We start from the raw sequence: 57,809 nt of genomic DNA on the forward strand, positions 1-57,809 counted from the left end.
AGTGGTTGTCGTTTGTTTATGTGTTACATATTTGTTTTTCGTTCATTTTTTTTACCTAAATAAGGCCGTTAGTTTTCTCGTTTGTATTGTTTTACATTGTCTTATCGGGGCCTTTTTTTAGCTTACTATATGCGGTATGGGCTTTGCTCATTGTTGAAGGCCGTACGGTGACATATAGTTGTTAATGTTTGTGTCATTTTGGTCTTTTTTGGATAGATGTCTCATTGGCAATCATACCACATCTTCTTTTTTATATGTCTCGTCTACTTATTTTTCTAATTGATATATATCTTGTCCCTCCGTAATTATATCCAAGGTTGCATACACAGAGATTAAAAAGAAGATAGGCTTTTTATGAAACAAAATTTCATCTCAAATGTATAACGGCAACAGTTAAGATATCGCACGGCGTAAAGACGGGCCAATTGTCTTCTGACGGTCGGTATCTTCAGCCATTCAATTGTTACTTAAACACATTATTGGCAACAAATTCTCGAGTTGAACTTTCTAACTTTCTAGTCCCCTTTATTCAAAATGACCCACTTTGCAGTAAAATGAACTTACTCTATAAATTAATTATAAATTTAAACTCGTCCCCGATTTGCATGAAATATTTGCCGCTGAATGAAAAAAAAAATATCAGTAGACGAATCATTTTGTTTGTCTCCACACAGTAACATTGTGCTACTGGGTCGGAAAAACATAACGCGATCAATCATAATAACTTCAAATAAATTAATTATGTTTATGACGTCTTTACACTAAATCCATTGGATGTTGGATGTGTACGGATTGATAGTTTAGTCGAAATTGCATGATTTATTTATTAGTTGTAAGTGGCTTTGAACTAGCTGTCAGATAACTGCGAGTACTCTCAGATCTGTTCATAGTGTCTTATCGGGGCCTTTTATATTTGACTATATGCGGTATGGGCTTTACTCATTGTTGAAGGCCGTACGGTGACATATAGTTGTTAATGTTTGTGTCATTTTGGTCTTTTTTGGATAGTTGTCTCATTGGCAATCATACCACATCTTCTTTTGTATATGTCCCATCTTCTTATTTTTCTAATTGATATATATCTTGTCCCTCCGTAATTATATCCAAGAGATTAAAAAGAAGATAGGCTTTTTATGAAACAAAATTTCATCTCAAACAGTTAAGATATCGCACGGCGTAAAGATGGGCCAATTGTCCTCAGACGGTCGGTATCTTCAGCCATGCAATTGTTACTTAAACACATTATTGGCAACAAATTCTCGAGTTGAACTTTCTAACTTTCTAGTCCCCTTTATCCAAAATGACCCACTTTGCAGTAAATTGAACTTACTGTATATATTAATTGTAAATTTGAACTCGTCCCCGATTTGCATGAAATATTTGCCGCTGAATGAAAAAAAAAATATCAGTAGACGAATCAATTTGTTTGCCTCCACACAGTAACATTGTGCTACTGGGTCGGAAAAACATAACGCGATCAATCATAATAACTTCAAATAAATTAATTATGTTTATGACGTCTTTACACTAAATCCATTGGATGTTGGATGTGTACGGATTGATAGTTTATTCTTAAATGCATGATTTATTTATTAGTTGTAAGTGGCTTTGAACTAGCTGTCAGATAACTGCGAGCACTCTCAGATCTGTTCATTGTGTCTTATCGGGGCCTTTTATATTTGACTATATGCGGTATGGGCTTTGCTCATTGTTGAAGGCCGTACGGTGACATATAGTTGTTAATGTTTGTGTCATTTTGGTCTTTTTTGGATAGTTGTCTCATTGGCAATCATACCACATCTTCTTTTTTATATGTCCCATCTTCTTATTTTTCTAATTGATATATATCTTGTCCCTCCGTAATTATATCCAAGGTTGCATACACAGAGATTAAAAAGAAGATAGGCTTTTTATGAAACAAAATTTCATCTCAAATGTATAACAGTTAAGATATCGCACGGCGTAAAAATGGGCCAATTGTCTTCTGACGGTCGGTATCTTCAGCCATGCAATTGTTACTTAAACACATTATTGGCAACAAATTCTCGAGTTGAACTTTCTAACTTTCTAGTCCCTTTTATCCAAAATTACCCACTTTGCAGTAAATTGAACTTACTGTATATATTAATTGTAAATTTGAACTCGTCCCCGATTTGCATGAAATATTTGCCGCTGAATGATAAAAAAAATATCAGTAGACGAATCATTTTGTTTGTCTCCACACAGTAACATTGTGCTACTGGGTCGGAAAAACATAACGCGATCAATCATAATAACTTTAAATAAATTAATTATGTTTATGACGTCTTTACACTAAATCCATTGGATGTTGGATGTGTACGGATTGATAGTTTATTCTTAAATGCATGATTTATTAATTAGTTGTAAGTGGCTTTGAACTAGCTGTCAGATAACTGCGAGCACTCTCAGATCTGTTCATTGTGTCTTATCGGGGCCTTTTATATCTGACTATATGCGTTATGGGCTTTGCTCATTGTTGAAGGCCGTACGGTGACATATAGTTGTTAATGTTTGTGTCATTTTGGTCTTTTTTGGATAGTTGTCTCATTGGCAATCATACCACATCTTCTTTTTTATATGTCCCATCTTCTTATTTTTCTAATTGATATATATCTTGTCCCTCCGTAATTATATCCAAGGTTGCATACACAGAGATTAAAAAGAAGATAGGCTTTTTATGAAACAAAATTTCATCTCAAATGTATAACGGCAACAGTTAAGATATCGCACGGCGTAAAGATGGGCCAATTGTCTTCTGACGTTCGGTATCTTCAGCCATGCAATTGTTACTTAAACACATTATTGGCAACAAATTCTCGAGTTGAACTTTCTAACTTTCTAGTCCCCTTTATCCAAAATGACCCACTTTGCAGTAAATTGAACTTATTGTATATATTAATTGTAAATTTGAACTCGTCCCCGATTTGCATGAAATATTTGCCGCTGAATGAAAAAAAAAAATATCAGTAGACGAATCATTTTGTTTGCCTCCACACAGTAACATTGTGCTACTGGGTCGGAAAAACATAACGCGATCAATCATAATAAAATTATGTTTATGACGTCTTTACACTAAATCCATTGGATGTTGGATGTGTACGGATTGATAGTTTAGTCTTAAATGCATGCTTGATTTATTAGTTGTAAGTGGCTTTGAACTAGCTGTCAGATAACTGCGAGTACTCTCAGATCTGTTCATTGTGTCTTTTTGTGGCGGGATGTATAAGTACGCAGCCACGTCCACTTGTATGTTTGTCCATCTGATGAATAAAGCCTTTTTCAACTGATTTTTATAGTTCGTTCTTATGTTGTACTGTTATACCACTGTCCCAGGTTAGGGGGAGGGTTGGAATCCCGCTAACATGTTTAACCCCGCCACATTATTTATGTATGTGCCTCTCCCAAGTCAGGAGCCTGTAATTTCAGTGGTTGTCGTTTGTTTATGTGTTACATATTTGTTTTTTGTTCATTTTTTTTTACATAAATAAGGCCGTTAGTTTTCTTGTTTGAATTGTTTTACATTGTCTTATCGGGGCCCTTTATAGCTGACTATGCGGTATGGGCTTTGTTCATTGTTGAAGGCCGTACGGTGACCTATAGTCGTTAATGTCTGTGCCGTCATTTTGGTCTTTTGTGGATAGTTTACTCATTGGCAATCATACCACATCTTCTTTTTTATATTAACATCGTCTCGATAGTATCGTGGTTGAGTGTTCGCTAGTGCACGGGTGCTGTCTGAGGTTGGTTCGATCCCTGTCAAGTCATTAAAAAATGGAGACTGATATTTGAATTATTTAAGGCATACTCGGCAGAAATATTGCCTTGCGAAAAGTAAAGTCATAAAAATACAAAACTCTGAAGAAAATTCAAAACGGGAATATAAAAAAGAAGATGTGGTATGATTGCCAATGAGACATCTATCCACAAAAGACCAAAATGACACAGACATTAAAAACTATGGGTCACTGTACGTCTTCAACAATGAGCAAAGCCCATACCGAATAGTCAGCTATAAAAGTCCATAATCAAATAACAAAATCAACACTCACACACATAAAACGAAAAGATATAACAACTGTTATAGTCCTGACTTGATACAGATTTTTTACTAAACCTGTCAATGGTATGGCAGTCGCATCAAATTCCATTTTATTGACAACGATGTGTGAACAAAACAAACAGTCATAATAGCTAAAATGTCAAATATAAGGGTACACAGAAAACATTGAGTTATAATCTTTATCACCATGAAAACAATCAAATATGTAACAAAGAAGCACAAACAGGCATGTAGACACAGCACATTAGCAAATATGAAAGACAAGAATACGGCATAAACTATCATAGAACAATACCATAATGACGGGATGTATAAGTACAGAGCCACGTCAAATGAAATCGCAAAAAAAAACCCCAGATGTAACAGTAAAATACAACATTTGCAACAAACCACTTACAAACACAAACACGTGACATCGGTTGTAAAATCATCACAATTCTGAAAGGGGACGTAAAGGCGAATTTAAACATCCCACACATCGAATAAAACGCCTCACTTTGACATAGATTTTACTTAAGGTAGCAAGATGATTAAGGTGGCATAATGCTACATCCCTTTCATCCCTGGAGTTTCATTTTTTAAGAGTCTATATCATACACTCAATCATATCAATTGTAAGTCGTGCGGCACAATTGCACTACGACAAATTTACATAGATAGTTCATAAAAAATATACATTTTTGTGAATATAAGAAACTTATGAGATAGAGTATGCTCTGAGAAAATCAGAAAAAGAAAAAATGGTGTCACTGAACTTGCTTGCTTGGTACAAAATGAATTTTCACCGGATTTCAAATGATAAAATTATTTTAATATACGAGTTATTTCCCCTTAAATTTCTAAGTTTGAGAAATCATTCTAAAACACGAGTATTTCTTTTAACATTTTACATAATGCAATAAATCACTATTTTATCTTTACATCAAATTTCATTTTATTGACAACGATGTGTGAACAAAACAAACAGTCATAATAGCTAAAATGTCAAATATAAGGGTACACAGAAAACATTTTTTTTGTGTTATAATCTTTATCACCATAAAAACAATCAAATATGTAACAAAGAAGCACAAACAGGCATGTAGACACAGCACATTAGCAAATATGAAAGACAAGAATACGGCATAAACTATCATAGAACAATACCATAATGACGGGATGTATAAGTACAGAGCCACGTCAAATGAAATTGCAAAAAAAAAAACCCAGATGTAACAGTAAAATACAACATTTGCAACAAACCACTTACAAACACAAACACGTGACATCGGTTGTAAAATCATCACAATTCTGAAAGGGGACGTAAAGGCGAATTTAAACATCCCACACATCGAATAAAACGCCCCACGTTGACTTACATTTTACTTAAGGTTCCACTAAAGTCAAAATATAGGACACTTCATAAACATCTAAACTTTGCCTGTATTTTTCAACCTATAATGAATAAAGTCATAAACTATGAAAACATATGTTCATTTAAACATACTTTACATATACACACTGTGTAAATTGTAAATAAACTTGAAATTGTTATGTTGTGGCCAAACCGGTTCTTGGGGTGAATACTAAATTTTCAAAAAAATCTGCAGGCCTGCAAGACGACTTAATTTGCTTAAAATTGGTATGGACGAATACTATTACATGTAATGCAAAAGAAACAGCGAGGTGATGGCAAACAAAAAATGCACTGGAAAAAGGGTTATTTGGACTGGTTAAACATACTGCATGCAACAGACAAACTAGAGATTAAACACAACGATTTAAAAAAAAAAAAAAAATAACGTACAGAGAACATGCGCTTGTTGGTCGGAGTCAGTCAGTGCATTTCTGTTGTTTTTCAGAAATATTTTTGCTGTATTTGTTGTTGCTATTTGTTTTTATTTATATTTGTTGCCGTAATACATTTGTAAGTGTACTATAGTACAATTTGAAGGAATCAATGTATTCGGAGATTTTGTTTTTACTTGCTTCCATATCTAGACAATGTATGCAATTTATTACATGTAAATGTCCTAGAAAGAAGACATAGGAAATGTTGAACCCGAGTTCTTGCTTCATGCACACAAATAATATATGATAATTCTCGGTCACTATTTATTCTTTCGAGTGCTTAACCGAATATAGTACAAATGTAACCGAATTTATATATGTTTACAAATTTCGTAAGTCTTTATCGACAACACCTAAAGGTGTATTCCATTTGTCTGGTTAAGTGGAATAATGTAGAATTACTAACTAAGTACTAACTAATTATTGGAAAATTGACAGTTGTCCATTGACCAATAACATTCGCGAATTAATTCTGGCCATGGATATATCACACTCGTTCAACATAGAAAATACAAAGATATAGTCATTAATTTTGGATTGAAAAACTAAGTTTTCCATTTTTTTAAACTTTTTCATGATGAACATGAAAATAGTATAAGTGTAAGTAGTAAAAAATTAGCATATCAGTGCACTTTTAAAAGAAATTAACAGATAATGCTGAAAATCCTCTCAAGAATGTTTTGTATATAGTAGGCGGAGCTTTATTTATAATTACAAAAATGCCATTCAGTTTCATTTTAATCGTATTTAAATTTGTTAAGCGTGCAAACTATTTAGTACGAACACAATACCTGCCATTTTAATCTCATTTGGAAAGCAGGGTATGTTAGTCGTCTGCTTGTGTCACTAGACGTGCGAAGAATTGACACACATGAATAATTCTGTCTATTTGAAATTATATAGTAATTAAATATTCATAATGGTTTAAGAACAATGACCCGATGACGAATGAGGAACAATTTACGGACAGTAAACGATGACCATCTATTTATTAGAATACATCAACAGTTCCAGATTGATGGCTAATTAAATAGTTGATACCATGCCATTGAAAGCATCCGGGACATGCGAATATATTAAAAATCAGGAATGTGTGGTTTAAAACAATTTGAAGTATGTTCTATGTTTATCTTTGAGTGTCCTCAAATTGATTATCTCGAATATATTAATATTGTAGTATGCAAATGAAGTTTATTTCGTCTGACACTGTTGTCTGTTTTGGTTTTGTTTTTTTGTATTTAGTATTGTCAAAAAAGACTTGAAAAGATGATTTAAAATGCCCTTCACAATTCGATTTTGTTTGGCGTTCAAACATTTTTATCCGAGTTCCCGGATGCTCCATCGAGCCTCATAATGATGAAAAACTAATAGGGGTGTTAAATAACCTCAACTTATGGTCTCGTCCAACAACAAGACGTAACACAAAAAAATGCGACGCCAAATAATGTTTTCTTAAATTTGACGTCGATTAATTTTTGTAAGTTTCATTCGATTTTTAATATGTTGTTGTTTGATTCTGTTTTCTCCTGGATCGTGTCAAAACAGAGATTTTTCTGCCCAATTTACATATTATTTAGTCACGTGCTCCATGCAATAACATAGGGAGTCTCCGTATTTCAATTCAAGCGTTTTAGATACCACATCTCTTTGCGAAAATTTACATAATATAAATTATTAGGCAGAGATGACCCGAGATAAATTTGACTATTTTTTTTTTGAAAATATATCGTATGGTTGACAAAATTCCACTAGAGACTAAATATTGTCCAAGTTAACATATATAAATATAATAATAACATTTAATACAGACAGTGAAGAATTACAAATATAAAAAAAACATAGTTATAAATGGTAATTAATGTAGCCTTTGATGGACATGGACCTCATTTTCGCAATTCTAATGATTGCTTTATAAAGTCACCAATTTCTGTCAAAAGCTCAGATTTAGGATTTAAAAGTTGTTTAAGCTTTAAAAGTGGTTGATAATTTGTAAAATCAGAATTTAAATTATTAATCTTTAGAAATAAGCAATCTCTTAAAGTTGAATTTAGTTTGCAGTATAGTAAAAAATGGTATTCATCATCAATTTTATTACAAAGTTTACATAACCTTTGATCTCTGGGTACATTTTTATATCTTCCCATTTCAACTTCTAGGTTATGGTCACTAACCCTTAATTTAGAAATTAATTGTCTGGTTTTAAAATTTGATTCTTTTTATAAATAATTTTCAATTTTTATCTCAGTTCTTATTTGACCATATAGAAATAATTTCGAACTGTCTGTTATAGAAGAAAGTTTATTCAAGACTTTTTTTGTATAAGATTCATGTGATACCTGTTTAAACTTCATCTTTAAGGAATATTTAATTTTATTGTATGGTTTATCACAAGTTTCAAAATCTTTAGCATTTAATCCAGTCTCTTTAAAAATATTTAGAGCAAATGTATACCAACTATGAAAACCATCAATAATATAGTTCACCGTAAGGCCCTTTAGGTGGTATGGGAGTCTAAAATAAAAATGATAGAATTTGTTCATACTTTGCCGAAACGTAGTATATATTGATATATGTTGAAAATTAAATAAAAATGAGAGGACACCGCGCATTTTCTCGAGCTACAGAACGTGACAAAATGACACATTTTGTATGGATTATACAGGAAAAAACACCATTTTTGGATTAGAAACTAAACAAAATGATAGAATTGTTTTAAAATATTTAAGGAAAAGATAGCTTTCAGACAATGCTTTGAGAATATCAAAAGAAAAGATAGGGTCACTGTACGTTTTCCCCGGCTAAAATACAAGATAGGAAAATTCCATGTAGATTCTTTCCGAAAATGCACTGTTTTAGAGTTACCTCCCCTTAAAATGCCAATTTAAAACAAAAATAAAAACAACCAAAATTAATCAACATTTGCAAAAATATTAATATTTATAAGTTATTTTCTTATAAATTTGGTCCTTTAAATGAAAATTCACATTAAATATCTGCGTTATTGCATCAAATATTTGCTGACTTGATAGAAAAAATCTAGACCTTTGGTTCTCTGTTTTTTTACAATCCAAGATGGAGGAAGACACCCATACCACCCTAACAGTAACAATGTCGTTTTTGGTGGTATAGCTTCGCATATTGAGGTTTTCATAAATCTTTAGCACTCACATATTTGAGTTAAGATATCTCTGATGGAGATATATCGAGAAAAGTGTTTTGGACGCATAGATTGTACTCAGGATTTTTTTTTATTTCTAAAGCGACGGGAAAATTCATTTTTATTTGAAAATAGGTTCTGTGTGGACAATTATTTTTAATTTTATTTAATTTGCTCATTAAACTTTATATCTGTTTACTGTAGTTATTAAGATGTGCTAAAAAAAAACAACCTCAAACATAATATGATCATAATATGGTTCAGCATCGTCATTAAGGGGCAATAACTCCAATTAGGAATCGACTCCGGTTAATACTTTTCTATGTAGATCTTGTTTCCCAGATACATTTTGCTTATTGAACATTTTCATATATCTAAAATTATTGTTTTGACGATAGCAAGCAAAACCATTGTTGCGTAATCGGGGAAAAAATGGGTAAAAATAGTCATTAAAGGGCAATAACTTCAGTTAACGATTTCGACTCATGTGCAGATCTAAGTTTCTCTTTATAAATTATAGAAAACAAAAATAGGGAAATTGAAAAAATGTAAAATTCGTCATTTCAGGACATTAACTCTTCTAAGGAGTCGTCTAACAGCTTGAATGCAAAAGGACAAAATGAAGATTTGTCAGATTTTTGCAGCAGTTTTCAAGATAATAAACTAATCTTGCATTTTGCGCATATGCTCTATTTTATCCATATCGGTCATGTTGGTTGATATAGCCTGATCACATTTTTAAAACTAGAAAATCAATGAAGATTGTCGACCAAGTTTAGCTAAATGTTTGCCGATTGTTTCATTAGAGAATAATTTCATAGAAGGCCGACGACAGACGACAACGAACGCCAAGTAATGAGAAAATGTCATGGCCCTTCAAGCCATAGTGGATTAAATGACGAAAAAAAGAAATGGAATATTCGAAACTCATAGCTAGAAGAAGAAAGACAACATCATGCCAGAAAACGATAAACGACAATTCTACAAAACAGCTGAATATGGTGTATGGGCTTGGCTCATGTTGAAGGCCGTACGGTGACCTATAGTTGTTAATTTCTGTGTCATTTAGTTTCTTGTGGAGAGTTGCCTCATTGGCAATCATGCCACATCTTCTTTTCCATATGAACTGATTGCATCAATCGATTATGAAATTGAGTCCTTAAGTTAGATATTTCGGCATTAGAATTTTGTTGATATGAATGACTTTCCGAAAGGTACAACCATGCCCCTTAGGTCGACAAAAAGGTAAAATCATGCCCCTTAGGTCGACCCCCCCCCCCCCAAAAAAAAGTATGGAAACACTAAGCCAGAAAGCGATGAACGATAATACTACAAACATTACACAGATAACTCAAGACAGAGCAACACGAAACCATATATAGCAATCTTATGAAATATTTAATTACTAGTAGATAATTCAGAACTAAAATTTTTGTGATATAAAATAAAATAACGTTCCCAATTTTTCCACCTTCGGTCGACAAAGTGGGAAAAATCAATTATTATCCACCTGTTCCAGTTCATTTAGAATCATGTGTGTTTGATGTGGCCATTTCTTCAAACTAAGTATAGAAAATTAATTAAATCTTCAACAAAAGAGGAAAACATATGTACAATAATCACTATTACTTAAAAAAATATCATATTGAGGAGAAACAATACACCTATTGTATTCGATACAACTAATGTCAACCTGAATCCCAGGTGTTAATTGCTTTTTAAAATGATATAAGGGGCAGTGACCTTATCAGGAGAATGATCTTGCAGAGCAATGATTCATTTTTCAGCCACCGTTGCGTAATTGATATTTGATGTATAATAAATTGGCTTCGTTTATAGTAGTTACAAATCTCATGATAATGAATAGTTAATTATGTATATGAAAATGTTACACTGACCGACTATTAATTACCCATAACCTGGTGATCTAGTAGTGCATGTAATTCAAGATCGAGCTGGCAAACTATATATTTGACCAATATATATTTATGTATATAATAGTACCAGTTTTCAACGTTGGCACTCACAACACATTAATTTGAAAAATGAAAAACGTATCTGGAATGAAAAGCTGTTCTTTTAAATCCCCATTTGCATATTTTCAAACTAAAATGATTATACAGTATTAAAAAATTTAGAAATGAAACGGGGAATGTGTCAGCTGGCCCCTTAATTTATACTAGTTCAGCAAAAATGAACGTCACAAATAAAAATGAATTAAACAAAATGCAGTATGAAGACTGACAGAGACCAGAAGTTCCGACTTAGGAGGGGCCAATAATGCGACGAGGTTCAACATGTTTTGTGATATCTCAACCCTCCTCTTACACATCTAACCAATGTGAAATTAGTGACACACAGAGTCCGAGTCGGAATTTAGATAACTTGGTAACAGAAGAAACTTTAAAATTACAATGAGGAACATAAATTAAAAAAAGACTACTAGCAGTTACAATCATACCAGTTCAACAGAACCCAATTAAACTGATTGAAAGAGTAAGTCTTCATTACACATTTTTATGCAATCTTAATAAAAGGGAAAACATAGATGTGATCAGATTCTCTTGCTTCTGTCACTATCCCAATATTTTCTTTTTCACAGGGATATTTGAGATGTTAGCATTTACAGACACTACACAATGTGTCAATATTTCTCATAAAAAGTCACGGCCATACTTTCAACACTTTCAGGTTTAAATATATTAGCTGGTTATTATTTGACACATTTATAATTCAAACAATGACATTGGTAGTCAATCATAACAATTTTGCGATCTGATTATCGAATTTATTTCTTTGACTAATAACAGAAAATTTGTCAAACTGTCATTTTTGTGCTACAAAAGCTATCAGATCAATAATGTGACAAGTGTAAATATGATTTATAGTCCTATTCAGTTACTAAAGGGTAAATGAAGGAAATAGAAGTTTTCTTAAAATCTCATAGTTCGACCAAGAGTACAAACCAAGATAACAAATACAAACTGAGGGGATAGGGCGAACTCCCAAAAATGTCGACAAGGGATGTTTCTACTGCTATGCATGTATAATTCCAAAACTCCGCAACAGCAGCGACTTTGCTTCGCTAACTTTCATAAGTCAACGTAGATTGGTTCTAGTCTAAAGTCAACGTAGGTAGGTTCCAGTCTCAAGAAAACGTATCTAAAGTCAACGTAGCGTAGCAAATATGTCGTTACCGCTGTTTCGGAGTTTGATACAATACTCAACGCAAAGCCATACTCGGTTAAAATGTTACAGTCTTGGTAAGAACACAATTGGTAAAATTACCGATTAAGGATGTTCGCTGCTCAGTTTCAAAATAAATAACTTTCCATAACACTAGAATAAAGTGCTAGGGGATTAATTGAGGAATCAAAAAAGCAAAAACAATATAGGGGTCTATGTGCTTGTTTGCGAGATATTCACCATTGGAATTATGGCGTGAAAATGTTCTCTCTTGATTCTTCATAGCCAGAGGATTTCGAAAGTCTGACCAAAAATCCAAAACATGACAAGCAAACATCCTTAAAGGACTTTTCAGTTATCTTATTATTTCTTTTTATCCTTCATTGATTTTTTGCTGTCGTCCCTTAACCAGTAAACATTGGATTTCTTCAGAACAAATAAACATGATACTAGTAATGTAAAAGAGACTGTCATATTTTTTTTTTTTTAGAAAACATTGTAAAGGAAGAAGAAATACATTCGTCTTTCCTCCGTATTTAGTGAACTAAGGGGGGACATTCATCTGTTTGTTTCACACATTCAAGGGTAAAATGGAAACAAAGGCTAAAAAAGATACCAACAATTAGATATAAAAGATTATATAGGATAACATACTTATAAGATTTCAACAATTGCACATCTAATCCCCCCCCCCCCCCCCAAAAAAAACCCACAATGCTTTACAAGGCATTTAATAACGAAATGCACATTTATACCCCTTAGGCCTAGGGGTTGAAGGCATATACAAACAATACAAAACAAATATATACACAATGGACAAATTTACATATTTAACAGCATATATTAAGTGATAAAACAGTTCTATTTATGCACGCGTTGTGTCCACTTCCCTTACAAATGACTTTTATAATAAGCGCAGATTGATTGTCGGTTGCCTACCTTCAAGTGGCAAGTATTTCATGCATATTCAGGACGAGAACAAATAAACAATGAATACGAAAGGTAGGTCCTGTGATAGAGAACTAGGTCGGAGCAATATAGATTGTCATTGGAAATGAGGTTGTTTTAGAAAGGGACATAAATTAAAACTTGAAAAGGTTATTTACGGACCCCCAACGAGTTGCTGCAAGGCTCTTACGTACAGAAAGCGTGGCACTCTCTCCACACGAGACATCGAATTTAACGTCCCTATTCTGACACTACGTATTATGCGAAGAACATTTTTTTATGAATGCATTGTTTTGACTTAACATTTGGTATCTCATAATTTGCAATTTCACTTGGTTTTGCCAAGCAACCATTGGAACTATACCGAATTAAAATTTAAACAAAGATCTATTATCGATATAATTTGTTTGATGCCCTTATTTATTGTTTTAATTCAAAACTTTGTATATCTCATCTTGGACTTATTTTTATTTGAATAAAGAACCCACCAGTAAAGGTGCATCTATAAAAAAAACTTGTTCAACAGCATACTACAATTTCCCATAAGAAGGTAAAATTATACTGGATGCGCACAAAGAAAGTATCGACCCTCAGCATATTTGTCTTTTTTAATGATTTTTTTTCTCTCCTAGTCAATGGGAGATAATTCAAAATTAAATGCCGAAATCGGAATAAAAAGCCACTATGATAAGACCTTTTGAAAGACACGAATCAATCTTCCGAGACCACTGATTCGAGCTCTGTATCAGTAAATCTTTAGTCTATAAAAGATGATTTAGGAGATTCCAGCTATGGGGCGTTTTTATTTTTTTGATATTCAGCTGTATAAGTATAATGAATACTTGTATTATTTGCTGTATAAAATTCCATATGCCTTTTTTATTTTCAATTAGTGGAGGAACGTACTAATTAAGGTGGCTCTCAAACTGACTTGAAGAGAAGAACATCTTTCCTGTATTTTTTCATGGAACTCTCATGTGCTAAACTTAAACAAATGTTGTCATTCTTATAGTAGTAAACAAATGTTACCGTGCTGGTATTTATTGCTATTTAAAGAAGACCTATTGATTATAGTTTTAAGGACAATATTTTAAAGTTGTAAAAATAGTTAGAAATGTAATTTAAGATCAATAACTTCAGTAAGCTGGTTCCGTATGCAAAAAGCTTCTTAGTTAAGATTTGCTTCGAATGGACGGGGTTTTCTGCATGTCCTACGATAAATTAGTATTACGAACGGATGGGGTTTTCTGCATGTCCTACGATGAATTAGTATTACGAACGGACGGGGTTTTCTACATGTCCTACGATAAATTAGTATTACGAATGGACGGGGTTTTCTGTATGTCCTACGATAAATTAGTATTACGAATGGACGGGGATTTCTGCATGTCCTACGATAAATTAGTATTACGAATGGACGGGGTTTTCTGCATGTCCTACGATAAATTAGTATTACGAATGGACGGGGTTTTCTGCATGTCCTACGATAAATTAGTATTACGAATGGACGGGGTTTTCTGCATGTCCTACGATAAATTAGTATTACGAATGGACGGGGTTTTCTGCATGTCCTACGATAAATTAGTATAACGAATGGACGGGGTTTTCTGCATGTCCTACGATAAATTAGTATTACGAATGGATATCTTAACTTAAGCATTTTTATGCATACGGGGCCCTCGTATATAAATTAACCTGTCGCATGAAAATGTTAACGAAAAAAACAACTATTAAAAAATTGTAATTTATGCTTATTTTAGATATTATAGTTCACAGGACAGCAAGGGTCAAATCTATCAACTGATGGTCACTACACGAAGAGGCAGATTTACCAAAAAATGGGCAAATTTCGGAAGTCATGTTAATGTTTGACAAATGTATATGCTTTTCTGTCAGATATATTTGCAGACCTACATTTACTTATTTAAATGTAAATGTATTATTCTTTTGGCATTATTAAGGAGGTCGTCAAAGATATTCTAAAGATAATTATTTTATTTCCATATCTTTAAATTAGTCATTCTCCAAAAATATATAAAGATAGGCCATTTACTAAGTATTTGCATGCACCTTTCAAAATATATGCAAAGTTTACAAACCCGTAGCCAAAGGGGGGACCCCCCTTTTGAAAACAAATAAGCACGGTTAAAGTCAATGTTCTGTTCGAATTGTGACTGTTAAAGTCGAGTTTGTTAGTCCAGCAAATCCCCACCCCTGGTTTAAAATTTGCATAACTGTTTTACAGAGGTGCGGGTAGTTTTGAGAGACCACGGTTTATAAAACATTTACAATGTAAAATGAAAATGCTGAAAATGTTTGTGTTATATTTGCAAACATTTGTCGATATCGTTCATGTCTGTAAAGACATGTATTATTTTTCTTATACTTTCCAGCATAATAGTTATTTTGTATGCAACAGATTTTTACAAAATATATCTTTTAAATGTTTGAATATCTTAAACACTGGACAAGTTTTTCAAGTAAACCAAAACTCTCAAACCCATAATTTAACAGAAAATAAAAGGATACGGGATATCCGTTATCCAGGACACAAAAGCAGTTCATGAACAACAAAAAGAAATAAAAAAATAAATACACAAAAAGCATGCAAAGGATCATTTCATTTATGAACAGTCAATATTCTTTGTAATTTATCATAACAACATCATTAGTTCAATAAATTACCAGCTATACATATCTATACAAAGGTTAAGTCTATCTTGGCAAAATATTGTGGACATAATTGTAAAATTTGAATCCCATTCCATATAATTGTATAAATCTCAAGATTGAATATATGTTACAAAAATACGCCACTGTTTGTGATGTGCTGTGCTATGTGAATGAAAGATTGTTGTTGTTATTCTGCGGTTTACATTATGAAAAGGTAAAATCACAAAAATACTGAACTCCGAGGAAAATTCAAAACGGATAGTCCCTATTAAAAGGCCAAATCAAAAGCTCTAGCACATCCACCGAATGGACAACATCTGACGTATTTCTTACTTTGTTTAGGCCTCTTCTAATGTAGAAAGTGGTGGATTAAACCTAGTTTCATAGCTAGCTAAACCTCTCACTTGTATGACAGTCGCACAATTGTACTGAATAATTTTGTATTTGTATATTTCTCTGTGCTAAGTGTTAAATTTGTATTGTATTTCTGTCATATAGTGTTATCAACATTTGATTACATTGCCATATAAGCGGGAGGTTTGGCTAGCCATAAAACCATGTGTTTCCCTCAGTTTTAGTTTGTAACCCGGATTTGTTTTCTCTCAATTGATTTATAACTTTCGAAAAGGGATTTATACTATTGTTGCCTTTATTTCCACTTATTATACTAAATTGATGTGTTTTCCATGGGTTAAGTTTGTAGCCGGGATTTGTTTTCTTTTAATCAATTAACGACTTTTGAACAGGGTATACTACTGTTTTGTTTGTGGTACATCTTTGTTTTTCGTTCATTTTTTTTATATGAATAAGGCCGTTAGTTTTCTCGTTTGAATTGTTTAACATTGCCATTCGGAGCCTTTTATAGCTGACTATGCGGTATGTGCTTTGCTCATTGTTAAAGGCCGTACGGTGACCTTTAATTATTAATTTCTGTGTCATTTAAGTCTCTTGTTAAGAATTGCCAATTAAACCACATCTCCTTTTTTATAAGAAGAGTGAATCATGGGTATACATGTTATGGAATATTTCCTGTAGTCAGAACGATGGTTTACAACTTGGAGTTTAGTATGGCGTTCATTATTACTGAACTAGTATATAAAATTGAGAATGGAATTTGGGAATGTGTCAAAGAGACAACAACCCGATCATAGAAAAAAACACAACAGCAGAAGGTCACCAACAGGTCTTCAATGTAGCGAGAAATGTCCGCACCGGAGGAGTCCTTCAGCTGGCCCCTAAAAATATATACTAGTTCAGTGATAATGAACGCCATACTAATTTCCAAATTGTACACAAGAAACTAAAATTAAAATGATACAAGACTAACAAAGGCCAGAGGCTCCTGACTTAGGACAGGCGCAAAAATGCGGCGGGGTTAAACATGTTTGTGAGATCTCAACCCTCCCCCTATACCTCTAGCCAATGTAGAAAAGTAAACGCATAAAAATACGTACATTAAAATTCAGTTCAAGAGAAGTCCGAGTCTGTTGTCAGAAGATGTAACCAAAGAGAATAAACAAAACGACAATAATACATAAATAACAACAGACTACTAGCAGTTATCTGACATGCTAGATCCAGACTTCAATTAAACTGACTGAAAGATTATGATTTCATCATATGAACATCAGGCACAATCCACCCCATTAGGGGTTTAGTATCATATCATCATAACATATATGAGAAGAACATAACCCGTGTCATGCCAACAACTGGTTTTTGAATAAATGTGTTTAGTTCCGATGTTTAGGGGCCAGTTGAAGGACGCCTCCGGGTGCAAGAATTTCTCGCTACATTGAAGACCTGTTGATGACCTTCTGCTGTTGTCTTATCGATGGTCGGGTTGTTGTCTCTTTGACACATTTTGGCCATCTTGGTGCACGGGCGGTGTATCGGACACATTTTTTAAGACTAAATACCCTTAATAATAATTGTGCAACAGATTCCCGACTTAGGACAGGTGCAAACATTTGCAGCGGGATTAAACGTTTAAATGGATCCAAACCTCCAAAATCCCTTTTTCTAAAACAATAGCATAACATCAAAACATAGAAACACACACGATAAAATATCAATTTGCAGGCTTAACTCAATCAAAAAACGTAAATTAAGGAGGACGACAACAAATGAGAGTTTTTAACGACCTTGACTGGCTATACAGCCCTTGCACGGTCGGGTAAAAAAAAATACAATATGAACGAATAAATTTGATCTGCGATATCTGAATGCAAATGCACAGTTAATAAAATATTAGAAACCAAAAAGCAAACAAACAAAGCCATGGCAAGGCATCACTTTACACATTTGAAACGTAAGTTATCTTTATAAATTATATATAATATGCCATTACCATGATTACTAAGCTCACTATAATACTCGAAGGCTCTGTGTTTTAAATACAAACAGGGAAACTATGAATCTATTTTTGTTTTAAACCTTTAACCTATTTAAACCTTTAAACATTGTTAAACCTTTATAATAAATAGACAATAACTGTTTAGTGTTTTTAAATATCAGCTGTATTTGTACAAGGCTAGGAAACAAGGTGTATGCGAGCTTTTAGCGAGCTACTACACCTGTTTCGAGCCGAGTACAAATACAGCTGATATTTAAAGACACTAAACGGTTATTGTCTTTATCCTGCAATTAATTCCGTATATTGTTTGTGTTTGAAAGACACACAAACTAACATATTTAGCATTTATTTTCGATTTGTAATCCCTTGAGGCCCGCGTAGTAATATCAAAATCACACATTACGCTGAAGACGGGTTCGCAAAAAAAGAATCTCGAATGGTCAACAAAAATACATCGCTCAAGGTGAATAATTATCTATTTTAACATAACAACTAATTTCAACAGTTAAAACTAATAACAAAACATTGTCAAATTTGAAACAGAAGAGTACGAGTTGTCCTACGCTTCAGACTTGACATTCACTAAGCATGCAGTGGCGGATCCAGAGGGGGGGTTCCTGGGGTGCGCACCCCCCCCCCCCCCTTATTTTTTTTTTGTGAAAAGGACAGTATTAAATTACCTTTCTATAAATTGGGCCTTTAAGGACATAGTCACATACATTTTTACATGTACCTATAGTACCTAAATGTGAAGCAATTCAAACAAGAAATTAACATAATATTAGAAGTTGTATGATCTTGTATGCTTGTCAGTGAGACAACTGTCCAGAGGTGGATTTAGAGGCCTTCCAAGAGGATTGTTGATTATATAGAAAATCATTGAAGCATGGCCATAGCAGCCCCCTCTTAGACAGTCAGTGGGCCTTCACTTATGAAAAATTCTGGATTCACAGCTGCTGTCTACTAGCAACTTCAAATGAAGTGGATGTAGGCAATTAGAGGCAACTTTTTGCCTTTAACAATGAGAAAAACTCATACCATTATATAGCTGACTATAAAAAGCCTTGACATGAAAATAAGAAACAGTAATTTGTTTTACCTTTTAGATCTGCCTTATTGAGCATGTTGAGCAACTTGTGCTAATATGGATAACACTAACAGTATTCTGTTTTACTCTCAAACGAATTTTGAAGGAGCACATCATTATTCCTATGCATCCTTTTTGTAATTTGGCATCTTTTTTCCATGGTCAAATTCTTTCAGACCCAGACTCAAATTCATTTCATTTTATCATTACTAGTTAATTTCTGTTATTTTTGCATGATATTTGCTTTGTTTGCTTTGTGTTTTTTGTTTGTTTTTACAGAAAACCTAGATGCACATTAATTTTGAAAGGGACCATTCAATGGTCAGATTGATCTGACCAACAAACAGTCTCTAATGTCTGGAATCAGGAATTCAGTACTGTTGAAATGTATCATTTTATGGAATAAGCTTTGATTTTCAATGCTGTTGTAATTAAAAAATTCTATAACCAGGTTATAAGGCAGAATAAAAAACAAATTCATCTCAGATTCATTATGCAACATGTGCATTTGACATGTACAAATGTATTTATATTAATAACTATATATTTACCTCATACAGGTACATTAAAAATAACCACATTAATAAATAATGACCAAATAAATATTTTGTGTACAAAGGGCAATAACTCATTCATTAGACAGATGGTACAATCTAAAATAATGAGTTCAAGTTGAATAATTATATTGTATCAGAAAAAAATGTATTAAGGTGGTACCCAACACTTTCACTAAATTTAATTTGGCTTGTTAAATTTTCATAAAATTTGAACACAGTATTAACTTTGACCCTTGAACAAAAATATAAAAAAATTGAAAATTTTGAACCATCCCTTTTGTCAGAAAAATTACAGTGGTTATATAGCAATTTGACAAACACTAATTTTTATGATTGAAAAGCATAATATTCCCTTTACAACACAATGTAATTATAACGTTAATTTGACTTTACAGAGTTATCTCCCTGTAGTGTTAGGTACCACCTTAATATAGTGAAATCAAATTATAATTATATTACATTTTGTTAAGAAACTTTATTGCAATCACTCATTAATATTTGAATGAAATGCTGCATCTTTGTTTACTAACTTTTCGTCAAAAATAATTTGTTGATGCAGTTTAGGTGGTCAAGCATTTGATAGTTTGATACCAATTAAATTGAAAACTTCAAAATTGGTATTTGCTGCTACACAGCTAAGCATACAACTTTTACGGATAAAATTGAAAACTCTTGAATCATAGCAATTTGTCTGGGAGTGGGAGAGTTGACATGACTTTTTGAAATAGTTTATTAAAAAATATCTGCCAAGCAAAAAGCTTGATTTAAACACATTATTAGTATCAAATTAACAGGTTTATCTCCTGACATAAGTATGTAATATTTGCCACTAAACATAAACTATTCATTTAATTTTTAAATTTGTTATAAAAAAAGATATGACTTGAAAATTCACAAGGACAATTAAAAAACATCTTTGGTTTCAGTATTCTTTTTCTTAACCTATTTTATAGGAATACCTTATGTTTCAAGGGCTAGGGGGAGTTGCTATATTTTGTCAAATTTCTAGAAAATGATTCAAACACATTATTACTACATGTATCACAATAACAGGTTCAAGGCCAGATATAAGCTATAATGTTCACCACTAAATATAAACACTATAAAAAAAGAAGATGTGGTATAATTGCCAATGAGACAACTATCCACAGAAGACCAAAATGACACAAACATTAACAACTATAGGTCACCGTACAGCCTTCAACAATGAGCAAAGCCCATACCGCATAGTCAGCTATAAAAGTCTATCTGTAGTTTTAAAATTTGTTATATAGAAAGAGAGTTGATGTAAATATATTGCCATTTAATGTAATGGCCTGTTTAATGTTTTTTCTTTCATTTTGATTGTAGTAACAAAAAATTTTTAGGGTCACGTAAGCGGCTTCTTCCAGATGCTGTCCCTTCATTGTTCTTGTTTAGGGAAAGCTCTACACCCAGATCATCCAAATACAATAGACGAGATGATGTGGACTTAAGCGTGGTCAATAATGTACAGATGGTAACGAGGCGGAGGTCAAAGAAGAATCTGATGACTTAGATGGTATTGAGCCTATGCAACAGGAAATGGGAGTACACTGTACCTTACTTGGAAGATTTGGTACTGATAATTTGGAGAATGATCCAAAACGTGTCCAATATTATACTTCATTCAGGGACTACGAGCATTTTATGTTGTTTTTCAATTGTTTAGGCCCAGCTGTAAATGAGTTAAATTACCAATGTCTGTCTTTGACACCAAAAGATCAACTGTTTATGTGTTTACTGAAGTTACGTCAAAACAAAGAAGATATAGAATTAAGTTTTTTATTTGAAGTGTCTGAGTCAACTGTGTCAAAGATTGTCATAACTTGGATTAATTTCTTGTACTTTCAATTAAAAGAGATAAACATTTGGCCATCTAGAGATATTGTCACTGATTATATGCCGGATGATGATAAGAACAAATTTGCAACTACCCGGGTGATTTTAGATGCTACTGAAACCCCTATACAGAAGCCATCACATGTTGATGCACAAAGTGTGACATGGTCTAGCTACAAACATAAAAACACAATTAAAACCATGATAGGTTGCACACCAAGAGGCACAGTATCATATGTAAGTGATGATTATGGGGGTTCAGCAAGTGACCGTCAGATCATTGAAAAGTCTGAATTGCTTCAGCTTAATTTGAATTTATTTGAACCGAAAGATAGCATAATGGCAGACAGAGGAATAATGGTTCAGGATTTATTTGCAGCACAAGATGTGAAAGTGAACACTCCTACTATGCTTAAAGGAAAAAGTCAGTTGGAACCTGAGAAAGTTGTAAGGGACAGGAAAGTAGCATCCAAAAGAATTCACATAGAGAGAGTTATTGGATTAGCCAAAACATTTAAGATCTTGAAAAATGAACTGCCATCAGGCAAACTTATACTTACGTCTAGAATTGTTTTTGTGTGTTTTTCTATTGCAAATTTCAGAAAGTGTATTGTGAATGAAAATGCATAAGAATATATATATTTGACAAAATTACTCAAAACCAGATGAACTGTAAATGCTTGTTTATGTAAATGTTGTTGGCTTATTTATAAATTACACTTTATCAGTTTCATGTGTTTAAAGTGATTCTTTGGCTTTTAATGGCAGAATTGATCTAAAATTGAAAAAAAGTAAGGCAATTACTTTTAATATCAGATTTACTGAAGCATTTTCAATCATAACATGCTTTTTAAAATTTGCCAAAATAATAACATTATTTGATTGTCTTTCAAAATTTTGAAGATAGTTTGAAACACACATAATTTTTTGGTTACTTTTAAGCATGTTAATTATTTAAAAAATGAGATTTATAAGTTTATTTTACATGTACCTACATAAATTATTTATTGACTTGCAAAATTTGAAAGAAATAAAATTGATTTTCAAATTGATATTCTTCTCTTGTTATTAATTATGTTACTTGACAAACATTGAATTAATCATGGTTCCCAAATTTTGGCACATTCCGATTTTGCACCCAATAAATGGATCAGACATTGTATGCATGGTATTGTATACTAATGTAGATTTTATTCCATGTAATTTCATTTTAGATATACATGTATGTAAATGTACAAAATTTTTAAAGAAAAAAAAAGTTTTTGGTTCATTCATTCTTGTCATGGAATTGGTTCAAATTTTTATGTTTAAAATTGTTTAATTTCATTTAGAATGTTAAATTTATGATACATGTTTGAAAGCCATATGGCATGCATGGAATGTATAAAAATATTAATTTTTTTGGAACTATCGACATTTGAAAAATTCTTAATGAATCCCTTTTTTTCATTAAATACCAAAGATACAGCAGTTATCTAATCTAAAAGTACAATTAATGTTTTTAGAATATCAAAAAACATGGGAATGTTTGAACTTTGAGAGTTATAACAAAGATGCCAAATATGGTCTGAAGTATTTCTCATAAAACATGGATAATTTTGGAACTAATGAGTTAAGGCAGAAATTTTCGTCATAATCGACTACTTGCACAAACAGATCTACAAAAGTATACACAATGAAATAGCAGTATTTTCTTTTTGCAATAAACAGTTGACCTTGAATTTGTGCATAATAGGTGCTTATCTCCTTTAAAGCTATTTCCCCAGATTTATTTCTGTATAGGAATGGAAAACATTTTCCTGGCAATATTTTATCATTTCTTCCATTGTATGGACATTTAACTTCAATTAAAAAATCACCATCAACAATGCCATCAGGTGAAGCCCCTTAAAATGGGAAATCTGGTCTAACAAACAGACCTGAGGGCCTACATTTTATACCTTTTTGTGCCTCAAATTTGCAAATAGCTTTAGATTCAAATTGTTTTCCATGTAACAAACACTTTCTAACTATTTTATGGCTATTAATTAAAGTTTTGCATAGTTTGTTTTTGTTTCTTCTACAAGTCATTCTGGTAATTTCCCCAAATCTTGACGCAGTCAATCTCCATTTTCTATGCCTGAACCACTCATTGCATTTACTTTGCTTCCTCGTACATTTCTCTATTGCCTTGCAGTCATTCTCAGTAACCTTCAACAAAATGAATTAATTTGGTTTTGTTCTTTTTTTTAACCTTTATTCAGAGTAGAAACACATAGATATCGATTGCTAGTTATAGAAATTTACAAATACATGTCTTTGGTACATGATCAAGTCTAAATTTGAGGATGAAGAGGTTACAATTGTATACCCGAGTTCTGTTATTCAATGCAAGTCAATAAAAAAAGTTTGTCAGAGAGCAAAAAAAAACCCAACAAAATAGCACATTGAATTCATAGTCTGTGAATACCAAATACAAATGTTAAATGTGTTAATTAAAACAAAAGATCTCATGAATATCAAAACAAATTGATTGAAAAACAAAGGATATGGAAAATATCAGTAAATTCACAGCCAAGCAAAGGAAAAGTGCTTTTTATTGCTGTTCTTCATCTCAAAGTGACTAGAAAAATGTTTCTCATGATGTGATCAGAAGTTCTTACTACATGTATGCATGAATCCCGTGTCATGTGACTTTAGTTATAAAATATGTGTGTAAAAATATATACATTTTTCTTTAAAGATCATAATACATAATACAAGGAGAAATAATTACAAGTTATCCCAGCTTAATATTTCTTGAATAAATATCTTGATGGCAAGCCTAGTCTCATTGGTTGTTCATCATCATCATATATTTTTGTAATCCATTCTTAGTCTAGTAGTTTTGGGGCCATTTATAGCTTGTTGTTTGGTGTGAGCCAAGGCTCTGTGTTGAAGGCCGTACATTTACCTATAATGGTTTACTTTTATTAATTGTTATTTGGATGGAGAATTGTCTCATTGGCACTCATACCGCATCTTCCTACATCTATTAGACTCACCTTAAGGGCATTATCTATCCAATACTCAGCAAATGGCCTTTCAAGATTATTAAGTCATGGTCATGAACTGCATTTTGAAGATCTGCTTTTGGATATATATAGCGTAAGGATATATCCATGGAAGATGTTGAGCAACAATTAATTAAGGAATTTCTGACATGATCATTGTACCCCTTCAAATGCTGGAACTTTGCTGGTCGTGGATCATCCAGAATACTATCTAAATGCTCCCTTTTAGATGGAATATTTTGTGTCTTTACTGGTGATCCTGGAAAAATACATTTGTTGCTTTTGAATAATAAAAAAAAGGTTCCCGTATGACATAATTTTGCAGGATATGTCGATGTATTGCAATTATACTGACGGTGTCATGTCAACTTGATCTAATAAAAATATTTTGTATCAAGTTTTTTCCAATTTGGCAAAATGTGACAATGCAAATTTTTCATTCTTAATCATTTTCTGCCTATTACTCAAGTATGTAATCATGTCGGTTTCAATTTACTTAGCAGTTACAGAGAAAATGTTTTGACTTCGACCACGTTTCATGGATCAGTGAACAAGGTTAAGTTTTAATGGTCAAGTCCATATCTCAGATACTGTAAGCAATAGGTCTAGTATATTAGGTGTACGGAAGGACTGCAAGGTGAACATGTCCAACTGGCAGATATCATCTGACCTTGACCTCATTTTCATGGTTCAGTTGTCAAAGTTAAGGTTTTGAGTTTTGGTCTTTTTATCTTATACTATATGCCATAGGTCCACTATATTTGGTGTATGGAAATATTTTATGATCTATATGTCAGTCGCGCAGTTTTTTTTTAACCTTGACCTCGTTTTCACGGTTCATTGCTCAGGGTTAATTTTTTGTGTTTTATTTTTCTTAAACTATAAGCAAACGGTCAACTGTATTTGCTGTATGGAAGCATTTTTAGCTATACATGTCTGCCTGGCTTGGTTTATCTGACCTTGACCTTATTTTCATGGTTCATATGTGACAGTTGTAGTAAAGCTTTATATTTAGGTGTATCAACATAATGTCAATGATAGGTAAAGAAGGCGAGACATTTTAGTGTGTGTAATCTTGATCTAGAGTTTTGAACTACTTTACAATACCATTGTAGAAAGCTTTAGGTTTGTGAAAAGTCTGGAGGTTTTCCGTGCAGCACTTTTCCACCTGTACGTCTCCTGTTTGAATAAAATGCATCAACATCATCATGACAGCAGCAATATGTTTGCATGTACCATGTGGTCCTTTTCCTGCTGGGCATTCACAGTGAGAATTTAATGGTTCCCCAGTACATCTATCAATTTTAATTTTATAGTTGAATGTAACCTACAGGTAGAAGGAATTGTATTACTTTCACAATAGTATCAACCTTTAAAAGCATGCATTCATAAAATTTAAGAATGCCTTGTCATATGTGTTTTTCATAACTGATTTGTTATAAATGAGGCCCCTAATTTTATGATTTGAATTATTAATATTTCACATATTTAATGTGGAATTTTATCATTGATGAAGGTCCTTTAAAAAAGTCATTTATATATCAACTACATACATGTATGAAATTGAACTCTGTTGGATATGTCTCATTGTGGAAATCATACCACACTAATTATTTTATGTCAAAGGAAGCCACTAGTACTTTGGAATGTTAGAAATGATCAACATAGTTTATCTGGTTTAATCAGGTAAACATTCATTCAATTTTTGACCACTATGACAAGGTAAATATTTAAATAATGTGCCCTGCCGAAACCGTGACAACTGGTCCAATGTATGTGTTGACATAAAAATATTGAATTCAAGAAACTTTTACAGAGTTAAATGACAAATATATGGACTATATATTATTTGTTTGTATGCACTTACATGTAACAGAGACTTTCAGAATCTAGTACAGATGAATATTGTTTGAAAAAACTGAAGGAATTATAAAAAAAATATAATTTATGCAGCAAATGTGTGAGGCCCTCATGATTATATGCAGTCAAATCCCCCTAGTAGTAAAATAAATGATATAATGTGTTAATTTTCTGAATTTCTATTTTAATGAAACCTTATGTCTCATTGCTGCACCAACAATTCCACTCAAGAAAGTGTTTTGACCACTCTGATAGAAGCTGCAGGCTAAAATTCTATGTGATTCAAACATTTTTTTTCCTTTTTCCAATGCCTTGATATCCCCACTGGCCTGTCGATCTTCTGCCATCCGATATAAGAAGTATCCCTCTATTTGTTCTGTAGTAAGTTTTGGTAGCATAATTTTATGTTCAGGTCGTAACTGTTGGAATCCTGTCAAAGGCCACTGTGGCTCTAATGGTTCTGGCAAGTTAACAGGAACACCTTGGAAGTTTGCATTTCTGTCATAAGCTCTCAATCTGTAGTAAAAATAAAATATGGCACTGCATTTAAAAATTTAAAATATAGTTTTCTCATGTTTAATATCATTCATATTGGTAGGAAAACAACTGGCTTCTCTGTTGCAATCAATAAGTCTAATTTCATACATATCATAAAATATAAGAATACACTTACTTTTGTTTGAACATTGACCAGAGATCACCATTTTCATACTTATCTTTTTTCCAACTTGGACAGTAAATGTGATGAAAATGAAATTGAACAAGAGATGTTATATTGAAATCAACATACTAGCACTTCCCCTAACTGTGACAAATCAAATTAATTCCAACAACAACAGGAAGCATGCCAACTGGAAACTGAAAATAAAAAAAAATGAAATGAACTATAAATTGTAAAAAATCCATTCAATAAATACGACTCATTATTATGCTTCAGACACTTAAGGTTCTCCAAACAGACTAGAGTTAATGTTACATTTGTCCTTAAATATTGAGTGATAGAGGATGAAGATGATTAAAATTCTCTCGTGCCGCAGAAATTTACAGATCATATTTATGTTAACATTTTTTATCTCTTCAATTAATATGACATTTATAAAGGATATTAAAATGAAGCTGACCACACCTCTTTCATCTTTTTAATATGACTTTTTATGATTTATCAAGGAAGGTCTGAAGTTTGTTTAAAGTATTTTTTTATTTACACATTTATTCTGTTGTGAAAACATGACAACACAAACAATCAGGTTCAGGTTTCAATCTTTGCCATTTATTTAGATTACACATTATCACTAGTATCAGTATCCCTTCATAAAATTAAGAATGGATACAGGGAATGTATAGTAGAGTCTAATTAAATTATTTATTCTGGCTAGTGAAATGAACTATTACTCATTAGTACATCAAATATACTAATGAGTTATATACAATAGCGACATAAAATTACCAAAGTGATTGAAATTACAGAGAGCTTATAGTGTCAAGTTGACACTTCTAAACTAAGACTAAAGACTAGAATTAAGTAAAATTAGGTAAATTTAATACATTATTCAGTGGTTCCAAAAGGTTCAAACCAGAATAAATAACAGTATGATGGACCCCCTAAGGCCCTTTGATAGATGACAACAGCCACATCAGGATCAAAACTGAAAGTGACAAGATTAGATACAGGTCTACAAATTTAAATTATATCCCCTTTTTAATCTTTTAAACAAGGTATTCCATGGTAAAACCCTACGTAAGGCCATTAAGTACATATGAAATGCGGTTATTGGGATTATTACAGTATCGTGTATGGGTATTAAATTATTTAGATAACAAGATTCGGGAGATATTGCCATTATTGGCGAGTGATTCAATGATAAAATCAGGATTATGACCTTGTAGTTCACAATCATACACATTCAAGTTTTGAAATCGACAATTGTCATCGTCATTCTGAAGCACAGGTTCAAACAAAAATCAGTCCGGCAGTGGGCGGAGCTTTAAAGCGATAGCGATATCTGTAGGGCTGTATCTGTATAGTAGGATACCTAATTGCAGGATAAAAGCAAAAAAAAAAACCAAATATTTACCGACACAAAAGACTGGGAGAATTCAAGGTATGTAATTGAAATTATTAGTACATCAAACATGTTGATTGTCGTAATTTTGAATGCCATAACCATTTTATGTAAATGTGTTTGTGCTTATAAAATATTGTCTATACTGTCTATTGTTTTACCATAATTAAAAACATAAAAGCACCAGTGACGGATCCAGAACTTATCCTTAAAAGGGGGGGTGGGGGCGCTGACTGACCATAGAGGGGGTCCGCTCCAGTCATGCTTCAATGATTCCCTATATAATCAACCAAATTTTTCCCACCAAAAGGGGGGGGGCCGGGCCCCCAGGCCCCCCTTGATCCGCCTATGAGCAAACACAGTTTTAGGCGGGGCTCGTATACTTTTTCTGCAGATGAATATTTATCTTTATTTATTCAAAATGCCATTCATTTAGAAAAACCTGCTAAACTGTTAGCAATATAAAATAAGAATGACTATTTTTCTATCCTTATTTGAGGCCCCTCATGGGGGGTCCTAGTAATCACATAATCACAATTTTTTTGCCAATCTAATCACATAATCATTAAATATTTGCTTATCTTTAGTAATCAAATGATCATAAACTAAAAATACAGTCCTAGGTAATCAAATAATCATGAAATATTTGGCGTAATAATCAAATAATCATTAAAAAAACGGCCAAGTAATCACATAATCAAAAACCCCATGAGGGCCCTCTTATTTATAAGTAGTTTTCATCAATTTCCCAATGACCCACTTATGCCTACGGCGTCGCACATTTGTTAGCATGACTTTCGATGTATTGTTGATACTAGTATTTGCCGATTTAAATTGGGTGTGGTCACGTTTCTCCAACATTTGGTAATTAGACTAAAATAACATTAGGGATTATGGGGTCGTCTTAAGGACTGGATCTTGATATCTACCTGTAATTCACCTGTTCTTAATCAAAATATTGTTAAAAAGGTAAATATTTTTTTAAAGATATATATGTTTTTCATAGTCTCCCAAAATTGTAAAAGTCGATATAATCTAAGGCAATGATGATTTTTTTCCTTTTATATCAAAAAAGATGTGCATGGTATGATAGACAATGAGACAACTCTCTACAAGAGACCAAATGACATTGAAGTAAGTTAACAATCATACATAAAAAATAAAGATGTGGTATGATTGCCAATGAGAAAACTAGTCACAAGAGACCAAATGACACAGATATTAAAACAAATACAGGTCACCGTACGGCCTTCAACACTGAGCAAAGTCATACCGCATAGTCAGCTATAAAAGGACACGAGAAGCTTAAGACAAATGTTTAACAACTCAAACGAGAAAACTAACGGCCTAATTTATGTACAATATAATGAACGAAAAACGAATATATTACACAGTAACGACAACCACTGAATTACAGGCTCCAACACTCCCCCTTATCTTGAGACATTGGTGCAACAGAACAATAAAAGAACTGTACAAAAACATAAATAAGCAACAAATAATTTAAGACTAAATTATCAATCACTACACATCCAGTATCCGTTAACGTGCGGCCGGAAGCAATTTTTTTGCTTTTTTTTTTTATAATTTTGTTTATTTTTCATACTTAATGTATTATAGATTACAATGTTTCGATCTTGAATAAAAATTAACATTTTATATTTTGAGAGCTATTAAGAATTTATTTATCTTGAGTCATGAAGCTTATATAAAAGTACAAAACGCAGCTTATTTAAAATTCTCAGTCAACTTGCACTAATTGTACACATCGAAAATACTAGTAGTGCACAATAATCACCAAGCCAGTTCCCAAAGTTAAACACTATATATATATATAAAAAAAAAATGAACGAAAAACAAATATGTAACACATAAACAAACGACAACCACTGGATTACAGGCTCCTGACTTGGGACAAGCACATACATAAGCATACCATGAAAACTGGCTACGGCTCTTGTGATATACAGACAGAACGACTAAGTAGATACGGTTCTTCGCACTATAAGACAATAGCTTTCGTTGACTTTTTACATAAATAAAACTTGGCTGTTTTGCATTGGTTTAGATTTTAACTTTTTCATGTAACACAAATACAAAAATATATCAAGTAATAGAATAAATTACAAAAATGAGGTACAGTCAGTGAACATTTCGATTTTTTATGTTACTTTTAATAAAAAAAAAAAATCTTTTAAAAAAAAAAATTTCGAAATTATTTCTTGATATTTTTTTATGAAATTTTCAGTTTGATTAAGATTTCCATTGTCATTACAAGATTTTTTTTGTTCAATAAACTTTTTAATTTTGTAAATCAAATACGGATGAAAATAATTATGTAACAGTTTCGGGTTATACTCGACCAAAAATATATGGTTTGTTAATGTTTTGATATAATTTTTTTTTAACAATATCACTTTTTACAATATTTTAGTTAAGACCTGATATAGGTGAATTACAGGTAATTATCACGATGCCAGTCCTTATGAGGACCCCCTAATCCCAAATGTTGTTTTAGTCTAATTATCAAATGTTGGAGAAACGTGACTAAACCAAAATATCAATTACAATCGTTGTACATATTGTACGCTATGAAATAAATTGTTATCTATAGAATAACATTTTCAAAAAATCCCTGACCTATTTCCGGAAATTTACTATATGTAGTGCATGCGCAGTTTAAGTGTAAAGGTATCGTTAATGCATGTTATTATTTTAAAGTCATTATTTTAAAAGTTTTTTCTTGGATTATCATTTTATTTTAAAGCGAATACATGACAATGAGTGTATCAGGACCTGACGTTGGTTTCACAGACTTTACAGGTCTCGGGAAAGGGCATAGAGGATACGCCCATACTCTTACATCCTTATTTAATCAATGTGACTTTGGTACAGGGGAAACCCATCGTCACACTATTAGCTTCAAAGAAGCATCGAAGAGACTCAGGAAGCAAATGACGGAATCTTTTGAATATATAGAAATACAAACAAGTAGGATGGTTAAAGAATTTAAAATTGGTAAAACACATGTTTGCTCGCAGAATGCAATTAATTTCAATCCAACACAGCCGTCCACTTGGGCCACCTATGGAGGATTACCTCTGAGTTGGGAAAATTATAAAAAGAAAGGATTTGACGGAATGATCGCGTTGGGTTGTGTTATAAAGGATATTATTCCCAAAGTTATTCGCGAAACCAATAAAGCCTTGGAAATGAATTCTCATAGTTATGCAGCTGGATTAGCACAGTCCTTGGTACAGTATTACCTTCTACAAAATCCTGATGACAGGTTACGAAGTGTGACGGTTGAGGATCTGGGAAACAAGAGTGGAAAAGACAAACTTGGTTCCCCAGCTAGTGTAATATATGTAGCATATAAACTAGAACCTAAGACCATCAATGCGGTAAGTCAGAACTTGGTTCCCCAGCTAGTGTAATATATGTAGCATATAAACTAGAACCTAAGACCACCAATGCGGTAAGTCAGAACTTGTTTCCCCAGCTAGTGTAATATATGTAGCATATAAACTAGAACCTAAGACCGCCAATGTGGTAATTCAGAACTTGGTTCCCCAGCTAGTGTAATAAATGTAGCATATAAACTAGAACCTAAGACCACCAATGCGGTAAGTCAGAACTTGGTTCCCCAGCTAGTGTAATATATGTAGCATATAAACAAGAACCTAAGACCACCAATGCTGTAAGTCAGAACTTGGTTCCCCAGCTAGTGTAATATATGTAGCATATAAACTAGAACCTCAGACCACCAATGCTGTAAGTCAGAACTTGGTTCCCCAGCTAGTGTAATATATGTAGCATATAAACAAGAACCTAAGACCACCAATGCGGTAAGTCAGAACTTGGTTCCCCAGCTAGTGTAATATATGTAGCATATAAACTAGAACCTAAGACCACCAATGCGGTAAGTCAGAACGTGTTTCCCCAGCTAGTGTAATATATGTAGCATATAAACTAGAACCTAAGACCACCAATGCGGTAAGTCAGAACGTGTTTCCCCAGCTAGTGTAATATATGTAGCATATTAACTAGAACCTAAGACCACCAATGCGGTAAGTCAGAACTTGTTTCCCCAGCTAGTGTAATATATGTAGCATATAAACTAGAACCTAAGACCGCCAATGCGGTAATTCAGAACTTGGTTCCCCAGCTAGTGTAATAAATGTAGCATATAAACTAGAACCTAAGACCACCAATGCGGTAAGTCAGAACTTGGTTCCCCAGCTAGTGTAATATATGTAGCATATAAACAAGAACCTAAGACCACCAATGCTGTAAGTCAGAACTTGGTTCCCCAGCTAGTGTAATATATGTAGCATATAAACTAGAACCTAAGACCACCAATGCTGTAAGTCAGAACTTGGTTCCCCAGCTAGTGTAATATATGTAGCATATAAACAAGAACCTAAGACCACCAATGCGGTAAATCAGAACTTGGTTCCCCAGCTAGTGTAATATATGTAGCATATAAACAAGAACCTAAGACCACCAATGCTGTAAGTCCGAACTTGGTTCCCCAGCTAGTGTTATATATGTAGCATATACACTAGAACCTAAGACCACCAATGCGGTAAGTCAGAACTTGGTTCCCCAGCTAGTGTAATATATGTAGCATATAAACAAGAACCTAAGACCACCAATGCGGTAAGTCAGAACTTGGTTCCCCAGCTAGTGTAATATATGTAGCATATAAACAAGAACCTAAGACCACCAATGCTGTAAGTCCGAACTTGGATCCCCAGCTAGTGTTATATATGTAGCATATACACTAGAACCTAAGACCACCAATGCGGTAAGTCAGAACTTGGTTCCCCAGCCATTTTTTTTTTGCCAGCTAGTGTAATATATGTAGCATATAAACTAGAACCTAAGACCGCCAATGCGGTAAGTCAGAGTTGGACATTTAAGCTTTATAAAATAAAAACAAAGGATATGGGGTATTCATCCATAACACAAAATAGTATATATGCAAAGCCAAAAAAAAAAAAAAATAGAAATAAAAGGAACAGAGCTCTTATTACAGTTTTTTTTTTTTTAACTCAAAGTCACAATGAGGCCTTCAACTCAAAACAAAGAACCCATCATAGATATAGGAAGATGTGGTGTGAGTGCCAATGAGACAACTCTCCACCAAATAACAATTTAAAAAGTAAACCATTACAGGTTAAAGTACGGCCTTCAACACGGAGCCTTGGCTCACACCGAACAACAAGCTATAAAGGGCCCCAAAATTACGAGTGTAAAACCATTCAAACGGGAAAACCAACGCTCTAATCTATATAAACAAAACGAGAAACGAGAAACACGTATATAGTACATAAACAAACGACAACTACTGTACATCAGATTCCTGACTTAGGACAGGTGCAAACATTTATACACACTTTATGCCTTTTTAGCTAACCTGGCCTGTAAGGTCAAGTGAGCTTTTCTCATCACTTGGCGTCCGTTGTCCTTATTCTCTAAAAACCGACACAAGTAAAGTGAAGACAATGCTATGCAAAACTATAAATATACAAATAATACATAAAATATGGTAGAGCCGAGTTAGGAATGGTGATATATACAATAAGTTATTTTATTGGTTAAAAATCCAAAATTGTAGATTTTATAGATTTTTTTAAATTGGCAATGATTTTTAGCAGAATTTAAAAGGATGGGCATTAATTTTTTTAATGAAATAATATTAAGAATGCACCGTCATCTTGTAAATATTGGACGATAAAATAATCAACGTGTCTTAAATAATATGAACACAGACCAAGGTGAGCGACACAGGCTCTTTAAAGCCTCTAGTTAATGTAGTATGACAACCTCGAGGTTTCAATCATATATACCACCACAGACTCTTCTTTTCAAACAAATACACATATCATAACATCTATTCATTCCTCTATTTTACTCTGGTACTTTTTTTGTGATTAGATTACATGAAATAGCAATTGTAATTATAAAAAGAATAAACGATATATTAATGCATACATTGTATATTTAGTTGCAGGAGTTTGAAATAAAGATCGAACCTGATGGTAAGGTTTAAAATTTGCTAGTAAATACATATATATATATATATATATATAGGCGTAAAATGATTTTCACATGAGCAGATATATATATTCATATATATACTGCAAAATTTTGATGTTGCATATTTCTGGGCCTTTTCTTAGCTCCCCAAATGTACATTAGAATCTATCAAGATTGTGGTCACAACATTAAATAAACAAAATTAATTCAGTTGCTAAAACGAATCAAAATGTCGAAAAATGTAAAAAAAACAAATGAAGTCATTTAGTTTTATCGGTTATATTGGCAGATCGGTGTACGTATTTACATTTGCTGCAATTTGTAGCTGATTGTCTTTGTCTCTTAAAGTCTTAAACAAATTACATGTTTCATTTTTTATCGAAGCTGTGAAATTTATGTTACAAAAGCAGGACGAAGTGATTTTTTAAAGGATTTTACACGGTCTCGACGCAGTTGCTTTTAACCATCATATTCATGATATTCCTTGAAATGTATAGTGGTAAAAAATTACTGACATGAAATATGAGCCTATATTACGGGGCGCCGAATGGGACTCTTGTGGTTTTGTACTCAAAATTCAATTTTGTACGGACAAAAGTGACTTTTGTTCAACAAAAATGAGTTCAGTTTAACAAAATTTGTATCATACTACAAATTTGAAATTTTGTCATACAAAATTATCTATCAGCGGACAAAAGTCACTTTTGTCATGACAAAATTCTTTTTTGTTACACAGACTTGACTTTTGTTACCTAATTTGAAAATTGAGCGACAAAAGTCAATTTTGTATTTAAATTAGTTTAGTTTGGTTTCTGTGAACTAATTTGCATACAAAATCGACTTTTGTTACACAAAATTGACTTTTGTTACACAAAAATTACTTTTGTTACACAAAATTGACTTTTGTTACACAAAATTGACTTTTGTCATAACAAAATTGACAAAATTGACTTTTGTCTCAACAAAATTGACAAAATTGAATTTTGTCTCAACAAAATTAACAAAATTGAATTTTGTGTCAACAAAATTGACAAAATTGAATTTTGTCTCAACAAAATTAACAAAATGAACAAAATTGAATTTTGTCTCAACAAAATTAACAAAATTGAATTTTGTCTCAACAAAATTGATTTTTGTCTCACGAAAGTCAATTTTGTCTCACGAAAGTCAATTTTGTCTCATAAAAGTCAATTTTGTTGTTACAAAATTGAATTTTGTCATCACAAAAATGAATTTTGTCGTCACAAAATTGACTTTTGTCTCAACAAAATTTACAAAATTGACTTTTGTTTCAACAAAATTTACAAAATTGACTTTTGTCTCAACAAAATTTACAAAATTGACTTTTGTTTCAACAAAATTAACAAAATTGACTTTTGTCTCAACAAAAATGACAAAATTGAATTTTGTCTCAACAAAAATGACAAAATTGAATTTTGTCTCAACAAAAATGACAAAATTGAATTTTGTCTCACAAAAGTCAATTTTGTCTCACAAAAGTCAATTTTGTCTCACAAAAGTCAATTTTGTCTCACAAAAGTCAATTTTGTCTCACAAAATTGAATCTTACCGTACACAATTGACTTTTGTGATTAAATTTCCATATCAGGTAACAAAAGTCAATTTTGTATGCAAATATGTTTATATTTGCATACCTTTAAGACAAAATTGACTTTTGTCATGAAAAATATGAATTTTGTCTACAAAAATGAATTTTGTCATGACAAAAATGAATTTTGTCTACACAAATGAATTTTGTCATCACAAAATTGAAGTTCTCACAAAACAAGTCTGTAGCACATAGTTTTGTAAGACAAAAATGATTTTGTTATGACAGAATTGAATTTTGTACAAAACCACAAGAGTCCCATTCGGCGCCCCGTATATATTCCCTGTTGAAATCCCGGTAAATATATACATTAATTAATATTAATTAATAACCACAAACAAAATGTGCTGGCAATATTGAACAAAATACGCAAGTATAATAAGATGTGGCTTGTTAAATTCTAAGGTGTTGCACTTCATTCTGGCAATGTTTCTGCTATTAGTAAGTACCTCAAGTTCACATATAGAGGGGAATTGGGAATCCTCTTAAATCATGTATATTCTTGCAATTAAACTTTCACTTCATCTCAATTTTAAAGTTCCTTGCTGCAAAATCATTGAGCGACCTATTAACAAAATGTACTTCTGCTTTGATTTTGAAGATTTCATAGTTAATCAGTCAGCCATAGATCTATTAGAAAAGAAACTGTCAGATGAAGGTTTATACTTCCGTGGTGACATATCGATTGATGGTAACTCGTTTTTCCGATCATGCAGTGACCAACTTGAAAGATTAGAAATGCCGTCCATGGACCATACTGAACTAAGACAGAAGATTGCTCAGCAATTGAGAGGGATGCCGACAGTAAGTTGTTTTACATGATACTGATATAGCCGCAAAATGTTTTTTGATTCCTTTACTTTATTTATACCTTTAAAGTAATTTAACGAACTTTATAGAGGAACAAATCGCTACTAAAGTATGTGAAGTGTTCTCAAATCACCTTCCAACTTTTACATTTTGATACGCCTGTTTACGGGATGTATTATGGTAAACTGTTGTCCTTCTGTCTGTTCGTCCGTCTATCTGTCCCACTTCATGTTAAAGATTTTGGTCAAGGCAGTTTTTGATGAAGTTGAAGTCCAATGAACTTGACACTTGGTACACATACTCCTTATGATATGATTTTTCTAATTTTAAAGCCAATTTAGAGACCCCCTCCACATTTTCACGGTCCACTGAACTCAGAAAAATGTTAGCGCGCGGATGGGGCATCCGTGTATTGAGGACACATTCTTGTTATTCAAGTATTTAACATGCACTACTATGATGTATTCTGATTATGAATTTAGTATGAAATGAGTTCAATGTATATAATTTTATTTGTGATTTTGGTGTTTTGACGCCACTTTAAGCATGTAGGCTATTTCTTGACGGCCTGTTTTTGTTGGTGGAGGGAGCCGGAAACTACATCGAGAAAATCATCCTTTTATCCTTGGTTGTTATGAGACGCATTAACTGTTGCTAGGGTGCTCTCTTCGAGGTCCGGGCTCTTGGTTTTATAAATACACCGATTCATTGTGCGAGTTTGGTTATTTGTTAGTTGGCTGTTGACGGATAAGCAACGGAAAGTGAATACCAGCAAATAAAGAACACAGATTTAACAGTAGGAACTACTTAGACCACTTGGTCACTGAGGTCCTTTGTATATACTTTGTACATGTGATGAAATATAATCTTTCTGTGAAATAACTCATAATTTGCTTTTGTATATTATTCCAGGGACAAATTTATGATGCACATTTTACAAATGAAGAATGGAACATATTTATTAAGAAGATCGCCGAAGATGGGGAACACATTGAAGATGTTGTTGTGGAAAAAATGGCAAAGCTATTAAAAAAGAAAATAGTCATATATTCACTATCCTATGCCAATGAAATTAGTAAAAAGTCAATTAATGACGAGGCATCCGGGACTCCTTTGTTACTTGGAAAGGAGAAAGGTTATTACACAAGTCTTGAAAGTAAGGACAAACAGAAAGCATGTCAAAGTAAGTTGAATTGTTATCATTCATTTAAGAATTAAATGCTTCTTTTTGTAAATTCATTGGGGTGTAAAAGCGTAAACCTAATTACATTTTGTATTAAGCGCTTAAATGTGTGAACGGTCAACGCCTTTACAACCCTATGAAATTACCTTATAATAACATTTTTTCGCTATAATTTTTAAAATGAAGTGTTTTTTTTTTATTTACCTGTGCACTTTATTGTAGAAGCACGTGTCAACATGAATGTTACAATTGATTATAAAATGAAGTTGATTAAGGAATAACGCAAGATTGCAGTTAGCCAATCAGAGTAACGTATTATAATGAAACATACTTCTAATGTAATTTTATGGTTTGATTTTATCATTTCGATAAATCTTGCTGGTGTTTTGGTTAGCTCTTAACTGGCAAACAGAATACAGAATATTCTAAGAATCTATAAAATAGACTTTTGTGATAAAGCATCCTTCATGATATCGCAGTTTAACAAAGCATGAACCTCCATTTAGAATATTTAGCATTTACAAGATGATGAAATGAAAAATTATTTCCTTTATTACATTGAATTTAATGAAGGCCTTGGGTGTTACATCATTCGGAAATCCTCGGTAGAATCCGCTACTCTTTGAGAGTACGGAATCGGCCGAGTTGAGACGAATGGGTGTTACATTACAATAAAAAGCTTACCCTCCACAAAAAAAAAAAACAAACCCAGAAACACAAGACAGAAACACAAACACATAAAACAGCAACGTTTTTAACCAGAAAAATTCCAAACTTTTACAATAGTATGCATGTTATTTCAGTTTTGTTCACATATCTAAATACTTAAAGTTTGCATCGTGTTGAAACTAAACAAAAATATGTGATGAGTATACTCATATGAGAAGGTCTGAATGGAGGTTTCAAAATAGACAGTAATGAACAAACAATATAAAGAATAGAAAAAAATATACAGAAGTATGAGGTTCAATTTGTACTTTTTAATTTATTATGTGGAAATTTGTATGAATTTGAATTCGAAGATGCATTTGTAAATAAAGAAGTCCTGATGTACTGTGTATTATAAGTAAGAAACTGTTAGAATTATAATCATTTAAATAAACATCTGTTGTTCTTGTATTTCTCAGAGAGACCAGCGAAGAATGTTCAATTTGCTGACGATGTGTCACTTGCTAAACAGCCAAAACAAGAACAGGAAGTAGACAGGTATGATTTCAAGTTATATATACCCAACATATTCTTAATATTTATTTTTTCTGTTTACAATATGTCTGTTTCTCTGCACACTCATACATCTCACTTGTTTTCATTGTACTGACATTTTTATCATCATCATCTTTTTCCAATAATGTTCAGGAGTCGTGGATGACTGAATATTTACCATGTGATCGGACAAATGCATATGGTTAATCGAACAGCCATAGCAAGAAATTAAATGTTAGAAAGGTTAAACATGTTGGTTATCATAGTTAGTTCCACTTTCCTCACAAATGTTATTTTTTAGAAGTTATTGATTTGCCAGAGATAAGAAAAATATTTCATGTACCCAAAGTATTCTTAATTTTGTAAAACAGAGTATTCCTTTAATATTGTATGATTTCAAGCCTTAGATAAATCGTATCAGTAAACAATAATCAAATCATTCAACCAAATGTTCTTGACAGAGGTGGACTAATAAAACCATTATTGACTAGCAATTTACTCATAATGTTTTTAAGCAAAGTCATATTTAGATATGGTAAGATTCCAAGCCTTGTATAGCAATAAATCAAATTAGTAATTGGTGGTATAGTTTTCTTTTCAATTTAACAACCAACAAATATATCAACCAATAATAATTCAATATTTCAATTCAATATTTTATTTAAGTCTCATCTCTCAATAATATATAATACAACATTACATTAAATGTAAAAATATATAAATATAAAAAGAGAGCCATTCTGTACAGAATTATAAGAGACTATAACATTAAAAATTATATAAAGAATGCATCTATTATAAAACATATTGACATTAACATTATTTACAGTATAAAACATTTCTACGTCTATTTAAAATAAGATTACAGGCTTTGGCACAGCTACGAATCATATTATTATCTGTAAATAAAAACACTAATTTCTGTTTATCATCATAAGACATAAAATCACTATTAAAATGTGTTGCTTCATCAAATAATGTTTTTCTAAAATCATCATACAAAGGACACGATAAAATAACATGGGCTTCATCTTCTAAAACATTCGTACAATTATCACATACTCGATCTTTTAAAATTAATTTTTCAAATCTCCCCGTTTCTATTCTTAGTGGTGCTACACCACATCGAAATTTGGCAAAAGAACTCCTTTGCGAAAATGGCATTGGAATTTTACAATAAGTTTCCGTTTCAAAACTGTTCTTAAACAAATTATATGTGCGAAGTTTGTTACCCCCTTTACCAGATAAAGCTTTCTCTGATTGTAAATTGCCTTGCCACTGTTCGACATATTTACTAAACATTTTAGACATAACAGTATTGACAACTGAGGTACTATCAACATAATCTGTAATGATACACAAATGTTCTGCATTATACTCAGAAAACGTTTTCCTTACATAAAAATTCCAATTTTTTATACACTTATGTATTTTACTCATAATGTCTGCCCATATGAAAATTTTTCTGTTTAAACGCTCAGAACTCATATTGTTCAAACGGCACCATAGTCGAATTAAGTATTGCCATTGTTTTTGAAAGATAGGTATCCACCCCATATCCCCTGCAACTGCAGCATTTGGAGTATATTTACCCACTCCAAGAAAAAATCTGCAAGCTCTATTATGGATGGCATTTATAAAAGAAAAATTTTTGCAACCCCAAATACCAGCACCATATTCAACAATTGGAAGCACCAAACTCTCATATAATTTTGAAAAGACATTATGAGTAACACCACCTAAAATTTTGCACTTGGCTATAACAAGGCCAAGTGCTCTATTTGCAGAAGCTGCAACAGCTTTAGCAGTTACATTATAATCTAAAAATTCACTTAAAACTAAACCCAAATATGTATAAGTAGAAGAATATTCAATGATATCATTCCCACATTTAAATTCAACATGTGACTTATCAACAGAAGGTGTTCTAAAATGCACAATATTACACTTTTTGGAATTGATGGTCATACAATTATCTACACACCATACATCTAGTGCATTTAACAAAATTTGTAATTCTTTTTCATCGTTTGCAAGTAAAACCACATCATCAGCATATAGCAAAATACAAACTTTTTCATCATCAATATCAATACCACACTCATATGATTTCAAGAATGAAACTAGGTCATTAATATATAAATTAAATAACAAGGGAGATAATGGGCATCCTTGTTTAAGACCACTGTTAACATTAAACCATTCTGATAAATGGCCGTTTAATCGTACTGAACATAATATATTTGAATAAATAGACTGTATAGCAGCACAAAAATTTTCAGCCACCCCCATTACATTTAACTTGGACCATAGTATATTTCTATTGATGGTATCATATGCCTTTTTAAAATCAATAAACGCACAGAAAGTAGATTTACGAAGCTTCTTTCTGACTTCAATTATGTTTGTAAGAGAAGACAATTGGTCTATAGTGCTTCGATTTTGACGGAAACCATTTTGTTCGTCGACTAATATGTTATTGTCATCTATCCATTGCACAAGCCTTTCGTTTAAAATATTACAATAAAGCTTATAGGAAACACAAGCTAATGCAATTCCTCTGTAAGACAAAGGGTCGCGCGGATCTGTCATGTTTGCTTTAGGTATAGGATTGATAATAATTTTGTTCCATAATTCTGGCGTTTTTTGGAACCTAAAGCAAAAATCAAATAAATGGTACAAAAACAAAGTTGAGCAATTATTTTGCAAAACTTCAACTGGTAAATTATCAAATCCAGCAGATTTGCCTTTCTTTGCTTTGTCAATGACACTAGCTGTTTCAGCAAACGAAATGGGTTCCGTCAATAAAAAGTCATTAAAAGTATCTTTCGTATATGCATAATTTTGCGTTTCAGAAACCTTGGTTGAAATCTTTTGATTCAGCAAATTACTATATTCCGACTTCCATTTATCTAAAACATCTGTCAGTTTTGAATTAACATTCCCATCTTGATCTATGACCTCCATGGGAATTACTGACTTCCGGTTTTCCGCTACCCCAATTTTACCAATTTTTTTCCAGAACTGCTGTTGGTTTCTTTTTGATTCCAACAACAGGTCCTGCTGCATACTAAACCAATACTTTCGTTTACATTTTTGAACCTCCCTGTCAAAATATTTTCTCTTCTGTACATAAACCGACTTCAATTCAGAAGCACGTGAACTATTATTAAATTTATTCCACGTTTTTTCGGCCTTGCACATATCAACCCATAACTTGTTTAAATCATCATTCCACCAAGGTTTCTTAATTCTATGTTTGATAGTGGTGGTCAAAACACTTCAGTGACAATCATAGTCTTCTTTGGTGTATACAGACATTAAATTTGTAACGGTCCAACCTTGGTTGCAGGTTTTGATTTCTGCTTTTTCTTTTTAGTCAAATCTTCCTTATTTTTTGTATTCATTCTCGATTTTATTTTATCTTATTTGAAAAATTTGCAACAATAAATTACTCGTAAAATTGGGCATCTTACATTTTTTGTTAATAAATTGGTTGTTTTAATGGATTAAATTATATATCGAGAAACAAGGGAATAAATTACATGCTTCAACTATGTTTTTTTGTTTTTTGTTGAAATCATCGTTGATTATGTAAAATTGTAATTAATTGTCACACTTGATATCCACAGGAACGCAGAAGTGGCATCTAGTGGAAAAGTTAAACTAGACAAGGATTCTCACAAGTCTACACCAGTGAAGATACTACAAGCGGGACCATCAACTGAAGGAGCGTCAACTAAAACAAACACAAATCAAGTCAATACACCAACGAAGAAAATAACCAAAGATGAAAAGTTATTGATACTACGCTGTTACCATGCATTAGAGGTGAAAGACTGGGATACATTGGCTGAAATGGTGTACACTAAAAGACACGAAAAATTATCACGTGAAATAGTTCATCATTATGAACAAAATTTAGATCTGAAGACAACGCTAAAGAGCAGAATAAAAGATTACGTAACGAGAGTTAAAAAAGACAAAGGAAAAAACGTGAAGGACCCAGATGTAAAGGCTTTAATACAACTGATTTGATTGCTCACTTATGAATTTCGTATACAGAAAAAATGCATTCAATACGCCATATATTTGTATATGCACAGACAATCTTCCGAAACATTATATCCTGATGAATTTTCGGAATGATATTTAATTCAAAAATGTGTCCAATTCCTTGAGGTGTTTCATTTTTATAGAACTCATGATTGTTTCGCTTTACTTAAGTTCAGTGTATTTTATTGCATAGTGTTGTTATATTGCATAGTTTCATTTAGTCATGCAAGTTCAAATTGCTTGCATTGTTTTGTAATTTAATATGATTCATGTTTCTTAAATCATCATTTTAGTTAAGGTCATTGTTTCGCATTTTTAATACTTTATATAATATATATTTTAGTTTATTTGATTACGTCGCTTTGCTTATATTTTAATATCATTCAGGTTGCAGTCTTGTAATTGACTGCTCAATAGGCTTGCATGCAAAACAGCTGATCTTTGAAAAGAAGAAAAACAAATGCTAAATAGAAAAAAATAGTCCATGTACATATCATGTATGTACTAATGTAATATTGTGATGTAATCGAAAAAAAGTGGGTCATGCCACGAAGAATAAAAAGTTACGTAACCCCGAATTCATATCATTTTTTCTACTTTCTGTTTGCTGTTTTTACTAGGCCGCACCATTTCCAGTAACCATGATATCCTTCCACTTTCCTGGATTGATATCCCCAGAAAGATGCGAGATTTTTTAAAAATCTATATATATGTTTCAATTCAGCATAAACCTATAATCAAACAGAAAAAATTGAGTCCAGAATTTTGTTGAGAAAAAATGGACTATTTTGTTTCCCTCCATGTTTTGGCATGCACCGGAAACTGGAAGTGTAATACAAGACTGGTACCTATGACTTTGAATAAATCATTTACTTAATTTCATTAAGTAGCCATATTTGAACATAAAAAATGCCATTAAAAGAACTGTTTAGTTCTATTAATAAAAATAACCCCATTATTAAACAGTACCCCTTTCTGAAAACAGGCAAAATTTGGAAACCAGTCATGTCTATCAAATGATCTGTTAATCTCATTCTAGTCTATCCTAATGACTGGTTTCTTATTTTTTGGATACTTTAGAGCTAGAAGAGTATTCTTATCTATTATTTTTATTTTTGTCTTTCTCTTTGATTGAACCACATTCAATAGTTTACCCATTCCCCTTTTTTCCTGGAAATCTACCCAAGTGGGCCTCTTGTTTAAGTCAAAAATTGAAAAACTACCCTAAACTTTTTCATATTGAAGAATTTGCTATAATGCAACTATCTAAAGACAAGAAAGACCATATACCTTTCTCTTTTTTGACTATACAAATCTTTATATATGCCTACTATATCATGGTTTTTAGACTGTACTTGACACCCCACTGCATATACAATTTGCAAGAAAAATCAAGAAAAAAACCAAAATGAATACTCAAGTTGGTGTTTTTGGTAAGAATATTGATTACTTTTCACACCCAATCACAAAATCCTTGTCATGATGAATAGTTTTAGAAAAATTCTACTTTGTAAACAAAATTTTAACCAAAATATTGAATTTTTAATTAACCATGCAGTGCAGCAGACAGGAAAACAAGTATAGACTCATGCAAAGTGATTATTGTGTGAAAATCTTTACACAACAAGTTCATTTTATACCTATTCTACAAAAATGTCTACAGTTAAGCCACAAAAATAATAACCCTAAAGAAAAAATATATGCTTTCGTATTTACCTGTCTCTTCAACTTTGCACTGATTTTCAATAAAACTGTGCAACTAGAATTTGTATCACAAGAAGAAGATTTCATAGAGGAAAAAATCTTTCTATGTTCTTTTTAATTTAAAATCATGTATATAATACCATCAAATCTCAATTTGCCTCAAACTGTTGTGCTTTATATCTACTAATACTTTTGAATGGTGTATAGTATAAAAAGGCATAATTATTACATAATTTCCGTTTTTATACGACCGCAAATTTTGAAAAAATTTTCGTCGTATATTGCTATCACGTTGGCGTCGTCGTCGTCGTCGTCGTCGTCGTCGTCGTCCGAATACTTTTAGTTTTCGCGCTCTAACTTTAGTAAAAGTGAATAGAAATCTATGAAATTTTAACACAAGGTTTATGACCATAAAAGGAAGGTTGGTATTGATTATGGGAGTTTTGGTCCCAACATTTTAGGAATAAGGGGCCAAAAAGGGCCCAAATAAGCATTTTCTTGGTTTTCGCACTATAACTTTAGTTTAAGTTAATAGAAATCTATGAAATTTTGACACAAGGTTGATGACCACAAAAGAAAGGTTGGGATTGATTTTGGGAGTTTTGGTTTTAACAGTTTAGGAATTAGGGGCCAAAAAAGGGCCCAAATAAGCATTTTTCTTGGTTTTCGCACCATAACGTTAGTATAAGTAAATAGAAATCAATGAAATTTAAACACAAGGTTAATGACCATAAAAGGAAAGTTGGTATTGATTTTGGGAGTTTTGGTCCCAACAGTTTAGGAAAAAGGGGCCCAAAGGGTTTAAAATTAAACTTTGTTTGATTTCATCAAAATTGAATAGTTGGGGTTCTTTGATATGCAGAATCTAACTGTGTATGTAGATTCTTAACTTTTGGTCCCGTTTTCAAATTGGTCTACATTAAGGTCCAAAGGGTCCAAAATTAAACTTAGTTTGATTTTAACAAAAATTGAATCCTTGGGGTTCTTTGATATGCTGAATCTAAAAATGAACTTAGATTTTTTATTATTGGCCCAGTTTTCAAGTTGGCCCAAATCGGGGTCCAAATTAAACTTTTTTGATTTCATCAAAAATTGAATAAATGGGGTTCTTTGATATGCCAAATCTAACTGTGTATGTAGATTCTTCATTTTTGGTCCCGTTTTCAAATTGGCCTACATTAAGGTCCAAAGAGTCCAAAATTAAACTAAGTTTGATTTTAACAAAAATTAAATATTTGGGCCTCTTTGATATGCTGAATCTAAACATGTACTTAGATTTTTGATTATGGGCCCAGTTTTCAAGTTGGTCCAAATCAGGATCTAAAATTATTATATTAAGTATTGTAGAATAGCAAATCTTTACAATTGCACAGTATTGTGCAATGGCAAGAAATATCTAATTTCACAATATTGTGAAATAGCAAATTTTTTTTTAATTAGAGTTATCTTTCTTTGTCCAAAATAGTAAGCAAGAAATATCTTATTGCAAGAATTTTTTTTAATTGGAGTTATCTTTCTTTGTCCAGAATCAACTTAAATCTTTGTTATATACAATATACAATGTATATTCACTTTTTACTACCAACTGATAAATTTAAATAATCTTTACCATTCAGTGATAACAAGCAGTTTTTTTACATTTTATTTACAGTTTATTTTATGATGTATTTAAATGAGTAGTTATTGTTGCAAACTCCATTAGAATATTTTAATTGAGATTAGTTTTGGAATAAGGGAAAGGGGGATGTGATTAAAAAATTGGGTTCAATTTTTCTCATTTGAAATTTCATAATTAAAAGAAAATTTCTTCAAACATTATTTTGAGAGGATTAATATTGAACAGCATAGTGAATTGCTCTAAGAGAAAACAAAAATTTTAAGTTCATTAGAACACATTCATTCTGTGTCAGAAACCTATGCTGTGTCAACTATTTAATCACAATCCAAATTAAGAGCTGAATCCAGCTTGAATGTTGTGTCCATACTTGCCCCAACCGTTCAGGGTTCAACCTCTGCGGTCGTATAAAGCTACGCCCTGCGAAGCATCTGGTTTCAGTGTAATTTGATACCCAATGATTTTTTTTCTCTTAAAAAATCCTTAAATCATATTTTGTCATTCTTGGCACACAAAAGTCCACATGAGCTACATCCTTGCAGTGAACATATGAAAAACACCCTATACAGGTTGCAGTCTTGTAATTGACTGCTCAATAGGCTTACATGCAAAACAGCTGATCTTTGAAAATAAAAAATAAAAAATGCTACATAGAAAAAATAGTTCCTGTTCATGTATCAAGGTATATTTGTTCCACCTAACAGAAGTTCCACTGTAAACTTTGTTATAAACAATGTCATAATATCTATTCTTGTTGAAACAAATATAAAATTCAATACCATTTATTCTGTTAGGAACATATACTGTAAACATTTATTATATTTATTCCTGTGCAAATAATATATTTTCTTGTTTCCATGATATCCTTCCAATTTCCTGTATTGATATCCCCCAAAAAGATGCAAGATTTTTTTTAAATCTATTTATATGTTTCAATTCAGCATAAACCTATAATCATACAAAAAAAATTGAGACCAGAAAAAAATTCAGAAAAAATGGACCATTTTGATTCCCTCCATGTTTTGAAATGTACCAGAATTATGCACCGGAAACTGGAATGGTAATACAAGACTGGTACCTTCATGTTATCAATAATTTTTTTTTATATATATATATATAAATTATAGGACACATTTAAAGAACATCAACAACACAGTTTAACCACAATAAGAACATGCTTCATATATAACTAATACACATTTGAAATTGATTAATCGATTGGTTAATATATAACGCTACTTAATCGGAACTACTCGGCCTTTCTGATTGCACCGAGAAATGGCGAAAATGGCCGAGTAGTCCTATTGTCTACATCGGAATGAACCCTGAGAAAATAACCAGATATATGACCACAACATCAAAATATTTGTGTAAAGACGCAGTTGTTGATGTTAAATAACTATAGTTCACCAATGTTTAAAAGTCGTTTAAAATGACTAGAATATATGGACCTAAATTAAAAAAAAAAATAGATGATTACATATTAATCGCCTTTTATAATAAAAATGTAATAGCGCTATTCTGTACCAACTTCGTTAGAAAACTAACTTGACAAAATAAGAAAAAAAGTTTTAAAACGTAATCAATACCACAACATCATCAATGTTAATTTCAAGAAAAGGTAAACATAGCCCAGTAGTCAACACTTCGGTGTTGACATGAATATTAATAATGTGGTCATTTTTTTTAATTTCCTGTTTACAAAACTTTGAATTTTTCGAAAAACTAAGGATTTTCTTATCCCAGGCATAGTTTACCTTAGACGTATTTTGGCACAACTTTTTTGGAATTTTGGATCCTCAATGCTCTTCAACTTTGTACTTGTTTGGCTTTAAAAATATTTTGATATGAGCGTCACTGATGAGTCTTATGTAGACGAAACGCGCGTCTGGCGTACTAAATTATAATCCTGGAACCTTTGATAACTATATGTTTAGTGCTAACATATCAGCAAGATGCATATTTTACGATATTCCCGTGCTTGCATTTCCTATCATGATTTTCTTGATAGAGGGTTACTGCTCACAATGAAGCTATTAAACCAAGAGTTCCAAATGGTGAAGTTGAAATCATCCCTTCGTAAATTTTACGAACGCCATCACGAGTTGGTTGACCGTTATGGAATAACCGTTTCACAAATGATATCGGATATGTTCCTTACGTCGTAACTACAATCCCCTTCCCTTTCATGAATTTGACCTACCGAATTAGACTATTTACCGGATTTGTAATCACATAAGCAACACGACGGGTGCCGCATGTGGAGCAGGATCTGCTTACCCTTCCGGAGCACCTGAGATCACCCCTAGTTTTTGGTGGGGTTCATGTTGTTTATTCTTTAGTTTTCTATGTTGTGTCATGTGTCCTATTGTTTTTCTGTTTGTCTTTTTCATTTTTAGCCATGGCGTTGTCAGTTTGTTTTAGATTTACGAGTTTGACTGTCCCTTAGGTATCTTTCGTCCCTCTTTTCCTTCACTATGAAAATCATGTAATAAATATTGCTTTGTCTGTTAGCAGTAAAACCCTTAATAATTTTTTTCTTTCAAATACCTAGTCATAGAAAAAAAACCGGGTCTGATGAATTCCTGTGAATCTCCATTTTCTACTTGTTTTGTAATTCAGAAAAAGATGCTACAAATCTTTAAGGAGTCGTTATTACATATGCAAACAAAGTACAACTTCTATTGAAATGGTATGAAAACGTTAACTAATTTTGAATCATCATTTCGAAAATATGCTGTATTCTATACTCAAACAGATAAATGAAATAAATTTGTCTTGGTTTTTTTCAACACAATTGTCAATTTAGATACAAATATATTGTTGAAGAACGAGATAAATTCTTTCTTTGTAAAACGATTCCCAAAAGGGACAGCATAAATATGTTATTTTGTTTCCAATCAGCCTTTTAATTTACAATTTAGGACACCACAAGTACAAATCAGTGTTTTTCTTGCATGTTCATTCCCCAAAAAGCAGTGATGGTCAATTGAAAATATCTTTTTATTTTATAAACCCGATTTCTGAAAAATCATTTTGGGATATAGGGCAGGCCTTTTCATTTCTGAACCCTACAGAAATTCATTGATGTTTTTACTTGAGTCCGTTTGGGGGTCCCAGATTAGCAAATGAAATTTTCAACAAGAAACTCGGTTTGCTGCCACTCTGATAGTCTCTTGTATAGAAATATTCGAGCACCAATTACATATGCCGTCGAGTTTTATAAAGGTTGTGTGTCTTGTAAGTATACCATGAAGTAGGTTTTCTCAAAAGAGAAGCGATACACTATTGGTCAAAGGGTTTTATCGTTATCTCATTGAAATTTCAGAATCATTCTAAGCATTTTAGTTTTTCTATCCAAAAACAGAGATGGTCTCAATATGATTTGGAATTCCAACTGGCTTGATTCTAGCGACTGTGATGATACGAAACACAGTCTGTCCTACGGATTTTTTTTATGGTACACAAGTATATCTTAAACGAGTATATATGAACACTAGTATCACTTTTTGTTTTATAATAACATAATAATATGGGTCAAACATGACCTTTAATGTTTTTCTTAAATCTAAGTCTCGATCCCAACATTTTCACGTTAAAGAATTATGACCAAGAAAGATTTTTCATTGGATTTTTAATTGTGATGAACAACAAGAGGGGATACACCTTAAGTACAATATTAAAATGAAAGCCACTTCACGATCTGCGTTATACCCGGTGTTTGGGAGATTTCATGATGTTCAACCTTTATTTTAATTAGGAAGGTTTCTTGAAATTTGAGTATCTATCCCATTTTGCCCTTTAAACTGCTTTGCTGACTTCATTTGTGTTATGTTTGAGATTGTCAGAACTAAAAGCCAAAAATACCGCACTCCAAAAACAAATTAAAAACGGGAAGTCCCTTAACAAATGGCAAAATCAAAGCTGAAACACATCAAACAAATAGACAAAAACTGCATTTTACCTTTTTGTACAATTAAGCAATTTCGGCCATCTTGGTTCACGGGCGGGATCATCGTACACATTTTTAAAACAGGGGCGGATTTAGGCGGGGGCGTGGCGGGCGTGCGCCCCCCCTAAAATTTGCAAAGCATGGGTTGTCTTCAACTTGTTTCAGTATCAGAAGAAACTTATTAACATTCAAAGTATATAAAACAGTCAGTTTAACCAGGGACTTTCTATACTAAAGTAACTAAGTAAAAGAATCGTGTTTACTAATCAACTATAGTATACTTCAAAGGAAGGTGTCAAAGTATATAAAACAGTCAGTTTAACCAGGGACTTTCTAGACTAAGTAACTAAGTAAAAGAATCAACGTGTTTACTAATCAACTATAAATATTTTATACTTCAAAGGAAGGTGTCTGAAAAATAAAAATAAAATGTTTTTAGCAGTAAAAGTACAAAAAATTGTTACATTGTATTTGCCGTTTTTAGAAAATGACGCAGTCATTGTTCCATAACTGCCGACCTGATTTCTCTGCCTACCTCGCTTGGTTTCGTATTTACTAATTTCAATACAAACTGGAATGTGCTTGTGTTATCATTATGCATGAGCATTGTGTAGTAATCAGCCAGGAACCAGTTTACAAACTAACTGGTTTCTGTTTGTATTCCACTACAGTCGAACAAAGTGTAGTAGTTTGACAGGAACCAGTCCAGAATTTTGTAAACTACAAAACGTAATCGGTTATTATCATTCCGTTTTGGTGTTTCATACCGACTTATATGGTTTGAATAAACTTAAGACCCTTCAAACATTAATGTGATAGGTATATTAAAGACTGTTTTACAAAAGGATGAAACTGTTTTGCTTTAAAAGTCGTACTATAAGGATATATGTTATGTACGGATTTCCACTCTCACCGGTTAATTTCTTCTTTTACACGTGCTTTTGAAACTTCCTGTTTAAACATCAAGTTTTAAAATTGTTTTTTTGAGTGAATTAAACTTATTTTAACAATCACGAAGCGTTTGGGAATCATTTCAAGCAGTTTCTTCTTCTTTTTGATGATGGAAAATAGGTTTTCTCAAGAAAATACCGCAAACGATCGCAGAGGAATTGAAACGTACAAGTCAAGTCGGCACCTGGTTAAATTGGCATCTAGTCAAATCGGCACCTATTTGACGTCAATTCGGCTTCCAATAATATTTATTATAATATTTTCTATTCAATTAATTAATAACTGTTACCAAGTACATAGTGAATATTAGGTAAACAACTAAACCAAAGTGAATATGTTGTTGTGTATAAAAGTAAACAACGAAGCTATTGTTTTAACCAAGAGACAATTATTAAAATTAAATGGAAAACTATGAGTCCCTTTCAATAAATCAAACTTTCATGCCAAATAATTAGCAAATTTAAGGTGTTTTTTTTTTTCAGTAATGTTTAAACAGCATTAAACAAACAATCCTGTAAAAGACTCAACTGGTTAAATAATGCATAAAAATATCCAATATCTCATGTATTAGTCCAAATAATAAAGACGTCTGACAAGGCTATTTTATTTTTTTCTGGGACGCCTTCCTAAGACGTTCGTAGGAAGGCTTCCTAAGAAGGCGTCCCAGAAAAAAAAATTAACATAGCCTTGTGCATGTTGTGGTCATAGGAAGGTGTCCCAGAATAAAATTTAAAAAGCCTTGACAGACGTAATAATTATTTGGACTACTCATATATATCATTAAAAATACACCAAAAAATTCATGTAGTTGAGAAAAATAAATACATACAAAATGTACATAAACATCCAAAAAAGTGAAAGTTAGTATTAACTCTTTTTGCTTTAAAAATTTACAACTGCATTTAAGTATTGAATGCTTTTTTTTTGTAAATTCATTGAGGTGTAAAAGCGTTGACCGAAGTACTTTTTGTATGAAGCGTGTAAGCGTAAGCGCTTCATTCTAAAAATGTGCACACGGTCAACGCTTTTGCAACCCTATGAGGTTACAAAAAGAAACATTCAATACTTATAATTACTTTTTTTTAGCTAGGATCATGAAAACACGAATTTTATAACTTTTTTATTCAATTCATCTGTGCACTTTATTGTGGGACCACGTGTTATCATGAATGAAAAGTTTTATTGAGTGATGCAATTGCTTGAGGAATAACATGTGATGTGCAGTTAGCCAATCAGAATAAAGTATTATAATGAAACATATATCAAATGTAATTATAACAAAATACATTACGTTGTAAGAGTTATCTCCCCAAACACTGTTTTTCTTGTGGCCACCTCTCCTTCGTAACCGTAAAAGATTTTATTTTACCAAATTGCTCGTTACATATTTAGGATAAGAATATTCGTTTGAACCATAGCTCTATGGGGACTCCATATGAGAGTTATTCCCCCTTTTTCATTTGATTCAAGCGATATGCATTTTCAACTGGTAAACCATAACTGATAGAGACATAGAGTCTTCATGAGGTCATTGGTACTAAAAATGAAAATGAGGTCAATGTCAAAGGTCAAGGTCATATTATAAATTTTGATTTTGGCTTATTTTCACTTCTTTTCAAATACTGTATGACATTTTGACAAATAATTTTTCATAAATTATTAGTTGCGACATGTCCTTACTTGTATATTTTGGTTGAAAGGCTGCGCATACAATAAAGGGGAGTTTTTGTCCATCTTACATTTAAAATTACGCGTCAAGTGGTAGTACTCATTAACCAAACATATTAAAGACCTAGGATATTTTGATTCAAGGTCCATGGTTTGTGACCTTGAAATTGAGATCAAGGTCATAGGTTAATAGGACGTCATAAAGCCATAGGAACTAACATTTTAAACTGATTTTTCATATTTCAATATAAAAATAGATCTTTTCTAGTGGAAAGACTTCAATTGTTCTCTGAACAATTTGTTTTAAATTTACTTCATATTTTGTGGGAGAAGGGGTTCAGACTATGTGGTATCAGGTCTGTTTGCGCCCAATACACTTTCGCACCTCGCACGTTCACACCCAAGGTCCGTTCGCACTCTACTCATTCGCGCCCAATTTTAATTCAAATTCAAGTTGAATAATTGGAAAATCATGATTGTTGTTTTGATTTGCTTTGGTGTAAATACTGAATGTATTTATAGCTTGGTATGAGTAAAACATTGAAGATTTTAAAGGAAAAACACAAAAGATAATTGTTTTTAAGCCCTTTGATCTGAAACAACGAAACAATAAAATATAGGAATCAAAATATAGCAATCCACTATTATAACCAAAACATGATAAAATTTATTCAACACACAGAGAAAAAAAAATAGTCAGAATCTCACTTCATTATGAAAGAGGTCAATGAAACAAAGTATAGCAATACACTAACCAAAACATGATTAAGAGTTATTCAACGCTAAATAAAACGTTGACAAAATACCACTTTATTTAGAAAGGATTATTATTATCTTTAACAATACGCTATCCAAAACATGACTAAGATTTATTCAACACAAAAAAAAAAATGCTGTCTCACTTTATTTTGAGACAATGACAACAATTATACTTATAAGAAAACACTTGCTTACAGAGTTATTAAACACAAAACCAATTAAGATTAGTTGCGAACATGTAGGGTGTGAAAGTGAAAGGGGGCGAACATGAGTTTGCGCAAACGTGAATGGGCGCGAACAGACCCGGATTCAGCCTATGTACCAGTGAGAAATATAGAAGCCTTTCTACGGTATTTATTTGTACAATTCAGGTAGTCTTGACCTATTCATTTGTCTCTAAAAAAAAAACCCAGCCAGTTGGCACCTTCACTTCACACACACACATATACGAATATCAATTATATGCTTGCGAGACATGTTGCATTGTTAAACTAATTACGGTATGTGAAAATCAAGACTTGCATAAAAACTATCCCAATATTAGAGACAGTGGCGTCATTTTTCTTCAGAGCTTTCAGCTCTTTGATTATAATCAATTTCTTTGATAATCGAAGTGCCAAATTAGGTATACCGTATTAAATGCATGGCCGGGATCCCCACAAAATAAAAATAACTTTGTAAATGCATCTCATTCTGATTTTAGTGGTGTGTGGCGAACACAGTTTCTATGTCTGGCACAACCTCCGAAAATCCAAAAAGTAAAAACAGATCATGATTAATTTATGAAAGGCCAATTAAAAATCACGGCAAAAAGTACAAATTTTCGTTCGCAAAATCTAATACTAGTATCTAGTATTGGTCATGTGAGCTGATGGGATCTGTATTGTCTCACTTTGCTTCCGTCGATCCACCCGTCTATCTGTCAACTCTTTACATATCCATCGGCCTAACATTTACATAAATAAGGCCGTTAGTTTTTTCGTTTGAATTGTTTTACATTGTCTTATCGGGGCCTTTTATAGCTGACTATGCGGTATGGGCTTTGCCCATTGTTAAAGGCCGCACGGTGACCTATAGCTGTTAATGTTTGTGTCATTTTGGTCTTTTTGTGGGTAGTTGTCTCATTGGCAATCATACCACATCTTCTTTTTTTATATTGTCGGGGATGGTGTTATGGAGTGATAAAGTAATTCTGAAGTGAACCGGTTTCGTTTCACATAATTAAAACCATGTTGAATGTCTAAAACACATTGACGATCTGCAAACAAGGGCTTCTTACTTTTGTGATGTTTCGGTTTTTCTGTTTAACACAACTACCAGCACCAATGTCTTTCAAGGATTAGTTGACTGAAATATTTATTACCTGATATTGATATATAGATTATTTTAGAAGTGCTAGTGTCTTAATTGTAGATTGGTTTGCATAGGAACACAGAATCAAAAGAAAATGTTCGCATGATCTTCAGCTTCTGTTTTGGGCTGCAGCTTTATAACTGTAGCTTTATAAACTCGATCATAGATATGCAATATGAATCTCAGACTCTTACATGTAATGCGTAAGTTATTGGTCTTAGAAGCTTGTTGAAGATTTTTCAAGTTTGTAGGAGACCTTGTCATCATAACTCATAGGTTTTTCGCGGAACAGGAACATATTGTTTTACATCTGTCCATGATCTTTCAGTCAGTCACTAGTTCTTGTAGATTGTTGTCAGGTTGGATTTAGGCGGTTTCTACTTGAAACTTTAATTTCTTGCAGACTGTATCTCACAATAGTTCAAAATACCTACATTGCACCCTTTTAGAAGAATATTTTTTTTAAAATAACCTAAAAAATTTGTTCGCCTCGCTCCGCTCGGCGATTATAAAAATTGCGCCCCCCCCTAATCTGAAATCCTGGATCCGCCCCTGTAAAACTAAATATCCTAGAGATGATTGTGGCCAAGTTTGGTTAAATTTGTCTCAGTAGTTTCAGAGAAGAAGATTTCTGTAAAAGTTTACAAAAATTTACGAAAAATTGCTAAAACTGACTATAACTCCTAAGGGGATCGGATCGAATGACAATTTAAGTCATGTTGACTTATTTGTAGATCTTAATTTGCTGAACATTATTGCTATTTACAGTTTATCTCTATCTATAATAATACTCAAGAAAATAACTAAAATTTAAGCCAGTACTTTTAGAGGAGAAGATGTTAGTAAAAGTTAAAAGACGACGACGACGACGAACGACGGACGCCAAGTGATGGGAAAAGCTCACTTGACCTTTCAGATCAGGTGAGCTAAAACGGCGACTTTGCCTAATGACGTCACAAAGAAAAAAACCCATCTTTTTACAGATCACTAAAAGAAAGAATACATTTGCCTGCGTATTGTTTAAAAATCATTAGAGAATCAGATTCCACCACCAAATCTCGTGTAATACTATATTTATACATCCTTGACGTTTTAATTGTAATATCAACGGGGACAATTTTTACACCAGATGCGCATTTCGAAAATCGATGTCTCTTAAGTGATGCTATTTACCAAAAACTTACGTATACAAGTCAATACACATAATTGTTTTTCAAATTTTTCGTGTGAGCGTTCCTGATAAAGGTCAATCAAGTGCAAAGCTTTTGAAACAATTGTTTTGTTAGTCGTATGTGTCGTGTTTAAAATCAACATTGGTTATATAGAAGGTTGTTCCTGACAAGACAGCTAATGAAACAAAGATTCGTAATGGTACGGATAAAGTCTATGTTGATCATGTTATATATGGATCTGCTTACCCTTCCGGAGCACCTGAGATCACCCCTAGTTTTTGGTGGGGTTCGTGTTGTTTATTCTTTAGTTTTCTATGTTGTGCCATGTGTACTATTGTTTTTCTGTTTGTCTTTTTCATTTTTAGCCATGGCGTTGTCAGTTTGTTTTAGATTTATGAGTTTGATTGTCCCTTTGGTATCTTTCGTCCCTCTTTTATATACAGGATATCTCCTGACAAGACAGCTAATGAAACAAAGATACGTAATGGTACGGATAGAGTCTATGTTGATCATGTTATATAGAGGGTTGTTCCTGACAAGACAGCTAATGAAACAAAGATTCGTAATGGTACGGATAAAGTCAATGTTGATCATGCTATATACAGGGTTGTTCCTGACAAGGCATCTAATGTAACACAGATTCGTAATGATACGAATAAAGTCTATGTTGATCATGTTATATAGAGGGTTGTTCTTGACAAGGCAGCTTATGAAACAAAGATTCGAAATGGTACGGATAGAGTCTATGTTGATCATGTTATATAGAGGGTTGTTCCTGACAAGACAGCTAATGAAACAAAGATTCGTAATGGTACGGATAAAGTCAATGTTGATCATGCTATATACAGGGTTGTTCCTGAAAAGACATCTGATGAAACTAAGATTTGGAATGGTATGGATAAGGTCTATGTTGAGCATGTTAAACAGAGGGTTGTTCCTGATAAGACAGCTAATGAAACAAAGATTCGTAATGGTACGGATAAAGTCTATATTGATCATGTTATATACAGGGTTGTTCCTGACAAGGTAGCTATTGAAA

The 57,809-nt window shown here is 32.5% G+C and overlaps 2 protein-coding genes across 4 annotated transcripts; both read left to right on the forward strand.

Moving 5' to 3' along the window:
* Positions 1–21,426: 21,426 nt before the first annotated feature.
* Positions 21,427–22,365, forward strand: LOC134681537 (uncharacterized). The gene has a single exon (XM_063541180.1). It carries the CDS (start codon positions 21,427–21,429, stop codon positions 22,363–22,365), a length of 939 nt encoding a protein of 312 aa, XP_063397250.1.
* A 5,474-nt stretch (positions 22,366–27,839) lies between these two features.
* LOC134728164 (uncharacterized) lies at positions 27,840–44,174 on the forward strand. Of its 3 annotated transcripts, none has more exons than XM_063592644.1 (7): positions 27,840–27,874; positions 31,458–32,094; positions 34,704–34,737; positions 36,946–37,148; positions 38,067–38,337; positions 39,465–39,543; positions 43,173–44,174. In XM_063592644.1, the coding sequence occupies exons 1-7, from the start codon at positions 27,855–27,857 to the stop codon at positions 43,576–43,578; spliced, it is 1,650 nt and encodes a 549-aa protein (XP_063448714.1). In that variant the 5' UTR covers positions 27,840–27,854; the 3' UTR covers positions 43,579–44,174. The 3 variants fall into 3 exon arrangements, with proteins under 3 accessions (XP_063448714.1, XP_063448715.1, XP_063448713.1); XM_063592645.1 differs by lacking the exon at positions 27,840–27,874 and adding an exon at positions 28,487–28,729; XM_063592643.1 differs by lacking the exon at positions 27,840–27,874 and adding an exon at positions 29,466–29,554.
* The last annotated feature ends 13,635 nt before the right edge of the window (positions 44,175–57,809 follow it).

The sequence above is a fragment of the Mytilus trossulus genome, chromosome 8 (assembly GCF_036588685.1).
Source record: "Mytilus trossulus isolate FHL-02 chromosome 8, PNRI_Mtr1.1.1.hap1, whole genome shotgun sequence".
Classification (NCBI taxonomy): Eukaryota; Metazoa; Mollusca; class Bivalvia; order Mytilida; family Mytilidae; genus Mytilus; species Mytilus trossulus.

Coding starts and splice junctions, on each gene's coding strand:
- LOC134681537 (XM_063541180.1), top strand. CDS start 21,427: ATGCAACAGGAAATGGGAGTACACTGTACCTTACTTGGAAGATTTGGT.
- LOC134728164 (XM_063592643.1), top strand. CDS start 29,481: ATGACTTTCGATGTATTGTTGATACTAGTATTTGCCGATTTAAATTGG. Junction 34,738..36,945: donor AATAAAGATCGAACCTGATG/GTAAGGTTTAAA, acceptor TTGATTTTGAAG/ATTTCATAGTTAATCAGTCA. Junction 38,338..39,464: donor CAAACAGAAAGCATGTCAAA/GTAAGTTGAATT, acceptor TGTATTTCTCAG/AGAGACCAGCGAAGAATGTT.